Source organism: Onychostoma macrolepis, chromosome 07, assembly GCF_012432095.1.
Source record: "Onychostoma macrolepis isolate SWU-2019 chromosome 07, ASM1243209v1, whole genome shotgun sequence".
In the NCBI taxonomy this organism is placed as follows: Eukaryota; Metazoa; Chordata; class Actinopteri; order Cypriniformes; family Cyprinidae; genus Onychostoma; species Onychostoma macrolepis.
In genome coordinates this window covers 191,850-256,278 of record NC_081161.1, presented here as the reverse complement: position 1 = coordinate 256,278, position 64,429 = coordinate 191,850, and the positions used below count along the sequence as shown (strand labels likewise).

General features: G+C 37.8%; 3 protein-coding genes and 1 long non-coding RNA gene across 6 annotated transcripts; 3 read left to right on the top strand and 1 right to left on the bottom strand.

Annotated features, from left to right (window-relative positions):
- Positions 1 to 15,624: 15,624 nt before the first annotated feature.
- LOC131543460 (sterile alpha motif domain-containing protein 9-like) lies at positions 15,625 to 34,714 on the top strand. The gene is made up of 3 exons (XM_058780834.1): positions 15,625 to 15,637; positions 24,929 to 27,553; positions 34,152 to 34,714. Exons 2-3 carry the CDS (start codon positions 25,012 to 25,014, stop codon positions 34,244 to 34,246), a joined length of 2,637 nt encoding a protein of 878 aa, XP_058636817.1. The 5' UTR covers positions 15,625 to 15,637; positions 24,929 to 25,011; the 3' UTR covers positions 34,247 to 34,714.
- Positions 34,715 to 35,189: 475 nt separating this feature from the next.
- Positions 35,190 to 50,756, top strand: LOC131543462 (E3 ubiquitin-protein ligase TRIM39-like). 3 transcript variants are annotated; one of them, XM_058780837.1, is made up of 12 exons: positions 35,190 to 35,689; positions 36,857 to 36,999; positions 38,645 to 38,765; positions 45,010 to 45,125; positions 47,221 to 47,274; positions 47,673 to 47,762; positions 48,206 to 48,738; positions 48,834 to 48,923; positions 49,047 to 49,271; positions 49,359 to 49,497; positions 49,783 to 49,809; positions 49,971 to 50,756. In XM_058780837.1, the coding sequence occupies exons 5-12, from the start codon at positions 47,241 to 47,243 to the stop codon at positions 50,516 to 50,518; spliced, it is 1,686 nt and encodes a 561-aa protein (XP_058636820.1). In that variant the 5' UTR covers positions 35,190 to 35,689; positions 36,857 to 36,999; positions 38,645 to 38,765; positions 45,010 to 45,125; positions 47,221 to 47,240; the 3' UTR covers positions 50,519 to 50,756. The 3 variants fall into 3 exon arrangements, with proteins under 3 accessions (XP_058636820.1, XP_058636821.1, XP_058636819.1); XM_058780838.1 differs by having other exon boundaries at positions 36,819 to 36,999; XM_058780836.1 differs by lacking the exons at positions 35,190 to 35,689; positions 36,857 to 36,999; positions 38,645 to 38,765; positions 45,010 to 45,125 and adding an exon at positions 45,880 to 45,983.
- A 5,107-nt stretch (positions 50,757 to 55,863) lies between these two features.
- Positions 55,864 to 60,656, top strand: LOC131543511 (uncharacterized). The gene is made up of 6 exons (XR_009271920.1): positions 55,864 to 55,927; positions 56,028 to 56,077; positions 56,396 to 56,487; positions 56,787 to 56,865; positions 57,813 to 57,927; positions 58,804 to 60,656. It is a non-coding gene; the product is annotated as an uncharacterized LOC131543511 (long non-coding RNA).
- Positions 60,657 to 61,308: 652 nt separating this feature from the next.
- Positions 61,309 to 62,802, bottom strand: LOC131543403 (histone H2A-like). The gene is made up of 2 exons (XM_058780701.1): positions 62,339 to 62,802; positions 61,309 to 61,606 (listed from the first exon to the last, which is right to left on the bottom strand). Exons 1-2 carry the CDS (start codon positions 62,731 to 62,733, stop codon positions 61,309 to 61,311), a joined length of 693 nt encoding a protein of 230 aa, XP_058636684.1. The 5' UTR covers positions 62,734 to 62,802.
- Positions 62,803 to 64,429: the final 1,627 nt, after the last annotated feature.

Here is a 64,429-nt window from a genome sequence, read left to right as displayed (position 1 = left end):
TGATGTAGTAAAACACAAATTTTAAATGAGGTAAAACACTTACTTCTTATGTTTCCTCTGTTAAAAGTGGCTTCCGCGTCAATGCATATCTGAAAATCATACAGTCACTGCTGGAAAGTGTTCAAATACACAAAAAATGTTGGAAAAGCACAGCATTTGTGGGAGCTGAAGGATTTTTCTGAAGAACAGCAGACAGTTTAACTGTTCAGAACAAACAAGGGACTCATGAACAACTATCACTAAACAAAAAAACACAGCTGTGGATCATTCAGGGAACAACACAGTATTAAGAATCAAGTGGATGTAAACAACGGGGTCATTTTTATAAATTCAACATTTTTTTCTCTTGTGGACAATATGTAAATGTCTTATTTTGGTAAAAATAATTAACATTTTGCAGATTCTGCAAGGTGTATGTAAACTTTTGACCTTATGTGTGTGTTTGTGTATATATGTACTGTATGTATGTGTGTGTGTGTGTGTATAATATATTTAATATTAATATTTTAATATTAAAAAGATATTTCATCTTTTTTTTTTTTAGAGACAACGAAAAGGGGGGAACTGTCTTTAAGCTGTGATGGAGGGCTCAAAAACGGCATTGCAGAAGACTCGAACAACTAGAACCAACTCAAGCACACAATGGTGACACATTTGTAAGACCTTTCCCTGTGATATAAAATTTCCCTGTGGTAATTATTCAGATTCTTCTCATTCTCATTGTGTAGCACTGTTTTAAGCTTGGTGAATAGTATGTACAGTAAGCACTAGAAGTAGAGACTTATACTACTTGGGGTAATTTTTTAATTAACTTTAATTTTGCTTTTGATGCAAAAAATATCAAAAGAAAAGATGTAGTGTAGTAAAAGATGTCTTGTGTAGTAATTCAATTGTTTTAATATGAATATTATTTTAATAGTGTTCAGGACAGTAATTGTCTATACATCTAAATAATTTCTTTAAACTTTTTGTTGTCTAAGACCTTCGTATTATACCTTAAGACAAAAAAAAGATATTTAATTATGTATTACGTACCCAGACACAACATAGTTCTGGCCCAGATCCAGCCCACATCTGGCCCGTGTGAAATCCATGCGGGCCAGTTGTGGGCCGGATCTGGGCCGACACTCCTTGCTGTCTGGGTAAGATGCTTGTAATCATTGCTTTAAAGGTATTTATCATTTCTACTTAAATAGTCATTATCTACTTGTATGATTTGTATTATCCGGTAACTGTACAAATACTGTGGCATATGGACATTACTCTTTTTATTTGTAACTTTTAAATGCAATACTCTTTTTAAATGCATTTTCTGTAAAGCTGCATTGGAATATGTACAGTCGTGGCCAAAAGTTTTGAGAATGACATAAATATTAATTTTCACAAAGTTTGCTGCTAAACTGCTTTTAGATATTTGTTTCAGTTGTTTCTGTGATGTACTGAAATATAATTACAAGCACTTCATACGTTTCAAAGGCTTTTATCGACAATTACATGACATTTATACAAAGAGTCAGTATTTGCAGTGTTGGCCGTTCTCATTCAGGACCTCTGCAATTTGACTGGGCATGCTCTCAATCAACTTCTGGGCCAAATCCTGACTGATAGCAACCCATTCGTTCATAATCACTTCTTGGAGTTTGTCAGAATTAGTGGGTTTTTGTTTGTCCACCCTCCTCTTGAGGATTGACCACAAGTTCTCAATGGGATTAAGATCTGGGGAGTTTCCAGGCCATGGACCCAAAATTTCAGCGTTCTGGTCCCCGAGCCACTTAGTTATCACTTTTGCCTTATGGCACGTGTAGAAGATTTTTATTGATATTAATCAGAATTATTTAGACTTAATCAAAGTGAAATTTGCCAAAAATGTATCTGTTGAATCTTCCAATATGTTCTGAAGGCCTTGGTGTCAAAATGTGTACGTGGCAAAGCACATCTGGAAGAAATGAGGAGGGGTCTTCTCTCCTATGGGACAGATAGAATTACGTACACTAGTAAAATATAGGATGGTACACGTGAGGTTCAATGCATAGAGACCCCCTCCCTTTTGTTAATTTTTGAGTATATATACGAGAGACAAAGAGTTTTCGGGAGAACTCCTTTGCAAACGAGTTTTCAGGTTTTATTCCATTAAAAAATAAAACCTACTCTGGAATCAAACTCTGGCATTGCGTTTTGTTCTTTGAACTGCAGGAGACGACACTTCAATTGGCGTCACGAACAGGATCTGGAAAAGAGCAACGGAGAGGACAGCCACTCTGAGCAGATTCTGACGAACAACACATAAAAAGTGGCCACTAATTAATCAGGTAAGCGTTTTTGCTTATATAGTTATGTGTTGTTTGCAAAATCTGTTCTTAGTGGTAAGGTCACTTTAATTTTGCTCTTCCAAAAATTACCAAATTTAAAAAGAAGTGTAAAAGAGTAAAAAGGAGTTTTATTCCAGAGGAAATAACTGCATGCATTATCTGGTTTATTGTTTGAGGCCTTGATAAAGAACTTAAACTGAAATTAGGAGGTGCAGGCAGATTTTACATTGCTAGCAATGATCTGTGGTTATTTAGTCTGAGCCTGAAGGGACAGAAAAAATTCGAAACAGATGTGAGGAAGAGAGCGCGCAAGACCTACGATACCGCCCTGATTAAATTTAAAAAAAGACAAAAAAATTGTAAGGTCACAGGGGACTGCTTGGGTAGGTAAAATTCCTGACAAAATCTTGTTATTTTACTGCGAAGAGAGAAAGGAGGGATTTTTTTCAGTGAGAGAACCAGTATTTTGGAGCAGGTGGAGACTCGAGAGAAAAAAGCATTGTTTTGTTGTTTTGGGGAATGTTTGAAACTGTGTCCGTGTCCGAATGCTTGTGAGTGTGAAAAACTGAGAGTGAATGAAAAACGAATAAATTCCGATTGGGTTTGAGGAGAGAAGTGTGCCTTTTCCCAAGTGGAGGGGGGCCGAAGCTCTCGTTTTGCCCAAGAGGTTTGAATGAAAGAATAAAAAAGTATGATTGATAAGCCCTATAAATGAAGGGATAAAGTGTGAAAGTATGAGCCCTTAATACATAAATAAATTAACAGAAATAAAGGGACTTAGTGGTATGAGTGTTTATAGGAATAGGGTCAATAAAGATTGAATCCAGATGTGTTATAAGATCTTATGGTGGGTGTCTGTGTAAAGAGAGAGAGAGAGAAAAATTTCTGAGAGCAGTGCTGGTGGAGAAGAGATATTAAGATAGGATATTGAATAAAGAACATTAAAAATAATAAGTGCGCACTAACGTAAACAAAAGAGGCAATAGATAATAGGAAAAATAAATCAATAAAAAAATTATTGAAAGTTTTATGAATACTGTGAGATCATAAAATAAAAATGAAAAGAAAAATATAGAGAAGGAGTATATATATCTGATAGAATACAAGACTGAAGTAAAAAGAGCAAGTCATTGAATAAAGGATAAGATTAATTGAAAAATAGTGACGACATTTTTATATTAAATAAAAAGAATAAAACGAATAAAACTAAACAGATTGAAAGAGAAAATATGGCCGCTACTCCGGTAGAGATATTAGGATTAAAATATCCTTTGTGTAAAGATATGATAAACAAAATCTCAGACAAATGGCAAAAGAGAACAAAAAATAAAATGACAAAGTGGCCAAAGGAAGGGACGTTTGATGTAGCGTTGTGTGAGGAAATGGAAACTCTGGTAAAAAACTACAAACCGAAATGTGTCAGTAAAAAGCGTGAAAAAAGAGAGAGTAAGAGAGAGAAAGAACAGGAAGTGTTGGCTATGTTTAAAAAGGAAGGTGAGAACACCTTAAAAAATATAAAGCAGGCCAGGAAAATTTTAAAGGAGGCAGATAAAGAAACATGCAAAAAAGAGATGCTATTTTCTCAACCTCCTCCTTATATGTCTGGAGAAAGGTTATTACCGCTTCTCAAGGGGAAGGTAGATGTGAAGGGGGAGATGGAGGTCGAGGGTCAAGTTGAATTAGAACCAGATGTAAAAGCAAGGAGCAGAGAACAGAAAAAGGAGAAGGAGGGGTATTTACCCATGGACTGTTATGAGCAAGCCCGTTTAGCTTTAAACCAGATGAGATCAGACCAGGAAAATAAAACAAGATATGAGGAAGTGTTAGAAAGATTAAGGAGAAAAGATAGTGAAATTAAAGCACAAGTAGAAATGATTGAACAAGAGTTGGGTCAAAAAATCAGAGAATCAGGCAAAAAAATTCAAATGGAAAATAAGTTGGAGAGACAGAGAAGTAAGCTGTTTGACAGCAATGAGGAAATTAATATTGAAGGAGAAATATTTGATACAAGAAATTGGGAGCAAGGTAGGGAAAAAGGAACACTTAGACCGCTGGCTGCACAACTTCCGATTTTAATTAAAGGTGCGCAGGGACAATACGTCCCTTGGGCCACTCAGGACCTCGAGGGACTGGTGACGCGCCTTCCGGAAATAAATGACGGGGCTGGCAGATGGATCAAAGTTTTTGAGGAGGAAACTATGGGCAAACTTTTGGCTGTGGGGGACATTAAAGCATTGCTGGCAAAAATCATAGGAGGGGCAAAGCTGGATGAAATATTGCAAGCAGCCGCTCTAGACAGAGCAGTGAACTCTCACAATATGGATGGAATTGTTTTTGATGCATTTCGTCCAGCAGTATGGCAAGCATTGCGACTGGAGTACCCGAACAGGCTGGATCCTAAAACACTTACAGGAACTCCACTGGGAGATACTGACAATCCAGCCGTGTATATCCAGAGACAGTTGAAAAACTGGAAACAAGAGACTGAAATAAATCCCGAGGGGGATCCTCTGATGGCTACTTTATTCAGACAAGCTGTAATTGATGCCATGCCTCTAGCCGTAAAGAGCAGGCTAGAAGATGTTGTTGGCTTGAACTCAAAAACTCATAAAGAATTTTGTGATCATGTGACACATGCAGTGGAGCAACACAGAAAGAATGAACTAAAGCTCAAGACCCAAGAGAAAGAGCTACAGCGCAAGCTAACTCAACTACAGCTTGAAGAGCTGACAAAGAAAAATAAACGAAAGGTTCAAGCTCCAATGATGAAAGAAGGAGAGGAACAAATGACAGTTATGTCTCCTATAAGTGCTCAGCAACCAACTATTCAACCAAGCACTTCTACTCCAGGCCCTCCGAACATACACCAGCTTCCTGTACCTGTAATTAATGTTTACCCTCAACAGCCAGCTCCAGTGGGGTGGAGAAAAAAAATACCAATGCAGAGAGGCCAGAGAGGAAGAGGCAGACCTTATACTGGCCTACCAGATTTATGCTGGATCTGCAATCAGCCAGGACATATCCGATATAATTGTCCCACTTTGTCATACCAGCAATACCCTCAAGGGGGCAGAGGAGAAGGTTGGCAGCAGTCCATTCGAGGTACAGGAGAGGGCCCTGTTAATCCGTGGAGGGGACCAAATCAGGGATACTAGGGCTGCCCAGAGAATCCTACAGGGGAGAACCAGTTACCAATGTTAACAACTAAAGCAGATCAAGAGCCTATTATGCAAATTAAAATAGAGGGTAAAGACACACCCATGATGTTAGATACAGGAGCAATTTTTACTTGCTTAAATTCAAAATATGCTTCACATCTCCCCTTGTCTGGAAAATTCACAAAGACAGTAGGATTCTCGGGACAAATGCAATTAATTCCGATGACAGCTCCAGTGTGTCTACAAACAAAAAATCAAAGTATAACAATGCCCATTCTTGTGTCAAATCAAACTCCTATTAACTTGTTAGGAAGAGATGCATTATGCAGATTGGGGTTACAAATTTGGTGTTCTCCAGAAGGAATATTTATCGATGCAATAGGAACAGAAATGCAAATGGTAATTACGGAGCCAAAAGCAAATGTCTATTGGATAGGACAGATAGAACAAGATGTGAGACAGACAGTAAACAAATGGGGAAAGTTTACTGAAGCACAGATTCCTGAAGCACGGTTAACAAATTCAGAATTTCATTGTACAATGATCTATGATCACGACAGAGATGAAAAAATAGAACAGAAATGGCAGGAAGAAACAAAAGGTCAAAAAGTCGAGACAGTCTCTGAGTATATCATAATAGGTAAACAAGGAGCGGCTTTATATATTCCAAACAGCGAATTTGTATAAAAATGGTTCAATGTAACTGATTCTGTCCCACATATTGCGATATATGTAGGAAAAAACTGGGAAACAAAAGATTTAGGACCAATGATGAGAGAAGCAGGAAAGAGCAAATGGGAAACAACAGAACATCCGTTGATTTTTCATTCAGCTGACAAAAATTACATCAAAATTTTGTGTGCAACCAGTTTGCTGGGTATACCACAGGAAGTAGTGATCAGTCAAAAGAATTTAACACAGATGACCACGACATCTGAATTACTAAACAATACTAAGACTGAATTGTTTAGGGAAATGGAGAGACAGGTACCAACTGAATTGTGGTCACAACATGATACTGATGTAGGATTAATAAAATCAGCTAATCCAGTAAGAGTCCAACTTAAACCAAATGCACGTCTACCCAGAAAAGCACAATATCCTTTGAAACCAGAGGCTGAGGCAGGCATAAAAGACAATATTGAAGGTTTAGTGAAGGCAGGAGTTTTAACAGAAACATCTAGTTACTGTAACACTCCAATTATGCCTATACTAAAAGCAGACAAAAACCGATGGCGTCTTGTTCATGATTTACGAGCAATCAACGAAATAGTTGAAGATTTACCAGCTGATGTGCCAAACCCACACACGTTGCTAACAAATGTCCCTCCTGACGCTAAATACTTTACCGTAATTGATCTCTGCTCCGCCTACTTCAGCGTGCCATTAGCAGAGGAGAGTAGATACCTGTTTGCGTTTACCTATGCAGGGAAAAAGTATAGTTATGCAAAAATACCTCAAGGATTTAAGCATTCGGCACACATATTCAATCAAGTGCTAAAAGCCGATTTAGAAGATCTTGAAATAGATGGAACGCTAATACAGTACGTAGATGATTTACTCGTTTGTAGTTCTTCGTTAGAACAATGTCACAGAGACTCAATTAAAGTCTTAACAAAATTGGCTAAGGGAGGACACAAAGTGTCCAAAGACAAAATACAGTATTGTCAACCTCAAGTTGAATACTTAGGAAGATTGATTGCCTATGGCACACGTGCTATAGCATCCTCTCAATTAGAAGGTATAAGTAAAACACCGATGCCTCAAACAGTAGGACAAATGATGACTTTTTTAGGAATGACTGGCTTTAGTTCAGACTGGATAGAAGACTATGCAGTAAAAACAGGACCATTGAGAGAAATGATGAAACAGGCAAGGATTCAGCATCTAAGTAATCCATTAATATGGAACACAGATGCAATACTGGCATTTGAAACAATAAAAAAAGAATTACAACAGGCACCTGCCCTAGGAACAGCCAATTATAATAAAATGTTTCACCTCTATGTGTCTAACAGAGCTGATGGGTATGCATCAGCTATACTAATGCAGGAAACTTGCAGTGGGAGGAAAAAACAGCCTATAGCTTATTACAGCACAAAGCTGGATAATGTTGCACAGGGATACTCTCCATGCTACCAACAGGGCCTAGCGGCAGTATATTATGCTTATGAAAAAGCATCCACAATAACTATGGGGTACCCAGTAACTATTTACACTCATCACAAAACTGTGGAATTATTAGAACAGGGAAAATTTTTCTAACACAGGCTCGAATTTTGGCCTATTCCTCATTACTTACGTATCCAGACGTAACTATTAAGCGATGTCATACAGTCAATCCAGCAGACTTGATCCCTTTATCTTTTGAAGGAAAACCTCATGATTGTGTGAATGAGTCATTGGCATTTACCAGATTACGACCAGATCTTGAGTCGACACCCATTCCTGAAGCAGAGGTCACTTACTTTGTAGATGGTTCTAGCTTTAGAGACCATGAAGGAAATCATACAGGATATTCAGTGATGAAGAAGGACAAGAAAGAATTTGTACCAGTAATATCACAGCAATGTGTACAACCTTGTTCTGCTCAATTAGCTGAACTGAAAGCTCTTACAGCTGCATGTCAGTTAGCAGAGGGACAAACTGCTAACATTTTCACTGATTCAGCATATGCTCACGGTGTATGTCACCTATTTGGTGCCGTGTGGAAACAAAGAGGTTTCAAAAAGAGTGATGGGACTCCCATCCAACACGGTGATCAAATAGGGCAATTAATTTCTGCTATGATGCTACCAAAAAGATTAGCAATAATCAAATGTCAAGCGCACAAAAAAGGAAATGCCAAAAAAGACTCACAAGAGATTTGGTGTACACATGAAGGACACATGGTGGCGCCAATTTCACTTTTGAATATTCTTATCGCAGATGCGCATGGTTTTGACCATTGCGCAAGGGGGGAAGTGGTAAGAAAAATTAAAAAGCAAGGATATTGGTCTCCTTATTTGTATGCAACAGTAGATGAATTCTTGTCTACATGCGAAATTTGTGCAAAGTATAATGTGAGAAAAGGGATAACGACACCCATAGGGCATATACCGGTACCGGACGGACCTTTTAAACATCTGGTCATAGACTACGTGGACATGATAAAGCGGGTACAAGGTAAAAGATACATGTTGGTGATCGTTGACAGATTTAGCAAATGGGTGGAGGCAGTACCGTCAGCAGATTTAGGAGCAGGGACAGTAATCAAATTTCTAACAAGAGAAGTAATTCCTAGATTTGGGATACCATCAGAAATAAGTTCAGATAATGGTTCGGCTTTCATTCAAAAAACTGTAAAACAAGTGTTGCAACAATTGAGAATAAAACAAAGACTAGGTTGCATTTACCATCCTCAAAGTCAAGGACAGGTAGAGAAAATGAATGGAATTATCAAGGCCAAGATAAACAAAATATGTGAAAGTACTAAACTTAATTGGATTGATGCTTTGCCGCTAGCACTAATGAGCTATCGCATGAAAACCAACCCGCACCACGCATTTAACACCTCATGAAATGCTTACAGGTCGGCCTATGCCAGTGCCACATTGTAGAGGTCCCTACAAAGGACCGCCTCTAGAGCAGTTACAAATGGAACGTCGTTCATATATGAAGAAACTAACTGCCATACATAAAGCTATCTATTTACAGGAAAAAAGAAAGGAGCCCAGCGAGGAAACGGAGACAACGTGTCCAGTTGTCCCAGGTGACCAAGTATATCTGAGGGTGTTCCGAAGGAAATGGAATGAGCCGAGGAGAGAAGGCCCATACACAGTGGTGAGAGCAACTCCGACAGCAGTGCAAGTGGAGGGCAGTACAACTTGGTATCATCTAAACCACTGCACGAGAGTTCCCAAGAAAAAGACAGAAAGGGAGGAAAACAGACAGGTGGACAATGCGACAGAGAGTGACAAGGAGGAACCTGAAACACAGGATGAAGTGCAAACAAAAGACAGCACAGAAAAGGTTCCAGAAGGAGTTCCAGTCGTCCTGTCAGAGGAACAGGAGAGGGAAGGGAACGAAACAGACAATGTGTTTGGAGATCCTCTTATGCTTAATGTATCTAATAATGCAACTCCAAGCTCAACCCATAGAAAACAATCAGACTTCTCTCCAAATGCAACCCCAAGCTCCAATAATAGAAAACAACCAAACTTCTCAACAAATGCAAATCCAAGCTCCACCAACAGAGAGCAATCAGACTTCCCTTCAGGTACAAACACAAGAGGTAACCAACAGCAACCAGACTTCCCAAGAATTGACTTTTCAGCCCTCAAATGAATCTAGCAGTGACTTTAACTTAATCCAAAACGAACAAGCACAAGTAGAGGAGGAAAAAATATCTAGACAAAATAGACACATTGCAGATGACAATCATAACATCACTATTAAAAGCAATTCAGATATATTATGGGAAAAGGCAGAAGATAATAGTTGGTATAAATGGGTAAATTACACAGCTGAAAAAGAAGAATGGGAAAACTGCATAGTTTGCCTTGAAGCGAGACCGACTTTATATATTGTAACAATACCTATACACAGTTCTAGTTGCAAAATATTTCATGATGAATGGTTTAAGACATGTCCAGGACTATCAAACGTAATGGGGTTAGATGTATTAAAAATTTATCGCTTTAAAAAGGTAAAGCGATAAATGTCTTTAGAAACTGTACCCAAAAAATGGCATTTTGCCCATATTGGTGCCAGTTTCTCCAATCCACAACGATCTACAGAGAAGCTACTGAATTGCAATGTGAACGTACCCGTAAATGGCCTATTATACAAGAAACAAAAATACAAAAGCCGCAAGGAAGAATACAATTAATGGCAGATCAAGAATTTGAATGTTATGAGAAAAAGGGAAATGTTGACGTAGGAAGATTTAAAGGAAAGTGTAGTAAAATATGGCAAATACCGCGATGCACAGTTGACTATTTAGTGGTAAAAGAGGGCCCACCACCTATATTTGATGACATTGATATTCCATTAGCAGACATTTGGTGGATGTGTGGATTAGAATATGGCCTTTTGACAACATTGCCAGAAAAATGGTCAGGATTATGCACTAGGGTTATGTTGACACATAAAATGAATCACATCTCGTTAGACGAAGGAGAAACAAAACAAGAGAAATCTAGATCGAGAAGAGCTTATGAAAAAGACCCTGCAGTTTATATAGATGCTATTGGTCAACCAAGAGGGATACCTTATGAATTTAAGGCAAGAGATGAGGTTAAATCAGGATTTGAATCAATATTCATTTGGATTGCGCAAAATAAAAATACAGAATGGATCAATTATATATATTACAACCAGCAAAGATTTATTAATTACTCTGATGACACTTTTAGGATAACAATTAGATGCAACAAGCCGAATGACATGGCAAAACAGAATAGCTTTGGACTATTTGTTAGCTGAAAAGGGAGGAGTCTGTGTTATGTTTGGGGATCAATGCTGTACTTTTATACCAAATAATACGGCTCCAGAAGGAGCATTCACAGAAGTAATGACCAAATTGAAAAATGTAAGAGTTGAACTTAAAACTAATGCTGGGACAGATGGGAAAATGTGGGATTGGTTTGATCTAAGGTTGGGAGCTTGGGGAGCATGGTTTGCTAAACTAGGAATGTTTTTAGGAGTTGCCATAATGATAGGAGGTTTATTATTTTGTTGTGTATTACCTATACTAAGAACGTTGGTCGTCAACGCTACTGTGAAACAAATGGAGATGATAAAGGTCCCAAACAACCAACGCATAATCACAGAAAGAAACTTGGATGAGTATTATGAAGGATTGCTAAACAAGCTGATCTTAAATGAGCAAACTTCGGATGATGGATCCAGCGACTCTGATGACTATCAAAAGGAGATATAAGGATGAGCCATATCCTGGGTGTAAGTGCTAGCCTAACCTCTGCCCAAGGATGGCTCTCTACGATGCGCAAAGTATCTGGGCTGAAGATCAACGGACCCGAACTAGTGTTTCTTGGAATATTCAATGTATTATGTTTTGAATGTGTTTTTAAGTGTTTTTATGTGTTTGATATACATAACTGTGACAACCGCAGGCAAGCGCTGAACCAATTGCACGCTCATGCTTTTAACATTGTATTTTACTGTAAAGGGGGAAAGGAGACAGGATCTTTTACTCTCTTTTAAGTTAAAAAGGAGAGAGATGTTTGGTCCTGATTTTCCTCCAGAGTGCTGCCGCATCATTTAGTTGTTGATGGTAAACCTGCGTGACTTACTTAGTCACTAGATAGTGTTAGCTGAAAGGACTGAATTATGAAGTAGCACTCTGGGTAGATGTAAACAAATTGTGAGACTTAATGAAGTCTCAAAGGGAGGAATGTAGAAGATTTTTATTGATATTAATCAGAATTATTTAGACTTAATCAAAGTGAATTTTGCCAAAAATGTATCTGTTGAATCTTCCAATATGTTCTGAAGGCTTTGGTGTCAAAATGTGTATGTGGCAAAGCACATCTGGAAGAAATGAGGAGGGGGCTTTTCTCCCCTTTACCATAACGTCAGGATGGTCTTCTCTCCTATGGGACAGATAGAATTACGTACACTAGTAAAATATAGGATGGTACACGTGGGGTTCAATGCATAGAGACCCCCTCCCTTTTGTTAATTTTTGAGTATATATACGAGAGACAACGAGTTTTCGGGAGAACTCCTTTGCAAACGAGTTTTCAGGTTTTATTCCATAAAAAAATAAAACCTACTCTGGAATCAAACTTTGGCATTGCGTTTTGTTCTTTGAACTGCGGGAGACGACACTTCACACGGTGCTCCATCGTGCTGGAAAATGCATTGTTCTTCACCAAACTGTTGTTGGATTGTTGGAAGAAGTTGCTGTTGGAGGGTGTTTTGGTACCATTCTTTATTCATGGCTGTGTTTTGGGCAGAATTGTGAGTGAGCCCACTCCTTGGATGAGAAGCAACCCACACATGAATGGTCTCAGGATGCTTTACTGTTGGCATGACACAGGACTGATGGTAGCGCTCACCTTTTCTTCTCCTGACAAGCCTTTTTCCAGATGCCCCAAACAATCGGAAAGGGGCTTCATCGGAGAATATGACTTTGCCCCAGTCCTCAGCAGTCCATTCACGATACTTTCTGCAGAAGATCAATCTGTCCCTGATGTTTTTCCTGGAGAGAAGTGGCTTATCTGACTTCTCTTTTACTAGAGGCAAGCGAGTGAGCGACTGACCCAACCCTGACGAGGGCACCACGGATATTGCCACCACACAAGCCAGAACCCAGCACAAGAGAGCACCGCACCACGGCCTCCAGCCACTTTGCACCACTTCACTCTTTTCTATTATTGAATAAATCCACCCTCCGGGGTATTTATTTGAGCTTCCTTGTGGCGTGATTCTTCCACCCCGTCACAATATATATATATATATATAACATACACAAAATGAGCTGGCCCAGATCCGGCATGGTACTGGACCAGATCCTGCCCACATTTGGGCCAAATCACCATAAAGGAATCCACATCTGGTCTGGAGCTGGCCCAGTTCTGGTCCAGATCTGGAAAAACCAGATCCATGCCGGTATTGGCCCGTTGTGCCAAAAGACACCGGCCCGAGTCCGTTACACGGATCTGGTCCAGAACGTCCGATGGGTCTGGACCAGATCTGGCCCAAATGATTTTTGCTATCTGGATAGACTAGGAAACACGGAATGGCTCCGTGAAGTGCTATCGCTTGGAGAGTAATAAACGCAGACAATACTCGGCGATCAGAATGAGGAAGTCCATGTCTTATAAGGTGTGTTTGATTGGTTACAGCTGTGTGTGTAATCAGTGTAATGGATGATGGGAAATGTAGTCCAGGGTGACATGCAACCGTTTGGGCAGTGTGAGAGTCAATGTAACCAGACGGCGACATCTGGTGGTGTGCAGACGGAAGACCACGGACAGAATTTGTGAAAACAAGATCCAGGCACTGTCGTTGAGCAGAGGCATGCGGGTGGATCACTTCATTTTATTAAAACATGCATGGTTTCATTTTATTAACTTTATGTGTATTAACAGTGTTTGCTCAAGTTAAAGAAGTTGCTAACATGCATATCCAATGTTTATTTCTCTCAATGAGCACTTTTATAGAATTAAAATGTGTATTGTTTCGTTTTGTTAACTAAATGTGCATTAACGGTGTTTGTTTGTAAGCACTTATGTTTTATTTATTTTTTTTTTCCTTTTTATTTGAAACATTCCCAAATGCATCAACTATATCTTGAAATATCTTGATTCTCACCTTTATAGATTGTTAGTTGATCTAGTGCATGGGCGATGGTCAAAGGAACCTAATAATGTAATCCAGGGATGGGCAACTTCGGTCCTGGAGGGCCAGTGTCCTGCAGAGTTTAGTTCCAACCCTAATCAAACATACCTGAACCAGCTAATCAAGGTCTTCAAGATCACTAGAAAGCTACAGGCAGGTGTGTTTGATTAGGGCTGGAGCTAAACTCTGCAGGACAGTGGCCCTCCAGGACCGAAGTTGCCCATGTAATCTATTAAATATAAGTGTCATGCCATTTTTAATACAACTGACTTTATATTTAATGTGAATTTAACATTGAAAGTTAATGTGAATAAAAACATTGTAAGTTATAGGCTACTAATCATAACACTTTCATTGTACAGAAAGAGAGCAAAGAACATTTACATTATCAAAGAACATTTTCACTGACAGTCTAGAGTTCAAGCACTCTCAAAAACTCCCATTAAAATCACTGAAGCTGTTTACACTAGTCAGCGAGCGAGTGAAGAAAACACCAGCATTTTAGCGATGACTCATCTGAACACCTCTGATTGGTCATTGCATTCATAAGCTCAACAGAATCATAAGTGATTGGTTATAATGTGCAGTGCTGTAAAAATGCATCTGTATCTGGCTCAGCGCCAGCCAGCGAACGCAGATTTGAATTTAGCAGCTGATGCTGTGCTGCACTGAACAATGTAATCACACCGGTGTGATTATAGAAAATATGAATCGGCTATTTTTGTCTTTTGGAAGCTGCATTCAAAATCCACTTGGCTCAAAATCTGAGGGAGCACGTGCCTCTGTCCTTATGTTTGGTGAGAGACAGCTTTCATTCAAAGAGAAACTAAAATAAACCTGTCATTCAGTCAAAGGCACTTTGAAATCCATCTAAATGACAATCAGAACATTTCAGTTGCCTGATGCAGATCTCACTTCTTATAATCAGGTGCTGTTAGCTTTCATTTTACGGAAAATAAAAGTAAACTGGTTGTCCTTTGCTTTGAGCAGACATGTTCAAAATGTCTGTTCATCTGACTACATTTCACAATGCAAAGTGTAGTCAAATCTAGTCCCAACAATGCTTGTAATAGTTTGGGGCAGTTTGATTGGAAATGGTAATAGATTTTGTTGAACTGAAAACAAATATAATATAATATAATATAATATACAATACACACATATGATAACTAATTTACTAGTGATGTGTATGTCTGTCATCCAATCCAATCATTAGAACAACTTTAGCAGAATATTATATATTAATCTGCCACACCCAGAGCAGGTACTATTGCGTCCTAACTTTCGTTTTCAGAGAATTGAAATTACTTTTGTGAATATTGCTTCATGTTCTTCACCAAACTGTTGTTGGATTGTTGGAAGAAGTTGCTGTTGGAGGGTGTTTTGGTACCATTCTTTATTCATGGCTGTGTTTTGGGCAGAATTGTGAGTGAGCCCACTCCTTGGATGAGAAGCAACCCCACACATGGACTTATTTCCAGTAAATATATTACTGTGCTTATATGCTTTTCATAGAGTTTGGTACATTTAAACATATATCTGTGTGTAAGCTTACTGATAACTATGTTTGATAAATGTATCAAATTGGCAAATATAATGGTGTATTACAGATAAATGACAAATGATATAAAGATCAAACATACATTTTACTTTCTGTTTGTAAGTGAGTCATCATTTCATTACACACAAAAATGACTTCAGGTTTAACAGGTTTATGACACAAAGAGGGTGGGGTTTTATATTTGTTTCTTTGCATATAAAAGGTTTGCCGTGCCTTATCTGCTACTGAAAACTGGACAACAGCTGGCTGTCAGCAGAACGGTAAAACTATTCATGCATTTCTCTGTCCTATAAAAGTATATTTATGATTAAAGTACTAATATTGTAGTAAATACACATTTACTTCCAATGGACACTTTTCACAAACTGTAATGATGTGTTTTCAAAGTTACTAAAATTGTAAATCTAGCAAAGATTATATATTTAATACACTGCATTTTGTGTTCTATTACCGTGCCATTGAATTACAGAAAAATGCTGCTGCTTGAGTGTTTCTAATACAACAGCAGGCGAAAAAGTATGTTGCACACACAAACATAAACACAACTGAACTGTGAAAAGGGTCCATAGTGTTAGCCTGACTACGTCAGACTTCTTACTTCTGTAAGGATCCACCCGCTAGTCCAAAAAACGGAATCCAGTGGCCTGGTCGAAGGTTTAATGCGTGTTCGGTCTTTTACTTGCGCCTCTGAGTTTATCTGGATTTAGTTTCAATTTTAGTCTAGCTCCGTGCTTGATCTGACTCCAGTTTCAAGTGATCATTAAATTTAGACAATATTCATAATTAAACACTGATCACAGACATAGATTGTATTAATTTAGATATTTGATTATTCTGAAAATCCCATACTTTCAGTTCTTCGTTCATTAGGGACCAGGTATCGCTTAGCAATTCACTCGGCCAACAGTAAACGCACGGCACAAACTCGTCAGTTCTGAACTTACTCAGAGGGTGCAGAGTGGTAATGATACCTTTACGTGAGCTGCGCCTGCATACTCATAACAAAAAGTGTATTTTTTCCTGTAACCACAAGAGCTACACCGTGTTAAACCAGCGACAGTCAGAAATCCAAAGTCTCCTTCATGGTGCCCCCCATGGTTAATCCATTGGTGCTTTGGTGTGATCTGTCCTGAGCGCAGATTTTTGGAAATACCCCTACACATTAATCTACTTGAAAAATGATTTCAGAAGAGATCAGAATAAATTGAATACAACAATGTATTAGTCAGGTAAACGTGTCATGCCAATTACATAATAATTCAAAAATAAGGAAATACATAATATCAGTTGTTCAAAGATGAATCTAAGAGTAAAAATGAATACCTGACTTCAAGAAAATACATAGAATGGAGCATGTGAAATAAACTCCACACTACGGGCTGAACTGGCTGCAGAATCGCCCTGACTGATTTGCAACTTTCCCTTAAATACTGCCAGAACAAAAGGCCCATAAACATTTATTCTCTGCCCCAAAACAGATTAGATCTGTGTATGGGGGATGAGAAACCGGTAACACTTTATTTTGATGGTCCCTTTTGAACATTCTGTTGACACTAAGTAATGTTGCAACTACATGTGAACAAACTCTCATAAGAGTATTAGTAGACTGTCTGCTTCATATCTACTAACTCCTTATTGTGTTGGTCTACCAACAGATATTCTACTGACTATAAGTAACTTTGCAAGAACGTGTCAACTTAATCTAACCCTAACCCTACCAGTCAACTAATACACTACTAACACTCTAATGAGAGTCAGTAGAAATGTAGGTGCAACATTACTTATAGTCAACAGAATGTGTTAAAGGGACCATCAAAATAAAGTGAAACCGAGAAACCTCAGTAGGAGCTGTTCTCGTGCTCCAAATGGTCACACCTGTAGAGCAATGTTTATCAAGTTTTGAAAGGAGACCACCCCCACAACAGAGGCACAGAATTCACTTAAGTTTCCAATATTTCCCATAATATAAGTGACTACCGTGAAATTGAGACCATTTTACCCATCACACAGAGATCTTTAAAATGATACCAAACATTAAAGGGTTAAGATCATTAATTCTTAAGATATAGTAAATATTTATGTAAGAGTAGCAACTTGAGTTCTTTCAGTGACCAGTACTATGTGTCCAGGAGGGAAGGATGGGTGAATGGACCAATGATCAAATGGTCTTTCTCTCAGATCGTCTTGTCTGATTAGAGAGTTTATTGTCTTGCGGCATGACATTTGCATTGTAAGGGTTTCTGGGTGTTTGGCTTCACAAAGAGATCAAAGCCTGATTGAAGAGTTTGTTTTGTGGCCTGACATTTGCATTGTAAGGGTTCCTAAGTTTTGGCTTCACGAGGAGTTATTTTCATAAAGGAAATAATTTCACTCCCTACACTTCCGCTCAATTAGAGTTCGCTTCTGTACTCAGTCTGATATAGCAAACCATCTCCCAGTTTATCTCCGGCTCCGCAGCAGCCGGACCAAACAACGAACAGAGGGCGGGCTGAGAGCCGTGACGTAGACGCTAAGCGCTGAATTTAAGATTGTAGTTTAGGTGAGGGAAATCTAAAACGACAGCGGACATGGAGACACGGGATGCTATTCGCTCTGTTTTGGAGAATATTCCCGGCATTTGCCAACTGAAGCCCGAACAAGAAGAGTGTTTGGTTCACATTTTGAATGGAGGTGATGATGTGGCCCTACTCCCGACAGGTTTTGGGAAAAGTTTAATATATCAACTGTTACCGATCGTCAGCGAGAAACTGGGGAGGCCAAAGTCCGGCAAGGCGATAATTGCGGATGCGTAGATTTACTTCACATAATCTGCAAAAGTTGTTCACAGCCATCTTCATTCCGGTATTTTGCTCGATGGTTTTGTTTTTGCCACATACCTGAGCCGGCGAATAACATATGTCATAAACAAACGTTATGTGATTGGCTTACGGGTACACCAATGATTTTAAAGCGCCCGCCCACAAGAAAGTAAACGCTTGTCAATTATGCCCTTCCAGACTCTGTCTACGAAGCAAAGCGAAGTAGCAGAGTTTGGTATTACCAGGCTACCATAGTGTTTCCGGTAGTACTAATCTCACATTTTCTCTGGGTTTCTGTTTCCTGAAACTCTTTTGATTTTGATGTTTATTTATTTCCGTTGTACCTGGTTTCTCAGTACCTGCATTTAAGTCCCTGTCCCCTTGGTTGCTGAATATGTCCTTGTTTGTCACTGTGGTTACTGATTACGTTTGGCACTTATGTCTAGTTTAGCTGATCATTATCCTGTGCATTTCCACTTCCGATTGTCTTCTGTTCAGTGTCAGTCTTTCTGTTTTAGCTGGTATGTTAAGCTGTTGCGTTTACACTGATTTTGGATTATGCCTGTTGTGGAATATCTTATTTCTGTTGAATAAAGACTGTGTGATTAGATCCTTCTCTTTCATCCTCCTAATAATTAACTACCAAGATAACTACCATCATATATTTAGAAAGCAGACATTCAATACCAAATATTAAATCAATAGTCAAATATAACATATATAAAAACTTAGTCTGATGCTGTCTAGCTTCTACACGGTTAATGTCTTCATTCTGAAACATATCAGACCATACAATGTCGAGGCATGATAGTGAATCTGTCAGTTCAGCTGGAACTGAGATCAGTGTGTCACTGGATGAAGGTAACAGGCCTATGTATATACATATATATTTCAATCATGACAACTCTCTGAAGATTTTAGCATGGTGATGGATATGACAATGTTAATGTATTTGGTCTTGGCGGTGTAGCAAATCAGCTCAAAAGGGAATTGTATATAAATTACAATTAATTATGATTAATTACAATTATTTACATCGGCTGACAGTAATAACTGTAGCAGAATTAAATTGCCATCAACTGATCTGTTCGTCCAGTGACCATTCAGTGTAAGTTCATATCAACTCTAAGAAGGGATATTTTCATGGCCACAGAAAATACTTTCCTAAGTATTAATGCATTAGAGCATGTAGAAAGATCGAAAATCATAAAGGGACATTAATTTGCAAGGCAGAACCAGAAACTCATGTAATTTGTGCACACACCTTTTATTAACTAAACGCTAACACACATAACTAATCTAAACAAACAAACAAACATACATACACTCACGCGTACATACAAAAGGGGAGCTAAAGTGGATGAATGAAGCCATTAGAGAAGACAGAATGCAGTTATGGAAAGAGTCAGTTAACCACCTGAGTTAAACCATCAGCGCCGTTTATAACGGGGTCTATAGCTTATACTAAACCTCTGTTTAGTTTAGTTAGATGTACCATACTTGCACTTCCATGGCTGTTGGCGAGTGTCTGGAATGCAGTCTCGGATGAAAAGTCTTGATGGTTTCAAGGTTTTGGACTCGTGATCACATTCTTCCGAGTTGAAGAGTGATGAATTCCAAAGATGTTATTCTGGCTCGGTGGTAACTGGGAGTTCCTTCCCAGGTAGAAAGTGAAAAAGAGCTAAGAAAGAGATCATCTGAGGTCTGAGGACCTTTGGTTGAATGGAAAGTCAAGGCTGCAAGGCCTGGCACAAAAACTTAAGGGTCCAGAAATGTTCTAGCTCACATCCTCATCTTCTCAGTATCTGATAAGAACCGCAGACTGGGATATGTTGGAGCCAACCGGGCACGCCGGTACCGGCTCAGGCTCTCCACACAGGCAGCAATCCGGAGATTTAGCAGAAGAGCTTTTTCAGAAGAGAGAGAGGCGAAACTGTGCGTGAGCTCTTTAAGGTCTGCGAAAAGTCACACCTCTCAGGATGGTCTTGACCAATGAGAAAGCCTGAATTTCCAAGCGGGAGTTGGGAAATACTGGGGGGTTTTATGACCCTTTGTCTGAGAGCATGGTAATTTGCAAAGGGGTTGGATTGGAAGTTGATATACAAACTATTAAAGATTCTTAGGACACTAATATGTTGCATAGTTATCAACATGTAATATTCACTCTCAATTAGATCATCCGAAGACGAATTGATAGAGACCAGACATGGTATGAGTTAAAGTGATATTAACAAGTGATCTATCATAAGCATGCATACAACAGTATACAATACACAAAAACATATACAAGAACAGTAATAATATACACAATGACCTAATGATATGCGTGTTCATTCAAAGAAAGGTTTTCCTATGAATTAATTAGAGAAGAGTCTGTTTTATGGGCATGATTTGTCTTTCCTAAGGGGAAATGAAGTGAGTGTTTCTCTGCCCACATTCCTTTGAGCAATAAAACTAGTGTTATCAGATTGGTTGCCATGGGACCGGGGGCCTGAAGTCATTAACAGACATACTGGCACCCAGTATGTGTATTGGGTGAGGGGTCTGTGACTATTCGTTAATCTAATAACTAATTGATTTGTTAAATTTGTGTGTCTGATTGGTCCAAATGGTACAGCAGAATAGATCTGCTACGCTGCTGCTGAATTGTTGCTGTTGTTGGTTATTGCTGTAGTTGTAGATTATTGCTGCTGCGGCAAGCAAGTACAGGAACTTGCTACTGCCAAAACATATGGCGATACGGTGCTGTAAGTATTCAAGTAGGTCTGAAACGATTAGTCGACATTATCGCCAACGTCGACAATAAAAAACTGTCGAGTAATCGTTTGATCTCACATGACCTAATGTAAGAGCCTGCAATACTGCGGTTCGACCAGTGTGGCGCTGTAGCGCAAGAATGTAATTCAGCCCTCCTGGATGCAGTTCAAGAGAAGACGACACACCCGAACCTGAGCGGCGTTTGATGAATATGTAAATATATATTGCACGCTTTCCTCTCAGTAACAAAATAAACAACAAAAACTGACAGTAGTGTGAAAGCAGCAGTTAAAAATGCGTCTGATTACAACGATGTGGATGTTTGCATGAGCTCTGCAGTTCAGTACTCAAGTAAAGTCTGGTCACATCATGTTTATTTATATAGTACTTCATGCAATAGATAGCCTTAAATCAAGCAGCTTTACGGTATTAAACATGAAAACCCAGAGTCAGTGTCGCTTTCAGTTAGAATTATAACTTGATTTTCTGAAATAAAGCAGCTCTCCAGTGTGGAGCTAGCTAATGATAAAATGTTTTTATTAGTGGGGAAAAAATATTTAATTAAAGTGATAGTTTGTTTTACAGAGATCAAAGCTTGATCTAGCTCAGGACTGTTTTGGGTAGGCTATTTTAAGACATTATGTTTTGAATAAAATAGTTTATCCAAAGCATCTCATCACTTACCTTTATTTTGATTCTTATCACTTACAAAAGGAGATGTTTGGCAGAATGATGTGTTACTTTTCCATGTAGCTAATTAAACGGTGAGAGAGTGTGTCTGTCTGTCATCTCATTTTGTGTGCCAAATACATCTATTTGTATAATGAATTGGTAACACTTTAACTAATGTTAACAAATGATACCTTATTGTAATGTATTAATTAGCATGAATGAACAATGAACAATACATTTATTAAATTCATGTATTAATATTTGCTAATGTTGGTTAATAAAAATTGTGATTTTTATAAATGCATTAGTAAATGCTGAAATTAAAATTAACCAAGATTAATAAATGCTGTAGAAGTATTGTTCATTCTTAGTTCATGTTAACTAATGTTAACCAATGAAACTTATTGTAAAGTGTTACCAATTAATTGTATAATAATTGTAATTACATAATATGCTTTTCTAAAGCTGAAGTGACCTTTATGTTAGAATATGCATAACTTAATATTTTAACTAATTGCAAAAGCTGAATAATCAAAGTCTACAGATTAATCGATTAGCAAAATAATCGTTTGTTGCAGCCCTATATTCAAGACATACTGCTGCTGCACAAATAGCATATAAAATAACCCCCCAGCAAAGCTGAAAGAATAAAACAAAACAATTAAATATGTACGCTGCTGCTATACAATAATATGCTTATTTATTTATTTATCTATCTATCTATCTATCTATCTATGTATTTATTTATTTATTTATTTATTTATACACTCCCCTCCAAAAGTATTGTAACAGTGAGGCCAATTACTTTATTTTTGCTGTAGACTGAAAACATTTGGGTTTGACATCAAAATATGAATATGAGACAAGAGATCAGAATTTCACCTTTTATTTCCAGGTATTTCCATCTGGATCTGATAGACAACTCAGAGGATAGCACCTTTTGTTTGAACCCACCCATTGCTCATGTAACCAAAAGTATTGGAACATGTGACTGACAGGTGTGTTTTGTTGCCCTGGTGTGTCCTATTATATTGATTATTAAAACAATAAATAGCACTGAATGTCTGCGCTCAGTTTCAGATTTGGGTTTGCCTGTGCAGACTGCATTTATAGTTAGATGTGTAACCAACATGAAAACCACAGAGCTGTCTATGGGTGAAAAACAAGGAATGGTGATGCTGAGAGAAGAAATCAATCAGAACCATTGCACAAACATTGGCCATAGCCAGTACAACCATTTGGAATGTCCTGAAGAAGAAAGAAACCAGTGGTGTACTAAGTAACAGACCTCGAACAGGTAGACCAAGGAAAACATCAGCAGTTGACGATATACACATTGTGACAACTGTAAAGAAAGACCCTAAAACAACTGTTAGTGACATCAGCAACAACCTCCAGAGGGCAGGAGTGAATGTCTCACAATCTACTGTTCGCAGAAGACTTCATGAACAAAAGTACAGAGGCTACACCAGAAGATGCAAACCACTCATGAGCGAGAAGAATAGGAGACGAGCCTCAAACATTCTGGGACACAGTTTATGGACTGATGAGACAAAGATTAACATTTACCAGAGCTATGGAAAGGCTAAAGTTTGGAGAAAAAAGGATCTGCTCATGATCCCTAACATACAAGCTCATCTGAAACACAGTGGAGGTAATGTAATGGCTTGGGCTTGCATCGCTTCTTCTGGGACAGGCTCATTAATCTTAACTGATGATGTAACACATGACAGCCACAGCAAAATGAACTCAGAGGTCAACGGAAACATTTTGTCTGCCAATTTACAGAAAGATGCATCCAAACTGATCAGGAGATCCTTCATCATGCAGCAAGATAATGACCCAAAACATAGTGCCAAAACAACAAAGGAGTTCATCCGGGCAAGAAGTGGAAGGTTTTAGACTGGCCAAGTCAATCTCCACACTTAAACCCTGTAGAGAATGCATTTTACCTGCTAAAGACGAGACTGAAGGGAGTAACCCCCCAAAACTGAAAGAGGCTGCGGTGAAAGCCTGGAAAAGCATCACAAAAGAAGAATGCAAAAGTTTGGTGATGTCAATGGGTCATAGACTTGATGCAGTTATTGTAAGCAAAGGATTTACAACTAAATATTAAGTCTTATCCACTTTAATCTAGTTTAAGTCAATCTGTTCCAATACTTTTGGTCACATGAGCAATGGGTGGGTTCAAACAAAAGGTGCTATCTTCTAAGTTGTGTATCAGATCCAGATGAAAATACCTGGAAATAAAAGCTGAAATGTTGATCTCTTGTATCATATTCATCTTTTGATGTCAAACCCAAATGTTTTCAGTCTACAGCAAAAATAACGGAATTGTCCTCACTGTTACAATACTTTTGGAGGGGAGTGAATATGTAGATAAATAGATAGATAGACAGACAGACAGACAGACAGACAGACAGATAGATAGATAGATAGATAGATAGATAGATAGATAGATAGATAGATAGATAGATAGATAGATAGATAGATAGATAGATAGATAGATGTAGTTCAGTCATGAAACTCTAGATGGCGCAGGCTGACATATATATATATATATACACACACACACACTATATTGCCAAAAGTATTGAGAGACCCCCTTCTAATCAATAGGTTTGACAAATTTTAGTAATTTCCATAAGTACATATCTTAATGTTGAAGCATACAGCATAATGATATTCTAGGGAATTGTGTGCTTCTAATTTTATAGCAACAGTGTGGACAAGACCCTTTTCTATTCTAAAATGACAATGCCTCTGTGTATTTAAATGCAGAGCTTGAGCTAAAAACTCATCACCAAACACCAATGACTTGTACATATATGTGTCCAGTCATTTTAGACACTTCCAAAACTGTTGCAACAGAGATGGAAATACAATTTTTAAATACTTGAATTATATTTCCATCTTTGTTGCCACAGTTTTGGAAATGCCTTTTTCTGTTCTAAAGAACGGGGTGTCCCAATACGTTTGTCCATATAGTGTATGTACAAGTCATTGATATTTGGTAAAGAGTTTTTGGCTCAAGATTTGTACTCATGGAAATGACTAAAGTAGTCAAACCTGTTCATTAGAAGGGGGTGTCCCAATACTTTTGGCAATATAGTGTATACATATAAACCTGCATGTGGCTGTTGCGAGTCAACCTAATAAATACATAAGACTATGTCTTTTTTAAGACTATGTCAAGTGATTTTTGTTTAATATCTGCCTCTTCATGTGTCTTTTGTTCTCGCACAACGAACCTTCCACCACGCCTCTGCCAGGTATTAGGTGTGATCTTGATTATTCACTAATAGTTATTTTGTTCTTTTGCAGGAATTTATCAACACTTTTGTGACACTTCTCCCACAAAGGTATCTTTTCTAATTGGAAAAAGACAAAAGAAAACAAGACTGACGATGTACCTGTTACCTTCATCCAGTGAAACACTGATCTCAATTACAGCTGAACTTAGAGATTCACTATCATGCCTCGACATTGTGTGGTCTGATATGTTTGAGTCTGAAGACTCAGTCATTAACTCTAAAGTTTGTAGGAAGCATGAGATTGACTTTCTTAAAGGAGCCCCACCACAGTGGCTAAATTTTTATACATCTCCAAACTCACCATTGGTCGAAAGGGATCGCTTTAAAGATTTAATACAGTTAGTTGAGGAAAAAAAAGGAAAAAGTCGCTTGATCACTGAAGTTTCTTTACAATACTATCCTGGGACTGGAGGCTCAACTCTCGCCATGCAGGTGCTTTGGCGTTTCCGGAAAGATCTCAGATGTGCCAGAGTGATCGATTCAGATCTAGATATCAAAGAGCTCTCAAAACAAGTGGTGGACCTTTTTCTGCTGTCTAATGAAGAACATGCTGAACAAGATCGGAAAACTGTGCTGCTGTTACTGGACATCAAGAAAATCACAAACGATGATATGTTAATAAAGAATATTCTCCGACAAGACCTGAATGAAGAAATACATGAGAGGGACATCACTACAGACATTCCAGTTGTGATCATTTTTAATTGCAGCCCTGCAAACCTTCCTACCATTGTTCATTCAACTGATGATGTGAAACTTAAAATGGAGCTCTTAACAGAGGAGAAGGAGAGGTTTGATCAGAAAAAGAAAAAGCTAAAAAAGAAATACAAGGAAATATCACAGAAGTTTCATGCATTTAACATAATGCAGGGAGGTTTCAAGAAAGAGGATGCTGAAAAAGTGATCACAGAAGAAATGAAAAAACATGTTGAAAATCACAAGGAAGCCAGCAGCACAAGACTTCTCAGTTTTTTGGCTTTGATAAATTCATATGTCCCAGGTTCACACTTTTCGAAGCGTTTCTGTGAGGAATTCATGGATCAAACAAAACAGCCTCTGGAAACTATAATGAAGCCTTTCATGGATCTCATAGTCATTTTTTCTGAAGGAGAACAAGAAGAACAATGCATACGCTTGGCACATCAAATGATTGCTGATGCCTGTCTAAAACTGTTCACTGAGAACAATGTGACAAGATGTGACATCACTCTTGACTTCTTGAACAGTTTGGTACAAGGAAAGGAGAGTATTTATGAACAAATTTGCAAGAGAATGTTAGTCACAAGACTTGAGACAGGACAAGAAAAGGAGAGGTTTTCTAGGCTGATTCTTGACATCATAAGGGAAAATAAAACTAACAAATTCATTAGTTTGTTGGAGTTGGCTTCAAGTTTGTTCTCTGAAGACCCTACTTATCCTCAAACGCTTGCTCGTTTGTATTACATTGTGGTAAAAGAGGAAAACAAATTTTCTGAGGCAATAAAATGGTCAAAAAAGGCCATTAATCGAGATCTTAAAAAATCTGATATCAAGAACACATTGGGACAAGTCCACAAAAAACACCTGCTGAATGAAACTAAAAAGCAATTCTCAGACATTAAAGTGTGTTTGCACATTGCACAGTCTGCCATTGATGCATTTAAAGATGAAGAGGAAGCTGCTGAAGGTGAGGCAGAAATCAACACCAAATTCAATAGCAGGGGTCTCTTTGGGTTCCTCCAGGTTTGCAAGATCATACATTCAAAAACCCCTCTTGAAGACTCTGAACAAGAATACAGTAAGTTTATCAGTGGTCTCAAAAGTGATGTGGAGACGAAATATGATTTCTTTGAATGGTTCCTGGCATTCTCAAGACCAAACATAAAAAAAGGGGACCCAGACTACATTCCCGAAAATGTTGAAGAGTGCTACATGCACTATTTTAAACAGAGAGAGCAGACAGAAGAAATGACTCTGATTGAGAAAAAAATGAAGTCTTTTGGAGGACTACTTCATTTCCTAAAATCAGACATAAATATGCTTAAAGAAAATCAGAGTGCACTCAAAAATCCACAATCTGAACATGAAGTGGTTCTCTACATTCTTGCCAACATTATCTTGAGTCAGTCTGGTGAGCCGTGTGAAAAAGCAGAAGATCTTCAGGCCAGGTTACAGGAGCTTTGGGCAACAAAGGCTCAAGATAGAAGCCCAGAGTTTTACCTCTTGGTACTTTTGCTCTTTTGGCCTGATGACGTGCTGCCAGCAATCCCAAACCCACCAAACCTTGAAAACTGTGTCCAATTTATGGTTCAGTCACACAAGAGAAAGTATCAGAAATACCTTCGCGGTCGCTACCTGGTGCCTCTGTTCTTCTTAGGGAAAGGAAAAGGTTTGCAGAGGCTGGTCCACACCTCAAAACTAGATCAAATTGATCTGGAGATCCTCACTGAAGGACATGAAAAAGCAGAAATTGAATGTCTTCAGCGCATCAAAGGGAAGGTTGAGGATAATAAAGTGCTTGTTGTTAGAGACAATGAACAGATTCAAGTCACTCCTCACAACTGGGTCAGTGTGTACAAACCAGGCCAGGTGTCTTTCTACATTGGCTTCAATATCAGAGGACCTGTTGCCTGCAACATCAGATATGACGAGAACTGTAAGTAAAGCATTACTTTATATTTCAGACTCATAAATCACATTTTATGTTTGCCAAGCATTTGTCAGTACTGAAGTGTAATTGTGCTCAAAATGTAGATGGTACATATAGAGCCTGGTCTCACTCTTTATATGTACGTATTAGTATGTATTATGTAACATTATCAGGTGCAAAACTTACATTTTTGTATATTTTAATTGATGCGAAAACGTACAATTTGGACATGCTGAAACATAAAAAACTTAACATTATTACGTATTTAGAGCTAAAAAAAAAAAGTAACCCATTTACAAATATTTTATATCAAAAACATATTTGTATGGATGAACATTTATCATTTTATAGACAAACTATTTACATTTTCAGAATCCTTAACCCTACCCCCAAACCTAAACATAAGCATTGAGTGAATATAAAAAAAGATACAAAAAATAAGCCGTAAAATGCAGGAAAACAATAGTTTTGTGGCAGGTTCAGAGCATAATTTAAGTTGTTAGAAGCTGAAAATACTATCCCGATCCGTGGAGGTGCACATTTCTCAATCAATCAATCAATCACACATGATGCAATCGCACGTCATCCAAAACACGGCATGTCACAATCTGTGACGATATAGGCAAGCGCTAATGAGCATTTGATTTCACTGCGGTAAAACTTCTGAAAATCTAGCATCAGCGTCAGTTCTGGCAGGTCACATTAGTCAAGCTTGCATCATCTGACTCTCAGCTGATCCACGTCTACCTATAGGGATGCAACACTTATCACAGCACTCAAATATAAGGTCCATTAGTGTTATCACCAGCTTCACGTTAATAGCTAATTAACCTCCTCCATCCCCAACCCCTCCTCTGTCATTCAGGATTCAGCCTTCTGATTCTCCTTTGAATCAGACTAATTTCTAAAATGTTTAATTAAATTATTGAACTTTAATGATATCTGCAATACATTTTATGTTGGTTCTGTTCTGTTTACCCTGGGGGGTTATTGCTGCTCTCCCTGCTCTTATCCATGTTAGGCTGCATGGAATGCGCAGGCAGTTCTTGCCCAGAACAGAAACATACCGCCAATCCAAACTGTATGCTAATTGTCAGTCATCTTTGACGATAGTGGTCCTGACAGAAGTGAGTTTGAAAACATTTGAAACCTGAATTTGTAACTAGCGTGGGTTCTGATGCTTATTGCAGTCGTAGATGAAGAATGCTGAATAAAGGCTTGAATTTGGGTCTATTCCTCGCAATTGTATGAATTCTAAATCTTTGGATTAGTAAGTAACATTGAGTGCGTTTACATGGACCCTCTTAATGCGATTATAATGAGATTTTGGCGATATTGCGATTATGCTTTACCTCATGTAAACGCAATACTTCGATCTAAATAATACGATTAAGCTCATAATCGCAGCAAGCATAATCGTATTAACATAGGTGGCGTACGCCGATTTTAATCGGAATATACAAGCATGTGAACACCTTAATCGCAGTATTGCCGCTCTGACCAAAGTGCGCATGCGCTTGTGACATATATGAATAACGTGACACGCACCTGTAATAATACGGAGATTAGAAACGATGGAGGGGAAGAAAGCATCGCATTCTGAGGAAAACACAACAAGCTGCCAGCAGTCTCTGTCCAACATGATCTCACAGAATTCCGTGCAATGTTCACGGACTTAATTAACCCCGAATCTGTGGTGGCATCACGGAATCGCCGAAAATTCCGTGATGGGCTCACAGAAAAAATTCCGTGATGGGCTCACAGAAAAAATTCCGTGATGGGCTCACAGAAGTGATACCAATGTAAGTCAGTGACAGGCATCAGCCGTGCTCCACGCACGGAAACCAGTGAATCCGTGCATGGACCACGGCTGATGCCTTCTGTGAGCCCATCACGGAATTTTCGGTGATTCCGTGATGCCACCACAGATTCGGAGGTTAAGTCCGTGAACATTACACGGAATTCTGTGAGATCAGGTTGCTCTGTTCCTTACCCTCATCCAGAAAGGACGAACAGAACGCGACGGCAGCGTATAGGCAAACAAATTCCATCATATTTCTATCATGTGCCGAAAAAGCGTGGAATACAGCGATACAAAATCATTATGCATTAGACATAAATAGATTAAAACGGCGACCAGTAACACCCCTGATAGCACACGTACATCTAGGAGACGTCTATTTGATGTCTGCATTTACATCTGCAAGACGTATTTTTTAGAGTGTTTGCTCATCTGCAATACGTCTATTGGACGTCTCCTTTTAGATGTCAAATAGACGTCTATTAGATGTCTTTAAGATGTTTATGATTCAGAATGTATGTAAAACTGACATCTGAAAGACATCTGTCAGACGTTTGTAGACAGCAGATGCTTTCCAGATCAAGAGATCTTTAACAGACATCTTGCAGACGTACGTGTGCTATCTGGGACTGCTCTTTCTGAGTCCATCATTTGTGCTGTCCAGTGGGGTATGTGAATAATGGCAGTGAAAAAATTAACCACAATTCTTAGCGAATAATAAGAATAATGGAAATTGCATGTAAACGGGAGTAAGAGCTTTGCTCTTGACATGTAAACATCAAAATGCGATTAAGTCCTTACTCTGATTATTGGAAATAATCGCAATATTCGTGCGCATGTAAACGCAGTCATTGATTCCTTTTGTAATTCTATGTTGCGTTTATGTTATATTTTATGGTTTTGGAAATTGTCAATATGTCAGTATTGTACGTTTCAGTGTCTATGCGAACGCATAGTAAATGTATGTTTGGTAGAACCACACTTTATGTAAAAAATGCTTAAGAATACTTAAGAAATCACGCTGATATGTACTGTCAATTGTATTTTATTCTCAGTGAAAAAAAAAAAAAAATTATCTTTTCTCTGCAGAGTTCATGGATTATCATATGAACGCTGTCATATGACAAAATAATCTAAATTACATCCTTCCAATGACAGTGGAAATGCTCAACAGGGTAAAAAAAAAGTTTCCTCTTTCCTTTCAGCTGGATGTGAAAACGAGACTGTACAACAAGACAACCTTTACCAAATCTTGTTCATATGATAATGTTTAGTGTGATTATAGTTGACTTTTGCTGTCTGATTTAATTGCTCGACTAGGTAACCGTGGGAAGGAATGAATCTCTGAACTCAAATGTCCTCAAATGTCACATCCAGGAAAACATTTTAAATGGCTTAATAATTATTTTTAGTTATAAGTATAGTTCAGTCATGGTACATGGCACTATTCAGCTGTTTTCAAGGGAATGTAGAGGATGTGTTAGGGAAGAGAGAAAACCACTGTTCGAATCCAGGGGTGGGGGTGTTCCGGACCTCCCATTAGCATTAAAGGACCCCCATAAAGCCCCCCAAAAAATGCACTTGGGGGTCCCCTGGTTTTTTAATAAAACTATAATACTTGAAATATGAAACTAGTGATTTCCATTAAAATGGAAATTAAATGAAAAGTGTCGATTGTTGTATTAAATTTAAAACTGCTCACATTATATTTCTTTTCATGCGTTTTACAGCATTGTGCATTATAATCAATCACACATGATTCTGTTGAGTTTATGAACACAATGGACAATCAGAGGCGTTCAGATTAGTCATCGCTGAAACCACAGAGTTTTGTTCAGTGTGTGCGTGTGCTGAATGAATTCTGACTGAAACTCGCACATTTTCTCATCATAAGCAACAAAGTGCAGATGTGTGAACTATGGAAGTAAGAGATTAATTTATCATACAGTGTATGGACAGCTTCATTGATTATAACAGGAATTTTGAGTGCTTAGACTCTGGCTAGACTGAAGTCAGTGATAGTATTATTTAATGTGAATGTTCTTTGCTCACTTTCTCCATAATTGTCTCCTTATTTGAATAACTGAGTTATAATATGTAACTTATAATGTTTTTATTAAGTTGTGGTCACTTTAAATCCAAATTCAGTCCTAGTAAAATATTTCCTGACATCATATCTGGTACTTGTCTAAACAGGAGGATTTATAATGTGTAGTTTGCTAACACTTTTAGCCTTACCCTGCAGTTGGTTCACACTCTGCTGATGGGTAGATATTTAATTATTGTTTGGTACACCAAATTAACTGATATTGAATAAGCTTTTTATCTTAGAACCAACCAACAGTCACTAGGTTATTAGGTTTTCCAAACGAAAATGAGGAAAAGACAAAAAATATATATATAATAAAAATACGACGAGAAAGAGATTAAAAGAAGAGTCCTAAGTTTGCTATTGCATTGATTTTTGTGTGTGTATATATATATGTGTGCATGTATGTATGTATGTATGTATATAGCGGCTGTCAAAATTGTTATTAACGGCACTAATTTTTTTTAATGCACAATTAACGCAGCGTGCATTTTCTGTTTGACCTGTGGCCTAGCCCGTAGTTGGAGAAATGGATGGAGATGCTGACAGTGTTGCCAACTTTTCAGACCCCTTTAGCAACTCCTCTCCCCTTTAGGCAGAGAGGAGCAGCCTATTTGATTTTAACAGACGACACCTCGATTATAAATCAGGATGTTTGTGCAGATTAACATCTTGGAAGGGAGAGCTGGTTATGTCTTAATGGGTCGCGTTTCAGTCACTATTTCATATTCATCCCGTTGTCTGACAACAGAAACAGTAAAATATATAAATGAAAACAGTTTTACTGAGAATTTAGCTGCATCAAAATACAGTATGTGGGCACAGAGAGGCAAACAAATGTAATAATAAATGTACATTTTGCATGTTCAGAAAAAGTGTTTTGAAAATGTAAACAGGTTTGTGTAAGTAAATTGCTCAGTGCAAAGAAAGAGAAGTAATGGGAACCTGGTATTTCTGTTCTTTTTTCATGTGTCTAATAGACATGAACAAGTTATTTGAAAAGCATCTATGACCTTTGAAACATGTCTAGTCTTCATGCTCTATGTTAACTATGGTTTCACTGATAATAAACATATATTGCATAAATTATTCATATTTGTTCACGTTTATTAAAAATTTGAAAAGTATTAATTTAAGGTACATTTAGAACAGATAAAAATGTGTGATTAAGTTGTGATTAATCGCAAGTTAACTCATGACAATCATGTGATTAATCACGATTAAATATTTTAATCGATTTACAGCCCTAATATATATATATATATTTATATTTATATATATATATATATATATATATATATATATATATATATATATATATATATATATATATATATATATATATATATACACACACACACACACACACACTGGCCACTTTATTTGGTACACCTTGCTAGTACCCCCTTTTGCCTCCAGAACTGCCTTAAAGGAACACTCCACTTTTTTTGGAAATAGGCTCATTCTCCAACTCCCCCAGAGTTAATAAGTTGAGTTTTACCGTTTTTGAATCTATTCAGCCGATCTCCGGGTCTGGCGATAGCACTTTTAGCATAGCTTAGCATAGATCATTGAATCTGATTAATTTGCAAAAAAAGGTTTTAAATTTGTGATCGATTGATTGATTAAGTGATTGATTTAATGTGTCTGTTTTATATATGTTGTATCTTAATTGTGAGTTTTGTATGACTCCTACCTTGGCCAAGGTCTTGTAAAATAGATCATTGATTTCAATGGGACTTCCTGGCAGAAAAATAATACTAATGTTTGTCGAAACCATGCAAATATCAGGAATCCATTATGATCACTTTGGGCGTTTAAGTTTACATCTTAAAGCATGTTTGACATAAATACATCTACAACATGTTTGTGTGCAACGTTTATGATACACATTTTGTTGGTAAAAGGAAACTAAAATCCTTATTATACAAAGAATATAATGTTCAGCTTTTGAGCTCTGTATGTGATTTTACAATATTTAATATTTCACTTATGATTTTATCAGTAAAACATTTGTTGTTATATGAGCAATGACTATGCTAACACTTGTGACAAGTAATATATTACTTGTTCATTAAATGTACCATGTTAAATAAGTTATATATGTGCTACACTAGCTTTTAGTTTGAACTAAAGCAGATAATATTGGTTGTTTTCAGTGCCACAAGTCCACTCATGAGTAAATTATGTTGAAAGTAGTTAAAAAAGTAAGTAAAGAAAAAAAAAGTAGTCATAATTAAAAAAAAAATAAATAAAATAAAATAATAATAATAATAATAATAATGCAAACTGTTTTTACTGAACCAAAGCATTTGTTTTAAGAGTGAATTCTGAGAGCAGGAGAGAAAAATTCCAATACGTTAGCAAAATAAATAAATATAAAAAATGAAATAAAAAATAAAATAAATAAAACTAATACATAAAATAAAATAAAAAATACAAACATTAAATAATAAATAACTAAATAAACAAAAAAATGCATACACAAGGAAGAAGAAGAGGAAGAAATAATACGGGCCATATTATGTACTGACAGTAGGGTTTTGTTATATGTCAAGGAAACAATTACTAGTTGTAAAGAACACAAACAGCTCAATTTATTTCACTTATGATTGAGACACTTGAAAAAAAAAAAAGTTACATTACACTATTCACAAACAAGTGTGCACCTGAATCTCGTGGGAAACAGCCATTAGTTCTGAATCTGTTTTTAGTGAACGCTTGCTCTCTCAGTCGTGGTCGACATAAGCCAGGTGGCGGTCGAGGCTCTTCAGAATCCTGCAGTGTTTGCCGCAGCGGCTGCAGATGAAGGGACTCTCTCCGGCGTGAGAGCGCCAGTGCAGCCGCAGCTTCCTCCAGTGTCTGAACCTCTTCCCGCACTGCGTGCAGCTGTAGGGCCTCCTGAAGTGAGCTTTCTGGTGCTGCCGCAGCGTCCTGCGCAGGATGAAGGCTCTGGAGCACAGCGAGCAGCCGTGGGTCCATGCATTTCACTGTCACTCACAGCTACTGTAGTTTGTATCATCTTATCTTCTGCAACAGCTAACACTTGAGTATTGCTCTTTCCCCTTCCTTCACTTTTTGCACTACTTGTTCGCATTTACTTATTTAGTCAATTGTACACACTATGTGCTTTCAAATCTCCACCATTACTACTAACACTCGGAAGGCACGCACTGTACGGTGGAGGCAGGCCAATCCTACTAATCTACGGCCTGTTCCTCTGTCATCTACTACTTTGCTCTCTATTCCAATTGGTCTCTGGAACTGCCAGTCTGCTGTAACAACCTGATCTCACAGAACTCCGTGTAATGACCACGGACTTAATTAACCCCGAATCTGTGGTGGCATCACGGAATCGCTGAAAATTCCGTGATGGGTTCACAGAAGGCATCAGCCGTGGTCCATGCACGGATTCACTGGTTCAACACCAGCGCTGCGTAAAAAAAGTGACTCCGATGCAGTTATATTTTGTATATAAATTTATACTTTCACTGGAGTACCTGACCCCACCCCTACCCTAAACCTACCCAGTTCTGAACAATAATGATGACGATAAATTTCCCAGTATCGCGTCGGCATATTGATGCTAAGGGTTTCTTATTTAAAGTGTTGAACCAGTAGATCCGTGCGTGGTTCACGACTGATGCCTGTCACTGACTTACATTGGTATCACTTCTGTGAGCCCATCACGGAATTTTCGGCGATTCCGTGATGCCACCACAGATTCGGGGGTTAATTAAGTCCATGGTCATTACACGGAATTCTGTGAGATCATGTTGGCTGTAAACAAAGCAGACTTTATTCCTTCTATTGCTACTCATGACCCTAACTGAGACTTGGATCAAACCTCAGGACACTGCCACTCCTGCAGCTCTCTCCACTAATTTCACTTTTTCCCACACTCCTCGCACAATTGGGAGGGGTGGAGGTACGGGTCTCCTTATTTCAAATTATTGGAAATTTGATCTTCTACCATCTCTTACAGGCAACAGTTAATTTGAATCTCATGCTATTACTATTACCCACCCTGTTAAAATCCACGTTGTAGTTGTGTATCGTCCCCCAGGTCAACTGGGTAACTTCTTGGAGGAGTTGGATGTATTGCTCTCAAACTTTCCTGAAGATGGTACTCCTCTGGTACTGCTTGATGACTTCAACATCCACCTAGAAAAACCCCAGGCTGCTGACTTCAACACTCTTCTCACTTCATTTGACCTCAAGCAAGTGTCTACTATGGCTACTCACAAATCAGGTAACCAACTGGACCTCATCTACACACGCTACTGCTCCACTGACAACACATTTGTTACTCCACTGCACACCACAGACCACTTCCTCATCACTTCTAACCTCACACTATCTCCGGACACAGCACATACTCCCCCACAGGTCACCTTTCGCCGTAACCTACGCTCGCTCTCTCCCTCTTGCCTTTCCTCAATGGTTTCATCTGCACTTCCTTCACCCTCCCAGTTTTCAGCATTGGACACAAACAGTGCTACTGACACTCTTTGCTCCACTTTAACATCTTGCCTGGACAACTTTTGCCCCCTTTCATCCAGACCAGCACGCACTACCCCCTCTGCCCCCTGGTTGTCTGATGTTCTCCATGAACATCGCGCTAAACTAAGGGCTGCAGAGAGGAAGCGGCACAAATCTAAAAACTCTACTGACCTTAGTGCGTATCAGTCACTCCTCTCTTCCTTCTCTGCAAATATCTCCATTGCTAAAACGACATACTACCACAACAAAATCAACAACTGTTCAGACTCTCGCACACTTTTCAAAACTTTCTCTTTTCTTCTCTGTCCTCCTCCCCTTCCTCCTTCATCAACTCTTACAGCTGATGACTTTGCAATTTTCTTTACAAATAAAACAAGAACCATCAGTGACCAATTCCTCCCACCACAAACTGATAACTTCTTACCGACAACACACACTCTCTCACCTCCTTCTCTCTCTCTCGGAGGCGGAGGTCTCCAAACTCATCCTTTCCAATCATCCCACTACCTGTCCGCTAGATCCCATCCCCACTCACCTCCTTCAGGCCATTTCTTCTTCAGTCACACCTGCGCTTACTCACATTATCAACACCTCTCTTCACACTGATACATTTCCCACAGCATTTAAGCAGGCTCGGGTAACCCCACTGCTTAAAAAACCCTCTCTAAATCCAGCACTTTTAGAACACTACAGACCAGTATCCCTTCTTCCATTCATTGCAAAGACACTTGAAACTACGAGCAGAATGACCTCCCGATGAATTAGACATGATGCAATATGTTTCAATATATATATATATATATATATATATATTTACTTTTCAAAGTTATTCCAAAATGTAAGAATTTGTATATACATTTGTATGTATTGTATTGTAGGAATCCTAATCAACTCTATGTACTGCATTTGGCCACAGATTCTCATCCACATCACATCGTATATCATCTAGGGCAATACACCTAGGAAATAATCTTTTGGCATGCCTGATCCATCCCTGGCAATCTTCTGCTGATACACTATATTGCCAGAAGTATTGGGTCACCTCCTTCTAATGAACAGGTCTGACTACTTTAGTAATTTCCATGAGTACAAATCTTAATGTTTAAGCATATAATGATATTCTAGGGAATTGTTTGCTTCTAATTTTATAGCAACAGTTTGGACAGGACTCTTTTCTATTCTAACATGTCAGTGTCTCTGTGTATAAGGCAAGGTTCAAAAAGAAATGATTGATTGAGTCAGTGTGGAAGAACTTGACTGGTCTGCAGAAAGCCAAGTCCTAATCCAAGCTGAACACCTCTGGTGTGACTTTAAATGCAGATCTTGAGCCTAAAACTCATCACTAAACACCAATGACTTGTACATACACTATATGGACAAAAGTATCGGGACGCCCCCTTCTTTAGAACAGAAAAAGGCATTTCCAAAATTGTGGCAACGAAGATGGAAACCTAATTAATTTATTTAAAAATTGTATTTCCATCTCTGTTGCAACAGTTTTGAAAGTGTCTAAAATGACTGAACCCATATGTACAAGTCACTGGTGTTTAGTGATGAATTGGCTGCACTCGCAGACCAGCCTCTCTCATTGAAAGACCATGATTTATTACATGATCAGTTATAGTTGGCCTGATCTCATCTGAGACTACAGCTCTTGATCTTCCTCTTATTCTTCTTCCACCACGCATACGTCTCCCTCTTGCTCTTTCAGACACTTCTCTGTGTCCGGCTTGGTCCATGTTTACATCACAATGCAGATTATTCAATGCAAATACTTTTTATAGATGATAATGAATTTATGTAAAGGAGTAACACATGTAGGTCTTCAGCTACAAAAGGAATCACCTGTGGTTGGTCCAACAGTTTTGATAGCATTTCATTTTCTTTTTCTAAATATATTTTAATGAAACATTATTGTAGAAATGCAGAATTTTTTGTATTATGTTATTGTTTTGAACTCAAGTTTAACAATTTTGAAAAGTGTATGTAAACGTGTGCAAACTGGGCTGTAGGTACACAGAGTTTTGACAGTTGTGTCGAAATGAGAAAAGAATTCATGGAATTTGAAAGAAGTAGTCAATGAATGCATGTTGTGCCAAAGCAATGAAAAATTATCCATAGTTTAGCTCCCACAGACTGCTGTTGTGCTCACTGTGTGAAGAGTTTTGAAAAAGTGACTTTAGTATTGAGAGATGTGTCCTAACAATTGTAAAAAACTGCTGTGCTGTTGGGAAATGTCAACACCTGTTAATGCTTTATTTTTCATTAATTTAGTCACTGTATTGAATAAATACTTGGGTTTGTGTTTGTTTTCTTCTAAAATAGACTAAAAGTAATCAGATCTAGCAGTTTTTAATGCTTTTCTGTAGGATAGGGTACTTTCCTGCCAAGCTTTACGAAATACCTCTAGTTTAGTTCTTCCAGCTGCACTCCATTTTCCGGGCTGCTCTCTTTAGGATGCGAGTGTGCTCATTATACCACGGTGTTGGACTCTTATCCTTAATCTTCCTTAAGCGTAAAGGAGCAACCGTATCTAAAGTGCTAGAAAAGAGAGAGTTCATAGTTTCTGTTACATCATCATATTATGATAAATTAGAGGTGTTAACTACTAATCACTAGTACTGGTGCTGCTAGTATTGTGCTGAAACCTCTAGCACTGTGTGTGTGTGTGTGTGTGTGTGTGTGTGTGTGTGGTGTTCCTCAGATCATGTTTGTTGTTGTTGAGGAGAATGTGCTGCTGCTGCATTGATTCTGCTGGATCAGAAACCGCTGGAAACCTCACAGACACACACTGAACACATCTACAGACCTGAGCTTGATTCATGGTAAGTTTGTCAATCACTTTTCTCCAAAGCGACTTGATGAATACATCAAGAAGGCTTTAGCACCATTGTTGTGCTGTTACAAACTGTACCAAACACCAATCACATGTTCCTCAGGAAAAGTCAGAATGTGTTTTCTCTTATTGCTGTGGTGTTTGGATCCTCTGATGGATGACAGCATGAAGGGACTGTTTTCCTCTCTGGTCATGAGGACATGAAATCACATCTCACATAATCAGATCAAAATGCATGACATAGTTTAGTCTTATCGCTGCTGGATGAAGCTCTGTGTTTCAGGTGAACGCAGCGTGAGCACTGTTTGAATGGGATTGTGAGATGCTTGACATGAGAACACAGATGCAGCACCTGAGAAACGTGACTGAGTTGAGCTCAAAGAGAAGCGAGCGTGAGCCGGTGCTGGGTGCGGCGGCGGTGATTCATGGGAGATCTGGGCTGAAGCAACAAACACAAATCACTGATCGAGCAGTCAACATGAAGCACACTGTTCAACAATAAGCCTGGAGCCCAGTATTACATTTTACAAGCCAGACTGCATGGGTTGTAAAATGAAATGTTATTTTTATTAAGTTGACCTATTTGTGGTTTGAACAGACAGTGTTTCTGACGTTCAGCTTTCTCATGATCCCTGATAATAATGCTGATGACCTTCAGTGACCTGACTCTCTTTTTTACACTACATTCTTACAGGATCAGAACCACGATACTTCAGACAAACGTCATTAAAAGGATCAAAACCTGATCATTGACATCTGACCAACTGGCAGAGTGTTTTTACAAACATTTTCAACCTCTCCTCAATTACAGTTCCCACGTGCCTGAAATCCACGGCCATCATGCCTGTTCCAAAAAACAAAACATGATAACATGTCTTAATGACCGATTGCTCTCACTCCTGTCATTGCTAAATGTTTTGAACTACTAGTAATCACTCATATCAAAGATTCTATACCAGCTGATCTAGATCAATATCAGTTTGCATATCGGGCAAATAGATCGACTGAGGATGCCATCTGTGTAGCTATGCATGCTGCCCTTTCACATCTGGAAAAGGCCAACACGTACATCAGGATGTTCTTCGTTGACTACAGCTCGGCATTTAACACCATTGTACCAAGCCAACTGATCAACAAACTTCATGCATTAGGATTAATTTCTTCAACATGCAGCTGGTTATTGGACTTTCTTACCAATCGCCCCCCAGTCAGTGCGGTTGGACAAGCATACATCCTCTACCTTAACTTTGAGTACTGGTGTACCACAAGGATGTGTACTGAGCCCACTCCTTTATGCTCTTTTTACTCATGACTGTCAAGCTACCCACGAATCAAATATCCTGGTTAAATTTGCAGATGACACAACAGTCATTGGGCTCATAACAAACAACAATGAAGTTGCATAGGGAGGAGGTTCAGAACCTTACAGTGTGGTATAGGGTGACCACCCGCCCCGCATTTTGTGGGACAGTCCTGAAATGGGAGGCTCTGTCCCGCGTCCCGTGAGTCATAAGCAGTGTCCGCATTTCAATTTTTGTCTGTTTTATTTTTTATTAGTATTTTTTCTGTAACGTTTTATTTCATATTCCTTTAAATTACAATTCCATATTAAAAATAAATTATATATATATATATATATATATATATATATATATATATATATATATATATATATATATATAATAAAAATAATTAGAAAACACTGAACATGGGCAGCGCACGATGGTAGCGCCAGAGCAGGAAAACACAGAGAGAGAGAAAAAAGCTGGCAACAGAAAAAATGGATCTATTGGGAGCTCCTGAGAAGAAAAAGCGACTTTGTTCTTATAATAAGGAATGGGAGAAAAAATATACATGGTTAAACCATTTACAGATGACCCTAAAAAAGGAGAGTGCTGTGTATGTCACCGAAGTTTCACCATCACACATGTAGGTGAGGGGGATGTAAGGAGGCATGGAGATGGGGAAACTCACAAGAGAGATGCATACCAAAGAAATGTTAATGATAGCTTGACAAGTTTTTTTCTCTCCAACAAAAGATAGCAACCTAAATAAAATCACAGCAGCTGAAGTGACAAGTGTCTACCATAAGGTTGTAAAAACAGCACAGGACATTGTTGGTAATGACCCACCATCACTTGAACACTTTTAGAAAACTCGCTGTTTGAGAAGGGCAAATAACATCATTAAGGACAACACTTATCCTAGCCATAACTTGTTTCAGCTTCTCCTATCTGGGAGGCGTTTCCAATCCATCCGAGTACGCACAAATAGACTAAAAAAATGTTTCTTTGTTTTGTTTTGTTTTTTCCCAACAGCAATAATTGTGTTGAACTCTGATATCTCCCTGTCTGACCATGTAAGATAAGCTACGTCGGCAATGTGACTTACCTCTCAATAAGAAGTTCACTAATAATTATTTATGCTGCTATACTAACAGTGTTATACTTGTATTAACACTGTACTTGGCATCTTGCAATATTCTGAGTAATTTTAAATATGTTGTACGATAATAAACTGAAATTACAAAATTTGCTGTCTTTGGATCATTTTAAAACAGTTATTCGACAAATGAAAATTGACTCAATGATATGTAACTGTTTTTAGTCTGTTTGTGTTGTAATATTTTGTGATGGTATTGCTGCCCATTTTGGCCAGGACACTCCTGCGAAAGATATTTTTAATCTCAGAGAGTCTCTTCTGGTTAAATAAAGGTTAAATAAAATAAAAAATAAAATAAATAATTTAGTCTCCTTTTATATTTTATCTTTTATTGTATCGCTATGATAATTATTCAATCATTCATTATTGACTATTTAATTTTGTATTTTCGTATTTTAGTATATATTCTTAACTAGTTGTATTGCTTTATTTTAAATACACCTTGGGGTTGTCACAAGATAAATTTCGTTATGCTACACAATGACAATAAAGTACTTGACTTGATGGAAATTACTAAAGTAGTCAAACCTGTTCATTAGAAGGGTGTGTCCCAATACTTTTGTCAATACAATGTATCACACATGGTGAAAGACCTAATTTCTTAGCAATTTTGCACTGATTTTTTTATTTATTTTTGAACGGTTTGAGATGCTCTCATCAAGAGGCATAAAGCGATAAGCCATGACTATCTTTTCTTGCAAAGACTGAGACTTTGATTGGTGCTTGTTTATTTTTATTTTTGTTTAATGAAGATCACTGACCAGATACTGATTAACTATTAGATTATGAACTACATATAAAAAGCGGTCCAAATCGGTTGCAGTGCCTGCATGGCGTCAGTTCAAACAGCCAGCTCTGCCCAATCAGCTTCTTCGTGCTGTGTTCCACTATACGTTGCCATTGACAACGGACTCAAATAAGCTTAGTTAAGTTGATTCAACTTAAAAAATTCAATAGATAATAAAACTTGTGTAAATGGTACACCTAACTCAAAAACCTGAGTACTTACTACATAAACAAATAATAATGTTTATGTTTAATGTACTTAATTAATTTGTGTTAAAACAATTTTAGGTATAACAGTGTAGGTACATATCAAAGGACTTTTGTTTAAATGAGAAAAATAAGAGGACCTGACACATCACATAATCACTTTATTAAGCATTATAGTCGCATGCATTATAATCAGTAGCTTTAAATTTAGCCTGTCAGATGCTACTGCATCTACATCTATCTATCTGTATCTCTCTACATCTAGGCTATCAATATCTGATCATATGCTTTATTTATGTAAGATAGAAAGAAGAGGAGCTCACACATCACAAGTCACTTTATTAAACATTTTAGTCAGTTATTATGAAATAAAGAGTGGTAACATTTTGATAGCTAGCCAGGCTATATGAAATTTTACTTGTCATTTTCAGTGACCCTAGCCAACTGCAATCATAAGCATTACTAAGGAACAAACTGTAGATCTCCAACATTATTGGGTAATTACAGGAACTAGTAATAAGAATAAAGATAAGATCTACATTTATCAGATAATCAGAATATGTTATACAAGAGCTCAAACATCTCATAAGGGTTACCCATTAGTAGACAACAACAGCAGCATTAATGTTTCATTTATTTTCTCTATACGCATTTATATACTGGTGACAATCTAGCTTGTTTTCTCTAGTCTTAAGATGTTGGCTGCATCCAAAAACTGAAAAATGCTGCCTTCGGAGGACACATTCCAAGGTAGGAAGGCATAAAGGCACGTCCGAATCCAAAGTTAGCTTCACTTCCTGTCTCCTGAAATGCCTTCATCTGATCGATTTTTGAAGGCAGCATAGATGTATTCTTCGCTGCCTTTGATATCCCGCGTTCCATTCCGAGACGGTTGAGCTAAAAAAATAAAGATGGCGGCTGGAAGTTGCGTTTGGTGGTTAGTTTGTGTGTAAATGTATATTTCTGATTAACTTTTTGCACTTTTGACGTTATTTCTAGCGAGAAATGAGTATTATAGTAATTAAATATTTGTTTAGTTATCACCAAAACTTGTTCTATTTTGTTGTAGATAGTTAAACCGTTACGCTGCCTCAGAAGCCTGTCCGAAATCAGTTTCATGAGGTGCCTTCATGCATAAACGCTGCCTGCAGAGTCATTGCCTCATAAGGCAGCAAGGCAGCTGCCTAAGTTTTCGGATGCAGCCATGAAACGTTTTACAGCACCGCTCGTCTCCTCTGATGCTGATCATTCGGCTTCAGCGTCTGATCAAACGTGCGCTCCCGCGAGAACATTTGCTGAACAGCGACCCCTGCTCACAGTTTTCGATAGGTCACCGATTTCGGCACAAAACTGGCATTTCTTGTTATATGGACTCTGGAGGTGAATTAATCGTGTCTTATAATTTATCTTACTGCATTCTGATATCAGAATGTGATCGCGTGCTGTGGACCAAGAAATTTGGCTGCTGAAAATGCAATAGTTTATTTTAACTAAACGATTTAATTGTCAATTTAACGCAACTGAACAAAATTCAAAGATCCGATTTTGTAATATTTATTATATAATCAATATTATAACTACCAGTAATATTCAATATATCAGACACAACTATAAATAATGTTTTTTTTTTGTTGTTGTTTGTTTGTTTTTTGCATTTGAAGAGCGAGATGTACCATTACTGGTTGTGTTTGTAATATGTACTATTTTTGTACTTATCTGAAGTTATTCATTTTGCAGGATTAGTACAGATTTTTTACTGGAGATATAGTGTGGAAACACGTGATGTTAGAAGTTTTTAATGAATTGTTGCCCATCAGCTCACCCTGATCAGCAGTGTTGGGGATAACGCATTACAAGTAACGCGAGTTACGTAATCAGAATACTTTTTTTTAAAGTAACTAGTAAAGTAACGCATTACTTTTTAATTTACAAGAAAATATCTGAGTTACTTTTTCAAAAGTAAATGTTTTCCCATTTATTGACTGACAAGTCTCCTGTCCCCATGTTGAGAGAAATCGGAAGTAGAGAGGCGTTGTGTGCGCTGCTGTGTGAACATGATCTTACTGTAGTTCTAGACTAAATGTGAATGTGCATTAATTCATCCCACTGGCAAAAAAACAAAACAAAAAAAAAACTGATTTAGTATTCATCAAAATGAATTGAAACAGTTAAAACTCAGAATATGACACAAACCTGCAATAATTAAATGTTAAATAACACAAATGTATCTAATCCCATTTTATTAACCAATGTTTTTGCTGCTGACCTTTGATGATCCAGTTCAACCATAATAATATGCAAAAATGACTTTAGATAAACTAACAATTGTGCTTCATTGTTTTGTTTTTTTGTATTATTTGTGAAGAGTATTGAACCTTCTTCTACTGTACAGACGTGAATTTACTTTTCCTTCAGCTTGAGGTTTATTCATTACAATTTTTGGTGTGAAAGGGCTTTTTACATTTGCTATAAATAGAACTTCTTATATTAAAAAACAAACAATCAAGCCCTCCTCATATTTAAAAAGTAACGCGAAAGTAAAGTAACGCATTACTTTTCAGAAAAAGTAACTAAGTAACATAATTAGTTACTTTTTTAAGGAGTAACGCAGTATTGTAATGCATTACTTTTAAAAGTAACTTTCCCCAACACTGCTGATCACACATGACAAGCTAAAAGTGCTATATTAAGTCACTATCACTATGGATTTTAAATGCTTTGAATCTTTTCCATTTGCAAGTAATATATTCCCACCTGCGCATTTACAGATCCCCCTCTAATCATCATATATTTTACAGGTAACAAACCAAAGGAAGAGGACAGCAGCTTTGCTGTGTCAGTCGTGGTAAATACAGGAGCATTCTTCATGAAAATGTGCGAGAGAAGCTTGCAAGGCAAGATGAGGGGAAAAAATGTAAGGTACCTTTCTTCATTTTCATAGATTTTGGGATATTTATCTATATTTGGGTAATTGATAAAGTTATGTTTTGTTAAATTTATTTATGTATTATTATTATTATTATTATTATTTATTTTTATTATTTTTTTTATTAATGTGTGTGTGTGTGTGTGTGTGTGTTAGTAATCCTTTATGTTATGGAGACCAAATGACTCCACAAGGATAGTAATACCAGTAAACTTTAGTTTAACTACTTAACTGTAGTCCATAACTTTTGGCGCTCTAGCGGTTAATAAACAGAACTGCGTGCGTGTTGCGGAAGAGCACTGTAGCCGGAACTACTTCTCTCTGTTTATGTCTATGACAAATCACGCAGTACTGGGCTACTCCCCAAATAGTCCGAATATAAACACTTATTATAGGTGTACCATAGTGATTCAGGATACGCCAAAAACACGGTTTGGAAAATAGATTTTGTAAATTTGAACACAAAAAGAAGTTATGGACTGCAGATTTAAATCTATAAATACAGGAGGAGCTCTGACGTCCCTTGAGTTCCATGAAAGATTCAAGGTGTGTTCGACTTGAAGCGGCGCTGCGCAGAATGATCAGTGTATGACATCACAGTACCGCGAGAGCGATGAGAGAGCGATGAGAGAGCAGACGGATCCTGTGCTTTCGAATAGCTCTCGCGGCACTTTGATGTCATACACTGATCATTCTGCGCAGCGCCGCTTCAAGTCGAACACACCTTCAGAGAAAGTGAAAATTGATCAAAAACAATATGGACACCTGAAACGATCAACCTCTTTCAACAACAGAATATTTATTGAGCCGTTCAAAGATCCTTGTGGACACATCTGATACTCACAGGTAAGTGATAGAAATATAAGGGAGATTGTCCTGAACAGGTTTCTAATAGAAGTGGTCTGGTTTAGTCAAGTTTCTGTCAAAACTGGAATAAGTTATACAGAGCCAGGTTTAAACATCTGATGTCAAACACTCAACTACTTTAGCTGTTTACTGCACTGAAATGGTATCAGAATTGTATTAAAGTAAGTATTTGACTGGTAGTAGTTTGGTGTTTCTGTCATTTTGTCACGCAACATAAAAAAGAAACAGGAAGTAAAAGACCTTCAGACAGACTGTACACACTGCAGGTGAAAATTGCATTTAGATGAAACAAGATGGAAACTACACTTGGTCATACAATATATCTGTTTAGTTTGTGGATATTTGTAGTTAATTATATTACCGGTACCTTGTACTTGCTGTTTCTGATTTTAACAGCGGATCATAGCTCAGACTGTTCAGTGAATGTTTTTCTTTATGTTCAATGAGTTTACACTCTTTCACAAGGAGTGATCGTGTTTACTTCACTATCAATACGATTTTAACACTTTAATATAAACATTCATTAAATGGTAATAATTTGTTTTGATATTAAGTTTTAAAAAGTGAACATTTCTTGTTTAGAGAACTTTAACATTAATCTCTGTTAGCTGCAGAGACTGTGGCTATATGGGAAATAGCCAAGTGTTCCACGCAGGAGACAAACAAATTTAACAGTCACAAAGTCTAAACGCATAGCATCTACAATCTTTTACCTAAGTATTCCAAAGAACACTTACAGCAAAGCAATTATGTGTTTTAAAGAATAAACTATGTGCACATGTAGTAGCACAAACATCTATACAGTGTGTTCTATGGGCACAATGTGCTTAACACAATTACACTTTGGAATAAAAAAACGAAATGCTTACCTGACAGCAGTGTGAGAGTTCTAGTGCAAAGCTCCAGAGACCCTCACACACTGCATGGTGTTTTCTGGCTATAGAATCCCAAAGTCACTTTGTCACTTCCCTTATATACCCAGACAACAAAGAAATCTTCAAATCAGTTGTAAAAACATAAAAGACCTTAGATAATAGAATGAAGAATAAGTTACCCTAAACTTTTGAGGAAAGATTTCATTTATACCATATTTATATTCATATTTATACCTGAGTGACCAAATATATACTCACTATCAAGAAGCAAATTAGTTGTTTCTTTAAGTCAAATTTTGGGTTGTACACTTTTTTTTCTTCTTCTTCTTCTTCTTGAAAAGGCTTGAAGAGGGAAAGAGCAATGGCAGAATCTTCACCAACAACAACAAAAGCAAGTAAGTCAGTAACCAAGACAATAATGAATTAGGGCATGAATAACTTTCACTCTTCTCATATGCTAACATTTAATATGTACATTTCAGGAAAGTACAGTATTAGTATATCACATTAGGGTACCGGTCACCTTGTCTGTGTTAATTTTGCAATAATGACCAGCTGACTGTATGATTTACATATTTACATTTATTCAAAGTCAAAGTTCTTCAAACCCTTTTTCTCTAGATACTCTTTACATACAATCAGCTTCATAAGGTGAATCATGGGATTCTTTATAAACAGTTGTTTAATTCCTTTGCTTCTCGTTCTGCTCTTGCTCATCTATAAAAAATAAATAATAATAATCACCGTCAAAATGTGTTGCATTCATTGTTTTGTTTTGTTTTTTCTTGAAAAGGCTTGAAGAGGGAAAGAACGATGGCAGAATCTTCACCAACATCAAAGAAAGCTAGAAAAATCAGGAGACGGAGTAGCGAAGAACCTCCACGTATGTCAATAAACCAGAAAATAATGATTCAGTGCATGAATGACTTTCATTCTTCTCATAATATTTAAAATGTACAGTTCTGTGAAGTACAGTACTAGTGTTTCACATTAGGCTACTGATCTACTTGTTTGGGTTCATTTTGCAATAATGACCAGCTGACTGTAAATTATCTCTTACATATTTGAGTTTCTTCAGAGTCGCCACACTTTGTCTCTTGACACTCTTTACATTTAACCAGCTTCGTGAGGTGCATCGTGGGATTCTTTATTAACAGTCCTGAAGGAGTTTGCATAATCATAAATAACCTTAAGCAAGCAAGTGGGAAACATTAGATTAAAAAGTTTTTAAGGAAATGAGAAACTTAAGTGTCAGTGTGTGTTTGAACTGTGTTCAAAGTTCAGATTAATAGTGTAGGTGATTTATCTTCGTAATTTTCTTTCCAGACATGTCATCCTCCAGTGATCCACTAACTGAGGTTCCATGCTCGATATGTCTGGAGGTGTTCACTGATCCAGTCACGACTCCATGTGGACACAACTTCTGCAAGACCTGTCTGAATAAACACTGGGACAACAGCCAGACCTACTGCTGTCCATACTGTAAAGAAACATTCAAGCAAAGACCTGATCTCAAGATTAATACCACACTCCGAGAGCTCGTAGATCACTGTAAAAAGAAAAGTTCTGAGAAAACAACTGACGTTCTGTGTGACATCTGTGAGGAAAGAAAGCTGAAAGCCCTGAAGTCGTGTCTGGTGTGTCAGAGCTCCTACTGTCAAACTCATCTGGAGCGTCATTTGAGAGTGACAGGTTTGAAGAAACACAAACTGATGGATCCTGTGAGTAATCTGGAGGACTATATGTGTCAGAAACACGAGAGACCTCTGGAGCTGTTCTGTAGAGATGATCAGACGTGTGTGTGTCAGACGTGTAATGTCACAGACCACAAGAACCACAACTCTGTTTCTATTGAAGAGGTGAGTACCAAGTGTTACCCATGTTAAAATAATATTTCACTTATTAATTAAAACGATATCATTAATTACTCCCCGTCATACATTTCCTCTGTTAGACTGAGTTGATGATCCAAGACGTGCAGCAGAAGATCCAAGACAGAATCAAGAAGATTCAAGACATTAAAAACTCAGCAGAAGTCAGAAAAGTGAGTGGTTTTGGGTGGTTGCTTATTGGACACAATCATTTAAATATAATAACGTCTGTAACATGAACTGTGCAGCATGCAGACAGCGGCACTAATAATTTGTTGATTGGATTGGTTGAGCAGAGAAACACAGAGAAGGAGAAAGCAGCCCGTGTGGAGCTCTTCACTGATCTCATCCGCTCCATTGAGAGATGTCAGACTGATCTGCTGGAGGAGATGGAGGAGCAGCAGAAAGCAGCAGAGAAAGATGAGCAAGAACTCATTGGAGAGCTGGAGCGGGACATCGCTGAGCTGAAGATGAGAAACAATAAACTGCAACAGATTTCACGGACTGAAGATGTCATAACGGTCAATGAACATTTCTCTAATCAATCATAGTGCAGTATATGACACTCCCCATGCATGCTGAAGGATTTCTCTTTTCGTCTGCTGTAGATTTACTCATCTCTGCGCAGCCCTACAAAAACCAGTAACTGGTCTAAGATCAGTATGAAGACTCATAAGAATCTGAAGACTCTGAGGAGAGTTGTGACTCAACTGCAGGAAACTCTACATGAGAAACTTACTCAAACTGGCAAGTCAATTACACTGATCAGATAAAAATATAACGCTGCACACAATTCTTTAAATCTGTGGGTACCACTGCTCTGCACATTTTGTGTGCCTGACGCCCTCGATTCAGTTCATGGATCTCCCTCCTAAAGAGCTAATGATCTGAATCAGGTGTGTTAAATAAGGAAGACATACAAAATTGAATGGAATTGAGAACCACTGCTTTATATAGTATCTTAAAACTTGTCTATAAGTCATGAAACATCTCAAAGATGTTGTGATGTTTTGTTGTCATGTGTCTCTACAGAGCTGAAGTGGATGCAGCAGTATGCAGGTACAGTGAGCTCTCTGCACTACACTAGATTACATTCATACTCTCATAGTTTCATCGCTGCACTACATTCTCATTAAAAACTCAATTAAATATTAAAATCTGCATCGTCAAAGAACATGTTTGTTTTGTGAAGTTGTTATTCACATTCTCTATTTTCTCAGTGGATGTAACTCTGGATCCTGATACAGCTCATCCTCAACTCATCCTGTCTGATGATAGAAAACAAGTGAGATGTGGAGACATTTGGCAGAAACTCCCAAACAACCCAGAGAGATTTGATCATGGTCCAAATATACTGGGAAATGAGAGATTCTCCTCAAGGAGATTTTATTTTGAGGTGCAGGTGAAGGGAAAGACTAACTGGACTTTAGGAATGGCCCAAGAATCCATTAAAAGGAAGGGAGAGATCAGACTGAGACCGAATAATGGATTTTGGACAGTGCAGCTGAGGAATGGAGATGAATATAAAGCCTGTGCTGGTCCCTCTGTCTCTCTGTCTCTGAGAGTGAAGCCGCAGCGGGTCGGTGTGTATGTGGATTATGAGGAGGGTCTGGTCTCCTTTTATGATGTGGAGTCCAGCTCTCTTATCTACTCTTTCACTGGTCAGTCTTTCACTGGGAAACTCTATCCATATTTTGGCCCATCCTTAAACTACGGAGGTGAAAACTCAACCCCACTGATCATCACACCTGTCCATTACAGTGAATGAATTTATATCCCTGATATGAAAGATAAAAATAATTTTGTGTAAAAAACATTATGTATGTGGGATGAAGGTTCTTTATGGTTTGTTTTTCAGTTTCAGTTCCATAATTATATGTTTTTAATCTATGTAATGTAATGCTTGTGTAATTCATGACATTTTCCCCATCTTTACCTGACACCTGTAATTTTCTGTAAAACATTTACATCAAAATAAACCAAAATAATCTTAATAAACTGTTGTATCAAGGCTCTATCATCTCCCTTACTAAATGTTCTATGATATTACAGTGGTACATCAGATGGTAATATCTTGATTTATATAATAAAACCAAAAACATGGCATTACCATGGTGAAACCTGCAGGTAACTAAGTTAGTTATATAAGTTTTACCATAAGAATATATCAATTATAATCAATTACAACTGAAATTTCAATACACCTTCATTGTTTCATTGAACTGAATTTCTTTTTCTTTCTTTTTTAAATGATACAGTGCCTATCTTCAAATAAAATGTAAGTCTGTTTACAATTTGGTGAACATTTAAACACTTTAATGATAAAATAAACAAACACAAAAGTCCACTCGCGGACGAATGCTGCAAAACAAAACAAAAGTGAAAATATTACAGAATATTCAAGTTCAACTTTTTTGCAATACTCCACAATAAGTGGGTGAGTTGGTGAGGCGATCATGATTGGGTAAAAAAAATACAAATAAGCAAGCACCAACCAAAGTCTCAGTCTGTCTGCACGGATGTAGCACGCGCGTTTCTGTCAATGTTTGCTGGTGAGTTGAAGCTCTTTCTTTACCTTTTGCTCTGAAACCATTATTAATAAATGAGAGGTATAACAATTAGCTAATAAAAAGAGATATAATTTATGACTGCATGGATGTCGATTCCAAACCTTTTATGGATCAGCTGCAACCGATTTGGACCGCTTTTCATATTTAGTTCGTAATCAGTATCTGGTCAGTGATCTTCATTAAACAAAAATAAAAATAAACAAGCACCAACCAAAGTCTCAGTCTTTGCAAGAAAAGATAGTCATGGCTTATCGCTTTATGCCTCTTGATGAGAGCATCTCAAACCGTTCAAAAATAAATAAAAAAATCAGTGCAAAATTGCTAAGAAATTAGGTCTTTCACCATGTGTGATACATTGTATTGACAAAAGTATTGGGACACACCCTTCTAATGAACAGGTTTGACTACTTTAGTCATTTCCATCAAGTCAAGTACTTTATTGTCATTGTGTAGCATAACGAAATTTATCTTGTGACAACCCCAAGGTGCATTTAAAATAAAGCAATACAACTAGTTAAGAATATATACTAAAATACGATAGTTAATAAATACAAAATGAAATAGTCAATAATGAATGACTGAATAATTATCACAGCAATACAATAAAAGATAAAATATAAAAGGAGACTAAATTATCATACAACATATTTAAAATTACTCAGAATATTGCAAAATGCCTAGTACAGTGTTAATACAAGTATAACACTGTTAGTTTAGCAGCATAAATAATTATTAGTGAACTTCTTATTGAGCGGTAAGTCACACATTGCCAACATAGCTTATTTTACATGGTCAGTGTCACGAATCTAGTCTATTAACTTCCGTTCACTCACCACCAGAGGTCACCCGCTCACCACATGGACTCTCACACTACACAGACTGTTACACTATACCCTGGACTACATTTCCCATCATCTAATTACACATACACAGCTGAATCCCATCAGACATGCTTTGTAAGCCTTGGCCTTCCTCTTTCAGATCGCTGAGTATTGTTTAGTGTATAATACTCTTCTAGCAATAGCTACACTACGGAGCTAGTCCTAGTTTCCAGTTCCAGTCTAAGTCTAGTCATTTCGTGTTGCCTTGTTCCTGATCTTCTGCCTGTGTATTTTGGACTAACCCTTTGCCTGCTGTTTTAGACTCAGTTTACACCTCGCCTGGACTATTGCTCGTGTTATTGGATCGCCCCTCATGTCAAGCCCTCTGGATATTGTTTGCCGATCGTAGACCCACGCTAGCCCTAGGATTACTCTTTGTCTTGCCTGTGTTATACCTGTTTGCCATTGTTTGACTCTTGCCTTTTGTGACCACGTCTTGGAATAAAGCTTGAAAATGGATCTGCACGTCTCACGTCTCGTTCGCCCTGTAACAGTCAGACAGGGAGATATCAGAGTTCAACAAAATTATTGCTGTTGGGAAAAAAAAAAAAAAAAAACTTTTTAGCCTATTTGTGCATACCCGGATGGATTGGAAGTGCCTTCCAGATAGGAGAAGCTGAAACAAGTTATGGCTAGGGTAAGTGTTGTCCTTAATGATGTTATTTGCCCTTCTCAAACAGCGAGTTTTCTAAAAGTGTTCAAGTGATGGTAGATGTGCTGTTTTTACAACCTGCTGCAGGGCTTTTTTGTCAACTTTGGTACAGCTACTACAGGTGCATCTCAATGAATTAGAATGTCGTGGAAAAGTTCATTTATTTCAATAATTCAACTCAAATTGTGAAACTCGTGTATTAAATAAATTCAATGCACACAGACTGAAGTAGTTTAAGTCTTTGGTTCTTTTAATTGTGATGATTTTGGCTCACATTTAACAAAAACCCAATCTCAACCAATTAGAATATGGTGACATGCCAATCAGCTAATCAACTCAAAACACCTGCAAAGGTTTCCTGAGCCTTCAAAATGGTCTCTCAGTTTGGTTCACTAGGCTACACAATCATGGGGAAGACTGCTGATCTGACAGTTGTCCAGAAGACAATCATTGACACCCTTCACAAGGAGGGTAAGCCACAAACATTCATTGCCAAAGAAGCTGGCTGTTCACAGAGTGCTGTATCCAAGCATGTTAACAGAAAGTTGAGTGGAAGGAAAAAGTGTGGAAGAAAAAGATGCACAACCAACCGAGATAACCGCAGCCTTATGAGGATTGTCAAGCAAAATCCATTCAAGAATTTGGGTGAACTTCACAAGGAATGGACTGAGGCTGGGGTCAAGGCATCAAGAGCCACCACACACAGACGTGTCGAGGAATTTGGCTACAGTTGTCGTATTCCTCTTGTTAAGCCACTCCTGAACCACAGACAATGTCAGAGGTGTCTTACCTGGGCTAAGGAGAAGAAGAACTGGACTGTTGCCCAGTGGTCCAAAGTCCTCTTTTCAGATGAGAGCAAGTTTTGTATTTCATTTGGAAACCAAGGTGCTAGAATCTGGAGGAAGGCTGGAGAAGCTCATAGCCCGAGTTGCTTGAAGTCCAGTGTTAAGTTTCCACAGTCTGTGATGATTTGGGGTGCAATGTCATCTGCTGGTGTTGGTCCATTGTGTTTTTTGAAAACCAAAGTCACTGCAGCCGTTTACCAAGAAATTTTGGAGAACTTCAAGCTTCCTTCTGCTGACCAGCTTTTTAAAGATGCTGATTTCATTTTCCAGCAGGATTTGGCGCCTGCCCACACGGCCAAAAGCACCAAAAGTTGGTTAAATGACCATGGTGTTGGTGTGCTTGACTGGCCAGCAAACTCACCAGACCTGAACCCCAGAGAGAATCTATGTACAATACAATCCACTGTCAAAGAAACCTGGGCTTCCAGACCACCTCAGCAGCGCCACAAACTGATCACCTCCATGCCACGCCGAACTGAGGCAGTTATTAAAGCAAAAGGAGCCCCTACCAAGAATTGAGTACATATTCAGTAAATGAACATACTTTCCAGAAGGCCAACGATTCACTAAAAATGTTTTTTATTTTTTTTTATTGGTCTTATGAAGTATTCTAATTAGTTGAGATAGTGAATTGGTGGGTTTTTGTTAAATGTGAGCCAAAATCATCACAATTAAAAGAACCAAAGACTTAAACTACTTCAGTCTGTGTGCACTGAATTTATTTAATACACGAGTTTCACAATTTGAGTTGAATTACTGAAATAAATGAACTTTTCCACGACATTCTAATTTATTGAGATGCACCTGTATGTGCCGTGACTCCTCTGTTCAGTTAAAATTACAAGTTGCAATGCAGATTTATTTTCACAGCTGCCTTTGCTTATATTTACCAAGGCTGCCAATATTATTGGAGTGCACTGTACATATCTATTTATTTTTATTTACTTATTTTCATTTAACTTTTTGATACACAATGCCCTGTTGGGGCAACTTAATGGCTGCACTTTGTTCTGCACTATGTTCCACCACTTTAAGACACATGGATTTGTTGTTTGTTGTATATTCATATTCAACAGATTATAAGCTAGACGCAGCTTTTTGGGTTCACATCAAATGTTCTTCGACTTTTATACATAATAAATTTGTTCATGAATAAAGATCGATCTGTTGAAAGCAGTTATTTTGAGTTAGATGCCAAATGTTCTCCTCCTATTCAAATTTGAAATCGAAGGGGTGCATAAAACATATTTGCCCACCGGCACATTCAAATACGATTTTCAAGAAAAAAAACTAAAACCTGGGGAAAATAAATGCAGAACATGTTCACATAGGACACTATTAACACGACTATATGCATGAAACCATTCAGAAAAATTTGGGCACAAATGGGTTAACTACAGATTTAGTTATGTCTTACTCTTAAAAAATAGGGCTCAATAAAATAATCATAATTAATCTCATGATTTCTGAAAATGAAACAATCAAATTTGGCAAATGTGTTATCAGTTATTACAAAAAATACACTCTTAAAAAAATGGTTATTTGGCAAGGTGTATGGTTCCATGAAGAACCTTTAATATCCAAAAGAACCTATCCATTGCACAAAAGGTTCTTTATACTATTTAATGGTTCTTCACAATCAACATTTTTGTAAATATGTTTTTTCTGGAAAGTGAGATCAAGTGAGCTAAATGTTCCTAGCTGTCTGGTCCAGAACTCATTCCAGACTCATTTTCTTTTAGTTGTGTTCAATTAAAGCTCAATAAAGTTATAAATAGTGTTGTGGTGTTTTTTTTTAATTAAAAAAGACCAGTAGATCAGTCCTTTTATACTTTTTACTCCTATTTTAATGCTGTTTTGCATGACACAAAAAATGTATTAGGCTAGTTATTTAGCAAAAGCAAAGTTTAGTATAAAAATCATGTTTTAAAATGAAATAAAAAGGCAGAGTGATACAAATCTTAAAATACAATTTATTTATTTTTGTATCCCACTATCATACATTTTGCACCAATGTATTGGTCGTAGAACTACAAAATGAGTTTTAATAAAGATTTTGAGAGGTTAGTGAATGCTGCAGGACTGTGACGTGTTTAAATGGGCGCGAGCTGAATACTGGAGTCTCATTCAAACGCTGCAGCGGAGGGAGTTGCCATGGAAACAGTGAGCAACACTGTAACTGACGAACAGTAAATCTCCGTCTCTCGCTGCTGTTTTCACTGCTTTCAGGTGAGTTTAGTCCCTAAAATCACACAAATATCACATACAACTGTTCCAGACGCTTTCTTACATGTAACTGGCATGTTTCTGTTGAATATTTACTTCACAGAAATGTTTTACAGTCTTCGAAAAGTCTGCTAGCATCTGTTTTCAGACGAGGTATGTTAGGCTAACTCTGAAGCTTGAGCTCTTATTTATGAAAGTTTGGGCTTTTAATCACATCTTTATGTGTAGATGAGAGGTTTTGATAGCTTTGTAAAGGGTTTGCTGTCAGTTTGTCAATGGTTTATTGGAAGTTGTCTGACTTATTTAACCTAAAATACGCGCTGTAACGTTACTGTTAATGGGTGAGGTCACTTACAGAAGCACGAATTAACTGAATCTAACATTAGTTCAAAAGTGCTTTGATCTTTCATGGTAAACAAATACTGATAAAAAATAAATTAATTAATTAAAAAAAATGTTCTGTGGTTTCAGGAGTGATAATATAATCTTTTTACAAAGGAAGAGAAGCTCCAAGATTTCAACATTTCTGAAGGGAGCTGCTGACAGAAATGCAGAAAAAACAGGTGAGCATAGAAGAAATATGCATTCATATGCATTTTTTCACAACATATTTTCTTATATCACCATGCTTCTGTTTTATTACAGTTCATTAAAGGAAGGTTTTGACAGGTAGTGACACAAACCTAAATACATGAACGTTAATAATTTTATTTTAAGAAATTGTTTGTGTATGTGTGTGTGTGTGTGTGTGTGTGTGTATGTACCGTTTTCTTTTCTGTGTTTCACTTCTGCTCTAGCTTGCTTACTTTAAACAAAGCTGAATATCGTTGGCTCTGTGATAAATTGCATATTATGTTTCTAGATTATGATGGCCGTGCAGCAGAGGAGCGCAGAGTCTCCCGTCGGACAGCATCTCTAAGTCGGTATGAACCATGTGACTAGTAAGTAAAACCTCAAACATACAGGACACTACTGTTCAAAAGTTAGAGGTTGGTATGATTTTTTTAAAATGTTTTTTGAATGTGTTTTTTAAGTAAGTTTTCTGCTCACCACTACTGCATTTGTGGTAAGAAAAGAAAGAAATTAATACTTTTATTAATCAAGGGTGTATTACATTTATCAGAAGTAACATTGAAGACATTTACAATGTTGGAAAAGATTTCTATTTACTAAATTGTTTAATACATTTAATAAATGTTGTTAATTGTACTTTCTATTCATCAAAGAATCCTGAAAAAGGTATCACCGTTTCCACAAAAATGTTAAGAAGCAAAAACTGTTTTCAACTGTTTTAATAATAATAAATGTTTCTCGAGCAGCAAATCAGCATATTAGAATGATTTCTGAAGATCATGTGACTCTGAAGACTGGAGTAATGATGCTGAAAATACAGCTGCGCATCACAGAAATAAATTACAATTTACGATATATTAAAATAGACAACAGTTCTTTTTAACATGTAATTATATTTTGCAATATTACTATTTTCTCTGTATTCTTGATAAAATAAATGCAGACTTGGTGAGCAGAAGATATTTTTTTCCCCAAAAACACTGTAATGTTTCCAAAATCTTGACACTTACTGTATAACAATTGTTACTATATTGCTTAAATAACATTAATTGGATGGATTTGTGGCCCAAGATGCTGGGATAGGCTTCAGCCCCCAAGACCCTAGAGAGGATAAGTGGTTTAGAGAGTGAATAGATGGATGCATGAACTTCCAAAATACTTTGACTTGTTTTGATTTTGTTTCTATTCTGACTGCTTTTCAGCTTAAAAATACCTTTCCATTATTGTTGTTTGTCGTTTTGCATCATTACACCTGTGCTAAACCTATTAAAATTAAGAAACTAATGAAAGGCTGTTTTTTAATTTTTTTTTACAGGATGCTATGTACCCAGCCTCAACCATTCATCAGAAGGACTGTGAAAGCGGGAACTCTTTGAACCACCAGTGGCAGTTTCCACAGGATGAAAAAGGGCATAGTAGTGGATGATGAGGTACTGACATTAGGCCCTTTCGCACTGCAGGATCCTTTTCATAGTACCCGAACTAATTGTGGAACTACCCACTTTTTGGCGTGTTCGCACCGCGGGAACTAGGAACTGTTTTAGTTCCCGGAACTCCGTTTGGAGGAACTATTTAGCTCCTACTTCAGAGTAGGGTCTAAAACAGCTCCATAGGAACTATCGTGACGTAAGTGTACACCGATTGGCTAAACGTGTACAAAAACGGCCTCACCCGCCATGATTTAAAACGCCGTGTAAACATCGCATCAACTTATATTTCGCAAGAATGGAGAACAGCGATAGATGGACAGACGGACGCTAAAGTGCAGGCACTTTTGAACATTTTGAACTCCTTTCCGATCTTTCAATCGCTTGACGTATAAGTTACGTCGACATTCATGTCCATTATTGTGAACCCCGCGAGACACAACAAAAACACAGCTCCGATCACAGCGTCCTCCATCCTCCTGTTGTTAACGTTGTTCTTCTTTGTTTTCGTTGTTGAACGCCGCGCACAAATGACGTCGCTGTCGACCGGCTTACGTCACCTCTTAGTACCCACTGTTGGTGCGAATGCAACCCTTTAAATGGTACTGGGAAATAGTTCGCGAAAAATCGTCCCAGTACTTTAGTACTGTACTTCTAGTTCTGGAACTAAAGTGGTGCGAAAGGGGCTATTAACCTGCCAAAAAAGGTTCCTCTATGACATCGCCGCGAAACCCCCTTTTTGGTTCTTTCTGGCACCTTTTTTCAAGAGTGTAGATGAGTGTGCAACTGACCAATAACAACTGAGTATTCCAGCAAGCTGTTTATTAATATTGTGTATATATATATATATATATATATATATATTCTTCTCATTTTTAGGTCCTGAGACCATATGGGGTGAAGATCAAGACAACCAAACCAAAGGTGGACTGTAACCTACTGGACTATATGATAGACTTCACACTGACCACTACTGCCATGTATGCAGCATGAAAAGTTCTTGAAAAGAGGGGCATTTCCTTCACCAAGTAAAAGTGTGGAGGATTCATCTGGCCTTCATCGACCCTCATGAGGTGACTCGATGTAGAATAAATCAGCTTGCTTTAGGCTTGAAATGACTGAAATCTTCTCGTGAGTTGATATCATTTTAAACATTCTTTAAAGTACTTCTCATTTCTTGTGAATGTATTTTGTAGTATGTGTAAAACTTTTCCAATGAAAGAACCTTTTTTACCGTTATTGATATTGTAATCAAGGTTGTTAATGCGATGGACTGCACACATCTGTCTGTGTTGGGCTTGTGTTTACAGGTTGTATAAAACTAGGCCTGGCTGCAACAACTAATCGATAATTAAAATAATCATCAACGAATTTGAATAGTGCATCAAAACAAACAGACCGCTCATAATTCTGACTAAAATACACATTTTGCTCAAATATTTTTTTGTCAGAAATTAAGTGTAGGTTTAAAACAATATGTTAATTTGATTATTGATGTATCACAGCTGTTATTGTGGTCCCTTTGTTTGTATTGCCCGGTCGAGTGTTGTGTCCTCTGTTTTCTTCTCGCGAGAGTTCGCTCGCGACGTGCAAGGGGAATCCCGTGACGTCATCCTGATCATCTGATTTTGCACTTCCGATAAAAGAAGCCGGTTGAGGGTCGTTCGAGAGTGACGTTCTTCGTGCTCAAATGGAAACACAGCGATCGATCGCCTATTCTACTTTCCGCTGTTTAGGACTGTGACACAGAGTTTCTACCTTGTGGAAATAACCGTTTTGGTGGGATTATTTTGCCTTGGACTTCGTCACAGAACAGCGCTGCTCCTTAACGTGCTCCCGGACTAACAAAGTTTCACCGGTGAGACCGAAACATACACACACACACACACACCTCCATTGGACTTTTATGGGCATTTACACCCATGCGTTCTTGTACATATGTATACATTTTGTCTTGCATCTTTTTGTATAATACACTCCGGGTTGGCATTTATTCCTTGTTTTGTTGCTCATTTTACCTGCATTCAGTTAAACACAATAGTTAAAGAGATAACCGGACAATTCTATTTGTGTAGCCTGCCTTATTTCGGCCGAGCGTTACAATATAATATAATTGCTCTGTTCAGACGAATGATTGTGTTTGTTCCTCGTACCTCTTACAAGTTAACATTTTTGTTTAAATTGTTTTAAATTCTGTTTCAAAATAACAAGCAATCTGTTGTTTTTAGGTTTAGAATGTAATGTTTGTATTTTAACACTTTAATGTTTATAATGTACAGCAGAGCCTACATAGAGACATTCATTATATTTGTTTTCATAGACAGGATGTGAAATGACATTCTTTAAAATAATGAATAATGAAAATAATTACAATTATTTTAATTAAAAAATAATGTATATATTTTATATTTATTTTTTTGTCATCCAATTACTAGTATTAATAAAAAAAATCTACAGATAAATTGATTATCAAAAAAAAATTAGTTGCATGCAGCCCTACATAAGATATTGTTAAAGAGGTCAGCGGTATAATGTTGTGTGTGAACACTAAGTCATGTTTATTTGTGCAACATGTAATTAATTTCTATAGAGATAATGCATTATTACAGTGAAACAATTTGCTATTTTTATTTTGTAAATTAGCAGAAAACCATCTCTACCACTGCAGTGCTTTATCACTATTTTTAAATAGTTATAGTTCATAGTTCTGAATCATTTTGACATGTGACAACATTTTCTTTCAGATGATGCAACTGCTATAATAAACCCTGCATCATAGAATAGTAACTTGTCATTCTGTTTTTATTTTGTAGATGTTTGTTGAATAACTAGGCTTAAATGTAATTTGAGGTACTTTAGTAAAACCATGGTGATACAACCATAGTTCATTTGTGGTACACACCAAAAAACCATGGTTACTACAGTCATAGTTTATTACAGTTTTACTATAGTATTACTACAATATAACTGCGGTAAAACCATGGTATCAGAACAATGTTTTGTTTTTAAACCATTGTTTGCACCAAAAAACCACGGGTATTACAGTCATGGTTAACTACAGTTTTACTATAGTAAAACCATGGTTAATTTTCGTAAGGGCGTTAACGAAAGAGTTCATGATCCCCATCGCCTTGGAAGAGATCCCGGTGTCGGGATGAACCTGCTTCATCACCTTGTAGATGTAGATAGCGTAGCTCTCCTTCCTGAAACATAAGAACATCTGTACTTTCAGTGCATTAGCAGCTAAACCAGTTTATTTACTAGCAAGTATTTTGTTAGTTCCATGTAAAATATAAAACACCACGCTACTTCGAACCTAACTCCTACTATGACAATGTGGGTGGCTCTTAAAAGAGCCGTTGGGTTTGTTCTGATTGAAGGCGTTTATCCTCCGAAGCCGTACAAGGTGCGTCCCTGTCGTTTGAGCGCGTACACGACGTCCATGGCGGTGACGGTCTTTCTCTTGGCGTGCTCGGTGTAGGTGACGGCGTCGCGGATAACGTTCTCCAGGAACACCTTCAACACCCCGCGGGTCTCCTCGTAGATCAGACCGGAGATGCGCTTGACGCGCCGCGCGCCAGACGCACGAATGGCGGGTTTGGTGATTCCCTGGATGTTATCGCGCAGCACTTTCCGGTGACGCTTAGCGCCTCCTTTCCCGAGTCCTTTCCCGCCTTTGCCTCTTCCAGACATGATTCAGATGCTTCTCGTTTTAATCAAGCGATGAATACGAAGCGAGTGCTCCAGGGAGGCCTTTTACAGTTGCTTACAGGACCTAACTGAAACCAGCTCTGCGTCAAATGGTGCAAAACTCCCCTCTACCCCTTGTGTTCTTTTGAACGGCTCTTTGAAAGGAACGGATCGCCAAGATCCGGATCCCCTCAAAGAGCCATAAATCCCATCACTAGAATATACTGCTCTCTGTTCCGCGTCTGCTTTTAAACCCTCATATGGCCACGAGCTTATGATGTCATGAAGGTGCAGAGGCTTGTGATTGGCTGGTGTGTGACGTCCGCTCACAACTGTTAGCCAATGACTGCGCAGCTTCTCTTTTCAAACGGGTTTCTTTGGGTTTCCCGCTCGAAGCTCTTTGTTCCGTTTATTACTTTGCATCAAACACACTCTACACTAACGCACCCTTCACAGGTTTCCTAGTAACATTATTTTGTTCACGCTTTACGAAATATTCACTTATTCTTAGGTTTATGTTGTCAAATAATCTTCAGTTGTTGATGGTATTTGTAACTACCCACACCCAAAAATTGTCTGTTTATATGACATTTATTTTTTCATGAGAACTTCTGGCATTTCATTGTCATACACGGTATAATACAACAAAAAAAGAAAAGAAAAGCGCTCTCTATCAGATGAAATGTGTGGCTCTGAAAAGAGCCTTTGTGTTGGAGAAGCAGACCGGACTCGTTTACTTGGCTTTGGCGGGTTTCTCGGTCTTCTTGGCAGCAGCACGGCCTGGATGTTGGGCAGCACGCCGCCCTGAGCGATGGTCACTCCGCCCAGGAGTTTGTTCAGCTCCTCGTCGTTGCGCACCGCCAGCTGCAGGTGACGGGGGATGATGCGGGTCTTCTTGTTGTCCCTCGCGGCGTTTCCAGCCAGCTCCAGGATCTCAGCGGTGAGATACTCGAGCACAGCCGCCAGATAGACGGGAGCACCTGCACCGACGCGCACTGCGTAGTTACCTTTGCGGAGAAGCCTGTGAACGCGACCGACGGGGAACTGCAGCCCTGCCCTGGACGACCGAGTCTTGGCCTTCGCTCTCGCTTTGCCGCCGGTTTTTCCTCTGCCGCTCATTGTCAGTAACAATCAGAAGAACTGATGTGAATAAATCGCTGTAGCTCTATGCGCTGATCTTTAACGAGACTGCCGGTCTCCCATTGGTTTAGAGTTGTTAAGATTTCAAACCAATCACTGAACTTCCCTGAACCCTTCCTCACACAGACACACTTCTGGCGAGATTTACTTAGAAATGTATCTATCATTATTATCAGCTATCATTATTTAACATCATTACTTCTCAAATCTAAACATGTACAGTTGTGGCCATAAATTTACATGCATTTGCTAAATGTTAGGGATCTTTACAAAATGAGAGAGATCATAAAATTACATGTCGTTTGCTATTTTACTCTCGATGAAGACATACTTCAGATTATGGTGATGTTTTCATTTAAAACTGAATTTGTAAATTAAAACAAGGAAAATGTTGTAGACTGACATGCAGTCATAAAACTTCATACCTGGACTTGATCTGTTCACCCAAAAACAACACTTGTGTCATGATCATCTGCCTGAGCGCAGGTTTCTAAAAGGCATGAGCGGTTATTAAAACTGCTGGAATTAAAAAGTCTATAGAACAAATGTTCCCTCTCCGCAGCAGGACTGGCGCTGTATTCGCTGTGCTGTTAGTCAGTTTCTGAATGTCCATTAGATACGTCTGCAGATGCATTTCCTTCAGTTTAATCATCAATCTCTGTGGGACACTTACAAAAACTCATCTTTCATCAGGAAAGTTCCTCATCTGTAAGTCACTCGCAAAGAAAAGTGTCTGTAAATGAATGAAAGTCAGTGCAAATACTGCCACATCTGTTACTGGGTTTTATGATGTCTAAAGACTCTTATTTTGATTTAGTTTGCGTTTTGATGTCATTGTTTCGTATTTCTGTGATTGAGTTTGTTTGTTTAGTTTAGCTCCGCTTCAGCTGAGACCGGTACCATGGGCGATTCTTCAGATCATCCCGTTCAAGATGTTTTGGGGAAATGCTGGGAATATGAGCGGCGACAGGTGAAAAGCTTTGGAAGGATAATAGATAAGCAGACTGAGCAAGTAGGACTGTTAATATTAGCATTGCCGGTATCTCCAGCTTGGCTATTCTCAATGCCGCTTGTGGATCTTCATATAGAAAACTGTAAAAGATAAAAAAGAAAATGAAAAAATCAAGTTTCTAAAGCGATAAGGTAACACTTTAGAATAATGGTCCGTTGTTAACAAGTAACTATGCAGGGAGTAACAGGTAGTGCTACATTAACACTTAACTTAATACTGTTAACTAATAGAGAAGCAAGATTAACTAAGCAGTAGTAGCACATTTAGGAGAAAAGCAGTTCCTTATTAGATATGTGATAATTATTAAATAAAAATCTCCTCACTGAGAACTACTTGTGAACTATGACCAGTTAATAAAGAATAACCAATTAATTACTAATCACAACAGTAACGTCTTAAAAGTGAGCAATTGGGTTGTATGTGGAAACTAATTTATGAATATGATATCCCCAAATAAGTCGGCTACAGTTTTGTGACTTCTACTCTTACCGAAGGATGGATGTTCTCCGTTTATTTCAATCAAAAACAGAATAATAATAAAAATGATAATTCACTTAAAAATGTTAATAATTAGGAAGTGATGCTGACAAGCTCATGATTGAATTAGTTCACAATTATGAACTCTGTTTTATGTCATTTCAATATGTATCCCGCTCCAGATGA

Coding starts and splice junctions, on each gene's coding strand:
- LOC131543460 (XM_058780834.1), top strand. CDS start 25,012: ATGTACCTGTTACCTTCATCCAGTGAAACACTGATCTCAATTACAGCT. Junction 27,554..34,151: donor CATCAGATATGACGAGAACT/GTAAGTAAAGCA, acceptor ATCTGTTTTTAG/TGAACGCTTGCTCTCTCAGT.
- LOC131543462 (XM_058780837.1), top strand. CDS start 47,241: ATGGCAGAATCTTCACCAACAACAACAAAAGCAA. Junction 47,763..48,205: donor GAGTAGCGAAGAACCTCCAC/GTATGTCAATAA, acceptor TTTTCTTTCCAG/ACATGTCATCCTCCAGTGAT. Junction 48,739..48,833: donor ACTCTGTTTCTATTGAAGAG/GTGAGTACCAAG, acceptor TTCCTCTGTTAG/ACTGAGTTGATGATCCAAGA.
- LOC131543403 (XM_058780701.1), bottom strand. CDS start 62,733: ATGAGCGGCAGAGGAAAAACCGGCGGCAAAGCGAGAGCGAAGGCCAAG. Junction 61,607..62,338: donor AAGCCAAGTAAACGAGTCCG/GTCTGCTTCTCC, acceptor CATGTCTGGAAG/AGGCAAAGGCGGGAAAGGAC.